Genomic DNA, 72,089 nt, shown 5'->3' on the forward strand with positions numbered 1-72,089 from the left:
GCTTGACATAAAGAGTAATCATTAGCGGTTTAATGTCAACTTAGAAGCATGTCTCCAGGGTACTACCCCAGAGTGCTGTGTTTGGCCCAGTGCCGTTTAACATTTTGTATCAATTACTTGGATAAAAGCATAGATGACATGCTTGCCGAATTTGCAAATGAGACAAAGCTGGGAGGGGAGAGCTAACACACTGGATGACAGAATTTAGAGTCAAAAGATTTTGACAAGCTAAAACACTGGGCCAAATCAAATAAGTGGAAATTGAATAGGGCTACATTTAAAGTCTTACTCTGAGGTTCACAAAATCTACTTCACAAGTACAAGATGGGGGAGGATGTAGTTAGGAAGCAATTTATCTAAAAAAGTTCTGGGGCACGGGGTGGGGGTTTAGACATACAAGCTTAATGTGAGTCAGCAGTGTGATATAGCAGCCAACAGAGCTAATGTGATTTTAGAAGGGGCAGGAGTATGTAAGATAGTAAAAGGGATCATCATAATCCATCCTGGTCTGATCTTCTTTGGATTTTTGTCTTCTGAGAGCTGTGTTTTAGGAAGGAGATTGAGAAAGTGGAAATTAAATAGAGAAAAAGTGTCCAGTTGAGGTCCATATATTCATCAGTTGAAAGAGCTGGGAGTGTCCTGCCTGTAGGAGAGAAGTCTGGGTAGGGGTTATAGGTCAGAATGACCCCCTTCATGTAAAGGGTTGTTGCTTCTAGAGGTACATATAGAGGTACTGTATTTCTCTTTGTCCTCAGAGGGCAGATTTAGGAGTCATTTGTAGCAACTACACAGAAGCAAATTCAGGCTTAAGGTGAAAAACTAAAATTCCCTATCAATTCAGAGTTATCTAAAAGTAGGGTGGGCTGCTTCAGGAAAGAGTAATGGGTAGTAATTTTGAGAGACAATGTTTTGGGGTTAATTATAATCAACTTTATCAAACACGGCTAGCAAGTAATTGACAGAAAGGGCTCCTTCCCCTCTCTAAGGTCAAAGAGGAAGCATGGCCACTTCTTTAAAACAAATAGTATTTTTTCCAATTACATGTAAACATAGTTTTCAACATTCATTTTTGTAAGATTTTGAGTTCCAAATTTTTCTCCCTTACTCCCTTCTCCCCCCGCCCCCACCACCAAACCAGCAAGCAATCTGATATAGGTTATACATTACAGTCACATTAAACATATTTTCACATCAGTTATGTTATGAGAGAAGAATTCGAGCAAAAGGAAAAAAAAACACAAGAAAGAAGAGAGAAACAAACACCCCCCCCAAAAAATGTGAAAATAATATGTTTCAATCTGCATTCAGACTCCATAGTTCTTTTTCTGGATGTGAAGAACATTTCCCATCATGAGTCTTTTGTCATTGTCTTTGATCATTTTGCTGAGAAGAGCTAAGTCTGTCACAATTGATCATCACACAATGTTGTTACTGTGTACAGTGTTCTCTTAGTTCTGCTCATTTCATGCAGCATCAATTTATGTAAGTCTTTCCAGGTTTTTCTGAAATCTACCTGCTCATCATTTCTTACAGGACAAGTCTCAGTTAGTTGGGTGGATATATACATTTATATATCACAACTTGTTCAGCTATTCCCCAGTTGATGGGCATCCCATCCCCCTGCACTGCACATACTTAGAGGCCATTTGCAGGGTTATTAATTGGCCTAATTTCAATATCAATTTGTCTCAGGGAATAGGGAGGCTTGAGGGGAGGGAAAGAAATGGGGAATGGCCAGTGAGTGGAACAGTCAGAGCATTAGATACAAGGTGTCCCAAAAGTTTTAGTTCAGTTTTGCACTAAGACTTTTGGGACATGCTGTATACTGCCACATGAATAGTTAAGTAGTTTTGCTGAATTGTTTTTCTTTGCTACAAAGATGTGTTTTCTACAGAAAATATGGCATACCAAAAACTAACTGGCATAAAAAACAAGAGGCATCAATAAAATACTAAGAAATAAATTAAAATAAAATTGAAACTTGATCATATTAATTTATTTATATGTAGTTTTTGGGAAAATCAGTAAAACTATTCAAATAAGTCTTTTAATTCTAAAGAATAGCCTATTGTCTGGTACATTGCTTCAGGAAGCCATCTGGAGAAATGTGGTACATGTTTGAAGAGCTAAGTACTTAAATGTAAAACAGAAGTCTTCCTGTTTATATAAATAAAAAGAGGAACCACATTGAATTTTTTCTATTTCAAATGAAATAATGAAAAAATTCTCCCCTTTCTAAAGAACTTAATATAGGAAGAAAAAATCAAGTTTGTACAACTGCCCATATCAAGGTAAGATGCTTCAAGAAAAGTGAAACTCACCCATTAGTCCAATTAGGAGTTGAGTATTTGCTTTGTAAAATAATTAATCTTAGAAATGATTATAGAATATTTGATATATCTTATAAAAGTTGGAGGGGGAATTTAAAGGTAGAATAAAACTGAATATATATTAGAAAGGAGACAAAGTATTTCTGAACTTTTGATGCCCATCAGTGGAAACTAATCATTTTACCGATTTATTCCTGAATAGAAGGCAACTTTTTGAAGACAAGGACTTAATGTTTCCCTTTTTTGTCTTTATACCTCTAGTACCTAGACTAGTATATGTTGCATAGTAGACACTTAAATGCTTGTTGATATGAAACATGAAAAGTCCATTTATAATCAGCTTTTTAAATACAGGTATATTGAATGTTCATCTACCCAACAATTAATCACTTAACAAATATTTATTAAGTTCCTACTATGTGCTTAGCACCATGCTAAGTGCTATGGATACAGTATAAGGAATGGTGGGCAACTAGTTGGCAAAGTGGATAGAGCACCAGGCATAGAGTTAGGAAGACACAATCTGGCCTCAGACACTTACTAGTTGTGTGACCTTGGGCAAGTCATTTAACCCTCTTTGTCTCAGTTTCCTCAACTGTAAAATGAGCTGTAGAAAGAAATGGCAAACCAATATCTTTGCCAAGAAAACTCCAAATGGGGTCGCAGAGAGTGGGACATTCCTGAACAACAAAATACTTGGAATACATACTAGAGCCCATGGAGCCTCAATCTCTAAAAGAAGAACAGACATTTTAAAATGATTTAGGCATTCATTTGACTGAGGGCATGAAATTGGATTAATTAATCTTTTTAAGGCATTTTCCAGCTGAATAATTTCTACTTTATTTCTCTTTCTTTCCTTCCCCCTCTAAAATCCTAACCCTGGGCAGAGACCAGACTGATATGAGTGATGGAGTCTCCAACAACTACTCAAGTTCCTCTTTCAGTTTCTACTGAAGGGGAGTCTCCTGTGGGAGATGTTGAGGGGTACGAGGAGCTCAGAGTTCATATCTGAAAACTTTTGAGTTCCAAATTCTATCCCTCCCCTCTCCTTGAGACAGTAAGCAATAAGATTTAGGTTATACATATGCTATTATGTAAAACATTTCCATATTAGTCATTTTGTATCAGAAGCCATGAATAAAAGAAAAAAGGAAAGAAAGGAGATAAAAATAGCATTCGTCAGTCTGTATTCAATCAATATCAGTTCTTTCTCTGGGGGTGGATAGTATGGGTTCATCATTCGTCCTTTGGGATTGTCTTGGATCATTGTGTTGCTGAGAATAGCTGACTCATTCACAATTCTTCACCAAACAGTATTGCTGTTACTGTATACAACATTCTCTCAATGCCATTCACTTCACTATGCATCAGTTCATGTAAGTCTTTCCAGGTTTTTCTGAAATGCTCTTGCTTGTAATTTCTAATAGCACAATAATATTTCATTACAATTATATACCACAGCTTCTTTAGCCGTTCTCTGAGTAATGGGTATCCCTTTAATTTCCAATTTTTAGCCACCATAAAAAGAGCTGTTATAAATATTTTTGTATAAATAGATCCTTTTCCTTTTTTTGTATGTCTTTGAGACAGACCTAGCAATGGTGTTTCTGGATCAAAGGATATGCACAGTTTTATAGCCCTTTGGGCATGGCTCCAAATTGCTCTCTAGAATGACTGGATAAGTTTACAACTCTACCAACAATGAATTAGTGTCCCAGTTTTCCCATAACCCCTCCAAAATCCAACATTTTCCTTTTTTTGTCATATTAACCAATCTAATAGGTGTGAGGTAGTACTTCTGAGTTGTTTAAATTTACATTTCTCTAATCAATAGTGATTTAGAGCATTTTTCATATGACTATAGATTTTCAGCTGCCTTTCAGATGCTTGCTAATTTAGGCAATTTATATTTTTGTAAATATTCTTCCATTTCACTTAAATTGTTAAATTTATTGGCATATAATTGGGCAAAATAACTCCTTATAATTACTTTAATTTCATCTTTATTCACCCTTTTCATTTTTAGTATTAGTGATTTTGTTTTATTTTCTCTTTTTAAAATCATATTAACCAATGTTTTATCTATTTGATTGGTTTTCCTATAAAACCGCCTCTTTTATTTATTAATTCAAGTGTTTTCAATTTATTAATTTAACCTTTAATTTTTAGGAAATCCAGTGTTTTGGTGTTTAATTAGGAAAAGTTTGTACTTTTTCTAGTTTTTTAGTTGAATATTTAATTCATTGTTATATTTCTCTGTTATTTGATGTAAGTATTTAGAAATATAAATTTTCCTCTGATTACTGCTTTTGCTATATTCAATAGGTTTTGATGTTGTCTCATTATTATAATTCGCTTTAAAGAAATTATTATTTCTGTGATTTGTTCTTTTTTTATAATAAACACATTCTTTTTTATAATAAACATTTTGAACTCATTTATTTATTTATTTAGAATTTTCCCCACTTTACATGTAAAAGCAAATTGCAACATTGATTTTTATAACTTTTTATTCCAAATTCTCTTCCTCCCTCATTACCCACCTTAAGAACTCAAGCAATTTAATGTAAGCTATACATGTGCAGTTGTGTAAAACATATCCAACAAAAAAATTCTAGAAATAGGAGCTAACAACAACAACAAAATATACTTCCACCTGTATTCAAATGCCATCAGTTCTTTCTCTGTAGATGAATTGCATTTTTTTCATGTCCTTCAGAGTTGTTTTGGATCATGGCACCACTGAAAATAAATAAGTCATTTGCAGCAGATCATCTTATAATATTGCTGTTATTTTGTATACAGTGCATTTCATTTTGCTTTGGCTCACATCTTTCCAGGTTTTTTCTGATAGCATATGGCTCATCTTTTCTTTTATTTTTTAATATAGTGGACTACATTTATATAGTACTTTAATGGGCTATTTCCTTATAAAACACCCATGAGGTTGATTATTGTATCAACAATAATAGCCAACATCTATATAGCACCTTATACCTGACAAAGAATTTTCTTCTCAATAGCCCAGCAAAGTACCATCATCATTATCATCATCCTCAGCTTCATCTTACATTGTTCTTGCCTCTGCTTCAATTTTTTTCCCCAGTTACTATTGCTAACTGTGCTTCCCTCTGTCCTCTTCCCTCCCCATGATATTCACTCCATTTTCTATCTTCTTTTACCCTATCCCTCCTCAAAAGTGTTTTGCTTCTGATTGCCCCATTCCCAATCTGTCCTCCCTTCCTTCACCCCTCCCCCTCATTCCCTTCCTCTAAAACTTTTCCACAGGGCAAGATACATTGCTATACCCACTTGAGTGTGTATGTTATTCCCTCTTCGAGCCAATTCTGATGAGTGTAAGGCTCATTCACTTCCCCCACTCCTCCCCCAACTTTCCCTCCACTCCGTAAGCTTTTTCTTGCTCCTTTTATGTGAGATACTTTACCTCATTTCACCTATCTCTTTCCCTTTCTCCTAGTGCAACATTCTCACCCCTTAATGTTATTTTAAAGATGTCATCATGGGGCAGCTTGGTGACACAGTGGACAGAGCATCTGTCATGGACCCAGGAGGACCTGAGCCCAAATCTGGCCTCAAACACAAGACACTCACCAGTTGCATGATCCTAGGCATTCCACCCACCTCTGACTGCCCCACGAAAAGATGATAAACAAAATATAAGTGCTTTACAGATATCATTCCTTCATAATCAATTCCCACCTGTGTCTTCTGTCTAAATTTATTCTTATTTTTTAACTAATAAAAGTATTCTATTATTTTCCAGTTACATATATGGATAGTTTTCAACATTTGTTTTCATAGAATTTTTAGTTCCAAGCTTTTTCCCATCCTCCCTTCCCTCCTTCCTCCCCAAGACAGAAAGCAATCTGATAAAGGTTATATATGTGCCATAACACTCAACATATTTCTGCATTAGTCATATTGTGAAAGAAGAATCAGAGCACAAGGGAAAAACCTCAAAAAAAGAAGGGAAAAAAACAGCCCAAAAGTAGAAAGTTCAATCTGCATTCATAATCCACAGTTGTGTTTTTTCCTGGATGTTGAGAACATTTTCTATCATGAAGTTCTTTAAAAATGTTTTGGATTGTTGAACTATTAAAGAGTCAAGACTATCACCATTGTTCATCACACAATATTGCTGTTACTGTGTACAATATTCTCTTGGTTCTGCTCCTCTCAGTCAGCATCATTTCATGTCAGTCTTTCCAGGTTTCTCTGAACTCCTCCTGCTCATCATTTCTTTTCACATTGATTTTTTAAAAACTTTGTGTTCTAAATTTTCTTCCTCGCTCTCTTCTCAACCCTCCCTATGACATCAAGCAATTCAATATAAGTCATACATTTATAGTTATGCAAAACATCTTCACATTAGTCAGGTTGTGAAAAAAATAGACAACATAACTTTAGAAAGAGGAGCTAACAAATAAAATTATACTTCAATCTATATTCAGATACCATCAGTTCTTCCTCTGTTGATGGTTTGCATTTTTATGTCCTTCTGATATCATTCTGCTTATCATTTCTTTCACAGTTACTCTTGCTAACTGTATTACCCTCCATCTTATTCCCTCCCCTTGATATTTACTCTATTTTCTATCTTCCTTTGCCCTATCCCTCCTCAAAAGTGTTTTGCTTTTTACTGCCTCCTCCCCCAATCTGTCCTTCCTTTCTTCCTTCACCTCCCCCCCACATCTCCTTCCCTTCCCACTTTCCCTCAGGGTAAAATATATTACTATACTCATTTGAATGTGTATGTTATTCACTTTTTGAACCAATTCTGATGAGAGTAAGGTTCACTCACTCCCCCACTCCTTCCCCATCTTCCCCTCCACTCCATAAGCTTTTTCTTGTTTCTTTTATGTGAGGTACTTTTCCCCAGTCCACCTCTCCCTTTCCCTTTCTTCCAGTGCATTCCTCTTACCCCTTATCTTTATTTTAAAGATGTCATCATGGGTCAGCTAGGTGACGCAGTGGACAAAGAACCAGCTCTGGACCCAGGAGGCCCCAAGCTCAAATCCAGCCCCAGACATATGCCACCTCACCCTGTCTGCCTCACAAAAAACAAGGATAAACAATAAAAAATGCTTTACAGATATCATCCCTTCATATTCAATTCACACCTGTGCCCTCTGTCTAAGTATATTCCTTTCAGCTGACCTAATACTGAGAAAGTTTTTATGAGTTAGATGTATTATCTTCCCATGTGGAAATATAGTTTAAACATTTGAAAAAAATTTTTGTTTATTTTGGTGAGGCAATTGGGATTAAGTGACTTGCCCAGGGTCATATAGCTAGTAAGTATTAAGTGTCTGAGGCCGGATTTGAACTCAGGTCCTCCTGACTCCAGGGCCAGTGCTCTATCCACTGCGCCACCTAGCTGCCCCAGTTTAAACTTTTAATATCCCTCATGAGTTTTTGGTTTTTTTTTTTTTTTGTGAGACAATTGGGGTTAAGTGACTTGCTCAGGGTCACATAGCTAGTAAGTGTCAAGTGTCTGAGGCCAGATTTGAACTCAGGTCCTCCTGACTCCAGGGCCAGTGCTCTATCCATTGTGCCACCTAGCTGCCCATGATTTCTTTTTCCTGCTTACATTTTTATGCTTCTCTAGGGTCTTGTATTTGAAAATCAAATTTTCTATTCAGTTCAAGTCCTTTCATCATGAATTCCTGAAAGTCCTCTTTTTCATTGAAGTCCCATTTTTCACCCTGAAAGATTATAATCAGTTTTTCTTGGTAGGTGATTTTTTGCTGTAGTTCCCGTTCCTTTGCCCTCTGGAATATCATATTCCATGCCCTTTGATCCTTTAATGTAGAAGCTGCTAGATCTTGTGTTATCCTGACTGTAGCTCCACAGTATTTGAATTCACATATTCTAGTTGCTTGTAATATTTTCTTCTTGACCTGGGATCTCTGGAATTTGGCTATAATATTCCTCGAAGTTTTCCTTTTGGGATCTCTTTCAGGAGGTGATTGGTGGATTCTTTCCATTTCTATTTTACCTTCTGCTTCTATAATATCAGGGCAATTTTCGCTGATAATTTCTTGAAAGATAGTGTCTAAACTCTTCTTTCGTTCATGGTTTTCAGGTAGTCCCATGATTTTCAAATTATTTCTCCTGGATCTATTTTCCAGGTCAGCTGTTTATCCAAGAAGATATTTCATATTGCACTCTATTGTTTTATTCATTTGGATTTGCTTCACTGTGTTTTGGTTTCTTATAAAATCACTAGCTTCCATTTGTTCAATCCTAATTCTTAGGCAATTATTTTCTTCAGCAAACTTTTGTATCTCCTTTTCCATTTGGCTTTTCAAGCTGTTGACTTTTTTCTCATGACCTTGCTGCATGGCTCTCATTTCCTTTTCCATTCTTTCCTCCACCTCTCTAAATATTCCTTCTACCTCTCTTACTTTATCTTCAAAGTCGTTTTTGAGCACCTCTATGGCCTGAAACCAATTCATATTTTTATTGGAAACTTTGGATTTTGGAGCTTTGACTTTGTTATTGTCTTCTTCTGATGATCTAGTCTGGTCTATCTTTCCCCCAAAGAAGCTGTCTATTGTCCACTGTTTTCTTTGACTACTCATCTCAACCTGGAAGCAGGTGTCTGATTGAAATCTGATTCTCTATGGTTGGGAAGCTTGGTATGCCTATGCTCCTCCCCCACTGGGCCTCCACCACTCAATTCAACCCACTGATTCAGAACCGGGGTGCTTTGCTCCTACTCCAGGAAAGACTGTAGCCACTTCACCCAGGCAAACAGCTGAACCTCCTTACTGGTCCTCTAGCAGAGCATCAGAAGAAGCCGCTGGGGATGAAGACTCCAAGGCCCTAGAGGTGCAGTCTGTTCCAGGCTGGGTCCCACACACTTAACTCCTCTCTCAGCCCAATCAGCAGGTGATCCCAGTTGCCATCTTTGGATGTAAAATACTTTCACTCTGTTCTTATATGGCTTATGCTGCTCCTGGAATTGTCCTATGATATTATTTATGGAGTTTTAGGATTACTTATCAGAAGCTTGGGGAGGTTATAGCCTTTCCTCTGCCATCTCGGCTCTGCCCTGAGATATAGTTCTAAATTTATTCTTACTATCTGTCCTAGTACTGAGAAAGTCCCTATGAGTTAGAAGTATCCTTTTCCCATGTAGGAATGCAAGTAGTTTAACCTTTTAACATCCCTCATAATTTCTTTTTCCTGTGTACCTTTTAATGCTTTTCTGGGGTCTTGTATTTGAAAATCAAATTTTCTATTCAGTACAAGTCTTTTCATCATGAATTCCTGAAAGTCCTCTTTTTCATTGAAGTCCCATTTTCCCCCTGAAAGATTATACTCAGTTTTACTAGTAGGTAATTCTTGGTTGTAATCCCAATTTCTTTGCCCTCTGGAATATCATATTCCATACCCTCCAATCTTTTAATATAGAAGCTGATAGATCTTGTGCTATCCTGACCATGGCTCCAAAGTACTTGAACTATTTCTGGTTGCTTGCAATATTTTCTCCTTGACCTGGGAGTGCTGGAATTTGGCTAAAATATTCCTTGAAGTTTTCATTTTGGGATCTCTTTCAGGAGGTGATTGGTGAATTTTTCAATTTATATTTTACCTTCTGGTTCTAGAATATCAGAGCAATTTTCCCTTACAATCTCTTGGAAGATGATGTCTCAACTCTTATTCTGATCATGGTTTTCAGGTAGTCCAATAATTTTCAAATTATCTCTTCTGGATCTATTTTCCAGGTCAGCTGTTTTTCCAAGAAGGTATTTCACATTGCCTTCTATTTTTTTTATTCATTTGGATTTGTTTTATTGTGTCTTTGTTTCTCATAAAGTCCCTAACTTGTGTTTGTTCAATACTAATTCTTAGGCAATTATTTTCTTCAGAGAGCTTTTCCATTTGGCTTTTCAAGCTGTTGAGTTTTTTTCATGACATTCTTACATCACTCTCATTTTTTCCTCCACCTCTCTTACTTTATCTTCAAAATCCTTTTTGAGGGGCAGCTGGGTGGTACAGTGGAGAGAGCACTGGCCCTGGAGTCAGGAGGACCTGAGTTCAAATCTGGCCTCAGACACTTGACACTTACTAGCTGTGTGACCCTGGATAAGTCACAACCCCAAATGCCCCACCAAAAAAATCACCTAAATTATTTATGGGCAGCTAGGTGGCACAGTGGATAGAGCACTGGCCCTGGAGTCAGGAGGACCTGAGTTCAAATCAGGCCTCAGACAGTTGACACTTACTTAGCTATGTGACCCTGAGCAAATCACTTAACCCCAATTGCCTCAATAACAAAACAACAACAACAACAACAAAAACCAAAGTTCTTTTTGAGCACCTCTATGGCCTGAGACCAATTCGTATTTTTTCTGGAAACTTTGGATATAGGAGCCATGACATTGCTATCCTCTTCTGAAGGTGTATCTAGATCTTCTTTGTCACCAAAGAAACTTTCCATGGTCTGCATCTCTTTCTGTCTGCTCATCTTGCTAGCCTATTTCTTGACTTTTAACTCCTTCTTAAAGTGGGACACTGCTTCCAGGATGTACATCCCAAGCTTAACAGGATCCAAGGTGGTATGATTTAAGGAGAGCCAGGTTCTTTACTCACCTGGCCTGTGCTCTGGTCTGCAAATAACCCCCGGCCTACTTGCTCTTCAACCAGGAAACAAAATTTGGTTTCACTGAGGTTGATAGCTCCAGTAAGCCTATGCCCCTCCCTCACCTGGGCTGCTGCCACTGAAGACTACTTTCTGGTTCCCTGCATTGGTAAAACAACTGAATTCTGCCTCAGCACCAGCAGAGACCCTTGTAATCTCCCCCGCCCCCCACACTCCTGGCCAACTGCTTGACCCTCTCACCAGACCGTGAGCAAGTTCCAGAAGACACTGGCACTGCAGCCAATTCAGAGGCTCTTTCTCTAGTGTGGCCTGCCTGTGGCTGGATCTGTTTAGTGTGGCCAGGTTTGGGTGGCCAGCCTGGGACTAGATTTGCACTGCATGGCCTGAGTCTGGATCTGTGTCAATGACCACTGGGTTGGGGTCCACTCCTGCTCCAGTAAAGCAGACCCCTTCTGCTGACCTTCTAAGCTGTCTTTGGCTGGAAAATAATCTCACCCCATCCTTTTGCGGGGTTTGCTCCTCCAGGAATTGTCCTATGGCATTATTTGGAGGTTTTTGGTTTGACCCTGTGGGGAGGTCCCAGAGGTTACTGCCTTTCCTTTGCCATCTATAAAAAACATTTTAATTTAACATTTTGAATTCCAAATTCTATTTCTCCCTCCCCTTACCCTCCCTTAGGCAATAAGCAATCAGGTATAGGTTATAAATGTTAAATTATGTAAAAAATGTCCATATTAGTCATTTTGTATAAGAACACTTAAATAAAAGAAAAAAATGAAGGAAAGAAGGTGAAAAATAGCATGCTTCAGTTTGTATTCAATCAATATTAGTTCTTTCTCTGGAGGTGGATAGTATGGGTTCATCATTAGTCCTTTGAGATTTTCTTGGGTCATTGCATTACTGAGAATAACAAAGTCATTCATAGCAGATCATCTTACAATATTGCTTTTACTTTGTATACAGTACATTTCACTTTGTATCAGCTCATGTAAGACTTTCCAGGTTTTTCTGAGAGCATCCTGTTCATCATTTCTTACAGCAAAACAGTGTTCTATCATAATCACATCCCACAATTTGTTCAGCCATTCCCCAACTGATGGACATCCCCTCAAATTTGTATTTTTTCCACCAGAAAATAGCTCATAAATATTTTTTGTACATATAGGTCCTTTAACTTTGTTTTTTATGTCTTTTTGGATAGCGATCTTGTAGTGGTATTACTAGGTCAAAGAGTATGTATGGTTTTATAGCACTTTGGCCATAGTTCAAAATTGCTCTACAGAATGTTTGTATTAGTTTACAACTCCACCAACAGTGTGTTTATGTCTGATTTCCCCATATCCTCCAAAACACTTGTCATTTTCCTTTGCTGTCCTATTATCCAATCCAGTAGTTATGAGGTAGTACCCCAGAATTGTTTTGACTTGCATCTTTCTAATCAATAGTGAGTTAGAGCATTTTTTCCATATGACTATAGATAGTTTTGATTATCTCATTGGAAAACTGTTCATATCTTTTGATCAGTTATCAATTTGGGAATGGCTCTTATCTTAATAAATTTGACTTAGTTCTCTATATGTTTGAGAAATGAGGCCTTTATTAGACAAACTTGCTTCCAAAATTTTTCACAGTTACTATTGCTAACTGTATTTACCTCCATCCTATTTCCTTCCCATGACATTTATTATATTCTCTATATCCTTTAACCATGTCCCCCCTCAAAAGTGTTTTGCTTTTGACTGCTCCTCCCCTAATCTTCCCTCTCCTCTATCACACCCCCCTTAACCCCTTCCCCCTCACCAAATTGAGTGTGTATGTTATTCCCTTTTTGAGCCTATTCTGATGAGAGTAAGATTGACTCATTCCTCAGCACTTCCCCCATCTTCCCCTCCACTGTATAAGTTTTTCTTGCTTTGTTGCTTCTCCTTTCCACCTCTCCCTTTCTCCCAAATGCATTCCTCTCTTGCCCCTTAATTTTACTTTTTAAAAAATATCATCCCTTCATATTCAAATCACACCTGTGCCCTCTTTCTAAATATATTCCATCCACCTAGCCTAATCATGAGAAAGTTCTTTATGAGTTACAAGTATCATCTTCCCATGTAGGAATGTAAAATTAAAACTTTTAATGTCTCTTATGATTTCTTTTGCTTCTTCATCTTTTTTATGCTTCTCTTGAGTGCTGTATTTGAAAGTTAAATTTTCTATTCAGCTCAGATCTTTTCATCAAGAATGCTTGAGGGGCAGCTAGGTGGTGCAGTAGATAAAGCATTGGCCCTGAATTCAGGAGGACCTGAGTTCAAATCCGACCTCAGACACTTGACACTAGCTGTGTGACCTTGGGCAAGTCACTTAACTCTCATTGCCCGACAAACAAACAAAACAAAACAAAACAATGCTTGAAAGTCCTCTATTTCATTGAATTCCCATTTTTCTCCTGAAGGATTATACTCAGTTTTGCTGGTTAGGTGATTCTTGGTTTTAATTACTGTTCCTTTGCCCTCTGGAATATCATATTTCAAGCCCTCTGATTCTTTAATGTAGAAGCTGATAAATCTTGTATTATCCTGACTGTGGGTCCACAATACATGAATTGTTTCTTTCTGACTGCTTGCAATATTTTCTCCTTGACCTGAGAACTCTGGAATTTGGCTATAATATTCCTGGGAGTTTTAATTTTGGGATCTCTTTCAGGAGGTGATCTGTGAATTCTTTCAATTTCTATTTTACCTTCTGCTTCTAGAATATCAGGGCAATTTTACCTGACAATTTCTTGTAGGATGATGTTTAGGCTCCTTTTTTATTATGGCTTTCAGGTAGTCCAATAATTTTCAAATTATCTCTCCTGGATCTATTTTCCATGTCAGTGGTTTTTCTAATGAGATATTTCACATTGCCTTCTATTTTTTCATTCTTTGGGTTTTGCTTTATTGTTTCTTGATTTCTCATAAAGTCATTAGCTTCCATTTGCTCAATCCTAATTTTTAAGGAGCTTTTTTCTTAGGAGAACTTTTGTACCTCCTTTTCCATTTGTACCATTAAGCTTTTTAAGTTATTCTTTTCCTTATTGACTTTTCGTACTTCTTTTACCATTTGGCCTAGTCTTTTTTTTGTGAGGCAATTGGGGTTAAGTGACTTGCCCAGGGTCACACAGCTAGTAAATGTTAAGTGTCTGAGGCCGGATTTGAACTGAGGTCCTCCTGAATCCAGGGCCAGTGCTCTATCTACTGTGCTACCTAGCTGCCCCTAGTTTATTTTTTAAGTTGTTATTTACTTCAGTAATTTTTTGTGTCTCCTTTACCAATCTGTTGACTTTATTTTCATGATTTTCTTGCATCATTCTTATTTCTCTTTTCATTTTTTCCTCTACCTCTCTTACTTTTTTTTTCAAACTCCTTTTTGAGCACTTCTATGTTCTGAGAGTAATTCATATTTTTCTTGAAAGCTTTGGGTGTAGGAATTTGGCTATGTTATCTTCTTCTGAGGGTGTATTTTGATCTTCCTAATCACCATAGAAACTTTCTATGGTCAGAACTTTTTTTTCTGTTTGCTGATTTTCCCAGTCTATTTCTTGACTTTTAACTCAGTGGGGCACTGCTTCCAGGGTGGAGGGTGTACTATCGCAAGCTTCAGAGATATTTCTAGAAATTTGTAAGATTTTAGTTCTTCTAAGGTGGTATGATTTAAGGAGAGGTATGTTTACTACCCTCTTGTCCTGTGCTCTCAACTGCAATCAACCATAGGCTTGCTGCTTTTCTGCCCTGGAACTATGAACAGAGTCCACTGTGGCTGCAAGCTCTGGTGTACTTGTGCTCTTCCCTGGCATAGGACTGCCACCCAAGACTGTGACCTGAATTGAGTATGGGCAAAACAATAGAGTCCTGCCTCAGTGCTGGCAAAGAGATCCCTCTGGCCTGTTGTTTGACCCCCTTTATCTTTTGTGAGCTAAGAGTTCCAGAAGAAAAAATGTATGTGAAACACACTTTTCATTTTCTTTATTAACATTTTCTCCATCTCTTTCTTAGTTCTAGGAAAGTAACAAAAACTTAAATCAAGTTCTGGTGTGTAGTATTTGCTGATTTGTGAGGTGTAAAATGTACACACTGGAAATTTAACAATAGGCTTTCTCCAGACAGTTTAAGCTGGTTCCATCATGTCCCTGTTTCTAGGTGTCTGACCAGGACAGAGTACAAAACTATCATGTTCTGAGCCTTGTATACTTTACCTCTCTAGATGGATCCAAAAATCAATTTAGCATATCTCACTATTGACTTGTGGTAAACTTGGGAGTATACTATAGCCTCCAGATATTTTTCATGGGAATTGCTCTATAGCTATATCTCTTCCATCATGTAATTGTTAAATTGAGTGTTTTTGAAACAAAGCACAAGACCTTTATTTTATTGTTGTTCAATTCTGGCTTACTCCTTGTGATCCCATTTGGGGTTCTCTTGACAAAGATACTAGAGTGGTTTGCTTCTCCAGTTCATTTCCTTCTCTATCTCATTTTACCATTGAGAAAACTGAGGCAAACAGGGTTAAGTGATTTGTTATGGGTCACACTAGTAAGGGTCTGAGGCAAAATTTGAACACAGATCATCCTGACTCCTGACTCCAGGGTCAGACCTCTATCTACTGCACCACCTAAGATTTTACCTTGATTCAATTGAACTTAATTTTATTAGATTTGGCCCAACATTCTTGTCTGCCAAGGCTTTTTTGAATCATGACTTTGTTAAACAATGTTGTTAACTCATTTTCCTAGTTGTGTGTCTTCTAAACCTGCAATAATCAGTTCCTCCATGTATTTAATGACAATAATAACAATGATGATAGTGCTTTAAGGTTTGTAAAACACTTAGAAATATTAACTTATTTTATCTTGACAACAATGCTGGAAGGTAGGTTGAGGGGTATGCTGGAGCCAGCTCAAACTAGCTCAGGTGACCTTCATTGTTAAATTTTCATTGTCTTTGAACCTTAGAAAGCAGCAAATGCTACAAATTAGAACTTCATTTATTGTTTTTTGTTTTCTGCCTCAAGAAAATGATGGAGAAAATGTTACTAATTCAGATTAAAAGTTTGTTCTCCTCTTATTGTTCACTTATTTGTTCACTTATTGCTACATCATTGACTTAGAAATAAAAGTTTAGTATCACAGATCTAGAATTAGAAGGGATCTTAGAGGTCATCTAGTCCAACCCCTTCAGTTTATCGGTGAGGTCCATACAGATTCTGCTGGAGCCAGCTCATACCAGCTGGAGAGATGATTGTTAAATTTTCAGTGCAAGCAATTACACCCCAGAAACCAGCAAATGCTATAAATTAGCATTTAATTATTATTCTATTTATTGTCTATACTTAAAAAGAAGTGATGGAGAAAATGTTATTAATGCTGATAAAACTTTAAAGTGTGTTCTGTGTACATCTTCCCCCACCAAGAACCTCTTATTAAACATTTACAAGTACATTTTGGGGCCCAGATTAAGCAAATACCCTCCCCCCCTTCCCTAACCTGTTGCACAGATAGTAAATGGCAAATTCAGGATTGAAACTCAGTGTCTCTGACTTGAAAGTTCATAGATCTTTCCCCTGTAGCACCTGTGTCTTTAAGGCACCCCTACATTCCACATTTGACTGCTTTAAGAAGGCAATACTGTGGGGGCAGCTAGGTGGCATAGTGAATAAAGCAGCAGCCCTGGATTCAGGAGGACCTGAGTTCAAATCCCACCTCAGAGACTTGACACTTACTAGCTTTGTGACTCTGGGCAAGTCACTTAACTCTCATGGCCCAGCAAAAAACAAACAAACAAACAAACAACAACAACAAACAAAGAAGGCAAGACTGGTTTTGTGTGTGTGTGTGTGTGTGTATGTGAGGCAATTGGAGTTAAGTGACTTGCCCAAAGTCATACAGCTAGTAAGTGTCAAGTGTCTGAGTCTGGATTTGAACTCATGTCCTCCTGACTCCAGGGCTGGTGCTCTATCCACTGTACCACCTAGCTGCCCCTCAAGACTATATTTTGAATGGGAGTTCTACTCTATTGATTAAGCATCATGTTGCAGGATGTCTGGGTCACATTTTACCTTTAGAACTTTAGATATTAAAAAAAGAACTTTAGATATTAATCTAACTGATTTTATTGCAGCCCTCCCCTCCCCTCCTCTACCTCTTCCTCTTCCTCCTCTTCTGTCAATCAGTCAGGGTTAAAAAATTAGATTCAGTGGAACTTCCCCATATATATTTTAAAACTAAATTTAGCCTCTGAACATTCAAAGTCTGTGACTCTTGAGCCCTCAAATTTCCTGCTGTTACCACTATTGGTTCAGTAGACTAAGAGAACCCTGCCCTTGGAGATTCATTAGTAAAACATGGAGTGCAAGGCCCCAGACACTTCTTCTATTGACAACCTCCCCGCTGTTGTCCCTAGCCCTTCCATGTAGCTTCCTAATTTAGCTCATACATGCTCTGCAGAGCTGATTTGTATACTCCTTCTGGAGAGGCCTGGGGAATGTTTATTTCTTGTGTCTTGGAAGCCTAAGAAGTCTGTGGCAGAAACATATCATTGTCCAAATGTAGGGTGGACCAAAAGTCACAAAGGGTTTCAATATTTAATAATGCTTTTATTTTTTATTTTTAATTTACAATACCATAGCATCATACACAGTATACATAGGAAATGAATTTATATTATTTGTGAAAAACAATAATAAATGGCAAAAGATAAAGACAAATAATATTCAAAAAGTTATTAAAACATTGTGACTTTTTTTTTTTGGTGAGGCAATTGGGGTTAAGTGACTTGCCCAGGGTCACACAGCTAGTAAGTGTTAAGTGTCTGAGATCGGATTTGAACTCAGGTCCTCCTGAATCCAGGGCTGGTGCTCCATCTACTGCGCCACCTAGATGCCCCTAAACATCATGACTTTTGATCTACCCTGTATGACGATGATGATGATAGGGAGGAACTCTTATTATCCCCGTTTTATAACTGAACTTAAGGATATATATAAGTTAACTTAAGGATAAGAGAGGTTAAATGACTATATAAATATGTATGTATGTGTATATGCATGTATATATATGAATTCATGCATGGGTGTATATTTCTATCTATCTATCTATCTATCTATCTATCTATCTATCTATCTATCTATCTATCTATCTATCTATCTCCAAGGGAGTCTTAGTTTCCTCATCTGTAAAATGGGGATGTTACTTGTACTGCCTATCAAACAGTATTCTTAGGATCTTAGAGTCAGAATGGGCCATAGAGATTCCCCCTCTCATCCTTCCTCCCCTAACCCCACCCTCCACGTCCTGGTGACTTTAGATTGACCTACTCATTATAGGTCTACTCTCTGGACTTATATCTCCTTTTAGGATCATTTCTAATATAATAGAATCTGGGTAGACTTTTCATATTAACCCTCCCAAGTTTCCTTGACTCTATAGGGCTGGATGAACTCCTTATCCTGGCTGGCCTAGCCTTCCTTGTCCTTTATACTTGGTGATATTGTGATGTTCTGCCTTCTTCATGTGAATAAGTGAATGAATGAATGCTTTCTAAAAGTATCTATTCTTTACTCTGTATCAGGCAAGGGTGCCAAGTGCTGAAGATACAACAACAAAAGGTGCCCTTGACCTTAGGAAGACCTTATGGTGGAAACAATATATTCTGTAAAAGGTGTTTTTTTTTCTTGTTGGAGCAAATAGGGCAGTTGGTTGATATACCCTTTCCAGAAACAATGATAGAGCTGATGTGATTACCGTTCCTGTAGTAGAGGCAGTCTGGGCATAGGGAACAAAGAGCCAGTCTTAGAACCCGAAAGATCTGGATTTAAGTCCTGTCTCTGATATATACTGACTGGGTGATCCAGAAAAAAAATTAATTTAACCTTTTCTTGATCGTCACCATCACCATCACCATCACCATCACCATCTTCCTCTTCCTCTTCTTCTTCTTCTTCTTCTTCTTCTTCTTCTTCTTCTTCTTCTTCTTCTTCTCCTCCTCCTCCTCCTCCTCCTCCTCCTCCTCCTCCTCCTCCTCCTCCTCCTCCTCCTCCTCCTCCTTCTCCACAATTAGAGTTAAGTGACTTGCCCAGGATCACACAGCTAGCAAGTGTCTGAGATTGAATTTGAACTCAGGTCCAGTACTTTGTCCACTACACTACACAAGCTCCTCTCGGTGGTCTCTTAGTCACAGGGAAAGGGGCCAGTCCCCTTTGACAGACAGGGTTTCCTCATTGGGGATTTTTTATATTGATTAAATCAGGGGTCCATTCCCTAGGAAGGGGGGGGAATGGTAGCATAATGAGCCATCAGCAGTCAGAACACTATGGCCCTGTAAACAAAAATGAGCATAATTATAGTTAAAAGATAGTAGCCCTCTTTGGCTTGCTTATTTCCCTATTGCAGCCGACCACAGATGACTGTGAGGTCTCTCTTCTTTTTTCTCCTGACTGCCATCATGTGATACCTACGTGATACTTCCTGGATGCATTTCTTTGCATCATTAGAACAGTTTGGGGTGGGCAGGAGTGTAGTGGGAAGAAGATTCCTTCTGGTCTGACAGCAGTCACTTGAGAAAGACTCATTAGAGTGGGTGGTTGTTGTATTGACATGTTCTCCATAAGTAATCCTGAAATAATTCTGAGGTCTGCATTGCAGGGAGTGTTGCTGGCAGTGGCTTGATGGATGGGTATGTTCTTCTCCTGCCCAGAGTTTGTCCCTCTTCCCTTAATGAATAGCCCAATGTGCTGCAGCTTTGGGGTCGGCCAAGACATTGAGTGAGTGTAAGCAACACCTGGTGCTGTACAAATACCATCATCCCTCAAATTGCTTCTCCAGGAAAAAAATGATTCCTGCTTGGATACGGCAGCTGGAAATCTCCAGTAGAGCTTTATATAAGAGAATGGAGACCCACAAGGCACAAAAACTTCCCCATAGTCCTGATGCATCAGCAGCTAAGCATTATATGTGGAAGGGGAGCTGATGGAGCTGCTCACTGATGCTGGTTAAAAACCAAATTAGCTTAATTTAGAATTTTCTCATTTATTTTGAAAAAACAAAACAAAACAAAATGCTTGCTCTCTTATAAACCTGGAAATGTGGAATGACGGGGTAACTGAGATGAGCAAGTTGACATGTTAAGGGACCCCCTGGCGGACCTGTAGCTTTCTTCCTTGACTCTCCCGACTGAGACTATGATCATGGAGATGTCCTAGTTCTAACATGGCTTATATGTCGTTCAAAATTTAAACTTTGCAAACAGTGTTATAGTTAAAAAAGTGTGGAGATCAGATTTGTGTCTTGCTAGCCTGTTTGTGAGGTGTATGCAATTAATCAATCAATAAATTAATCAATTAACAGTGCTTACTATGTGCTTTGCCCTGTGCTGTCTAGTGAGGATACAAATACTTAACCTATATCAAACCTAACCTGTATCAAATTGCTTACTCTCACAGGGAGGGGGGAGGTGAGGGAGGAAGAGAGAAAATTTGGAATTCAAAATTTTTGAAAAATGAATGTTGAAAATTGTCTTTACTAATGCAGAAATATGTTTAATGTGATTGTACATATATAACCTATATCAGGTTTCTTTTTGTCTTGGGGAGGGGGGAGGGAAGGGAGAGAGGGAGAAAAATTTGGAACTCTAAATGTTATAAAAACAAATGTTGAAAACTATCTTTACATGTAACTGGAAAAAAATAAAATACTATTAAGGCTTTTTTTTTTTTTTTTTACAAAAAATTGTCTTGTTTACATATAACTGGGAAACAATAAAATATTGTAAAAAACAAAAGAGAGAACCCCCACTACCCCAATTTCAAGTAGCATATATTTTACCAGGATTATTCTGCCATGTATCCCCAGGAAGAAAATACAGGATATATGCATGTGTTCTGGGTATGGCATTGACCCCAAGTCTTTCCAGTAACTCTCTATTCCTGGGATGAGACTAGCTTATTTACCCCACTTGTATTCACTTTAGCAGGTAGGAAAGCCATGCAACTACTACTCTCTTAGGGTCCTATGAATAACCCTTCTGAGTGACTATCCCTGCCAATATCATACCAGTTACAAATAAGCCACATACAATCTTTTGCGGAGAAACAGTCTCACTCTGTTCTTATGTGCATTAGGCTGTTCTGGGTTTTGATTTTTACCGCATTATTTGGGCGTGAATGGACGGGTTTATCTGGAGCTTGTGGGAGTCACAGCCTCTCCTCCGCCATCTTCCACATACAATCTTGAGGAAAATATTTACTGAAAATGCAAGGCAGAACATAGGTCTTCTATATAACATTCTACCCAATTAAGCTTGCCACCAATTCACAAAAGCTGTGGGGAAAGCAGGAACATACCAAAAGTCACAGACCAGAAAAGTATACAACTTGAGAATACATGTGACCAGTGAAATTCATATCTCTGAAATTGGAGACTGATAGTCTGCTTCTGTCTTAGCAACTGTCCATAAAATTTCCTTTATAAGCATAGCTTCTGTGCTGAACAAATGCTTCCACTGTTAATATGGGATGATCTATGATATGCTTGACTAACACCTCACTAAGCATGACATTTCAGCTGGGCTAGTTAATTTACTGGGAAGCTTTTCTGATTCTCTGCTCCCAAGCTTCTAAGCTCTGTTCCTTGGTTAAGTTGGATTTACTCAAAAACAGCAACTTTAGTATACATCACTTCCAGATTGAAACTTAGATGATGCCTTTAACATGAAACATACAAAAATAGAAGTTAAAAAGGATGAGATAAAGATGAAATAAATTATTGATAATATGATTTTTAAATTTTTTATTGTTATCAAAAAGCAGCATTATTTTTTTTTAGAAAAAGGCATCTTTATCTCATACTTTTTAGTCTTGATCTTATGGCCAGGCACATACAGCTTTGGCTTTAGCCCCTCAGCTGCAAAATCTTTCTGGCCATGGACACTCAGTACTTGACTTGTGAACTCAGCCTCTTGAATTCATGAAGTTTCTGTCAAGATTACAGTCAACGTGCAGGATTGCTCTTTGGTGACTTGTGCTCAAGGAAAGAAACACAAAGCAGAAGAGGCAGCCCAGAACTTGGGGTCCCAATCTCAGGCTTTTCAAGACAAACACATATTCTGCCATGAGCTATTCTAACCAAGATAGTTACTGCTGAGGAGGGGAAGGGGATAGAAATCCCCTCTACTGAATAGGATAGTCTGGCACCACAAAGGAAAGCTGATATGCTCAAAAGAAGGAAAGAGAGAGAAGTAGAGACTTTGTTCTTTCCTTTTAAACTGAGTGGGAAGCTCTTCCTAGCTCAGACAACAATCATCTTTAACACAGCCTCGAAATCCCAGCGACCAGCAGGGGACTATTGTGTCATCTCAAAGCACAAGTAGCTGAGTCAGATCACATATTTCTACCCACTGAGTCAGAGTGAGCATGCTCAGCTATATTGAAGGGGCTCCAGCTGAGCAGATTAGAGAGGCTCCCCTTGCCACCTTTCTTATGTCTACCTAGTACTTTATATATATTATCTCATTTGGTTTCCACAATAACCCTGTGAGATTGGTATTATCAAGTGTATAAAGGCAGGATAATATAATGTAATGGTCTCCTAACTTTGTTAGTTGTGTACCTCTATCAAGAAAACATTTTTTGAGCATAAACTTCTGATATATGGACATTTTATTTATAAATTATCTACATGCACTACTGTATTAATTATATATATATATATATTATGAAACATAAAACTAGAAATTAAAAAGAATGAGATAAAGATGAACTATGTGGGCAGCTAGGTGGTACAATGGATAGAGCACTGGGCTTGGAATCAGAAAAACTTAGTGAGTTCAAATCTTACTTCAGACACTTATTAGCTGTGTGACCCTGGGAAAATCACTTAGCCCTGTTTGCCTCAGTTCCTCAGCTGTAAAATAAGCTAGAGAAGAAAATGGCAAACCACTTCAAAATCTCTGCCAAGAAAACGCAAAACAAAGTCATGAAGAGTTGGATGTGACTGAAAAACAACTTAAAAAGTGATGAAATATCTTTTTGCTAAATAATTTTTATTTTCTGTTATAAAACTCTTTTGCCATTATTATTAATAATGATATTTTTAGTGGGAGTAGTGTGATTGGATTATGATTCATTAATTTTTAAAAATCTTAGCTAAACAGTTAACAAAACAGCAATTCAAAAGCCTGGTTTTAAGTTTACTTTGATACCTGTTTTTAATTGCCACCAGATCAAAAACATATCTCACAAAGCTGTATGGATAGGTTGAAATGACATGTGGCCATCAATGGCTATCTTTTTTTTTTTTTTTTTTTGGTGAGGCAATTGGGGTTAAGTGACTTGCTCAGGGTCACACAGCTAGTAAGTGTCAAATGTCTGAGGCCGGATTTGAACTCAGGTACTCCTGACTCCAGGGCCGGTGCTCTATCCACTGCGCCACCTAGCTGCCCCAATGGCTATCTTATTAAACCATGATATTAATTTTTAAAATTTAATTCTCCTACAAGAATGTAAGCTCCTTGAGGGGAAAGACTGTTTGGTTTTTTACCTTCCTTCCTTCCTTCCTTCCTTCCTTCCTTCCTTCCTTCCTTTCTTTCTTTCTTTCTTTCTTTCTTTCTTTCTTTCTTTCTTTCTTTCTTTCTTTCTTTCTTTCTTTCTTTCTTTCTTTCTTTCTTTCTTTCTTTCTTCCTTTTCTTTCCTTTTTGTCTTTCTTTAATATTCCTAGTGCTTAGGATTGTGCCTTGCTGGTGGCAACCACTTAATAAATTGTTATTGACAACTGCATGGCAACAAAACAAAGATTTTTGTTGAAACTTTAGCTAGAAAATTTCTATCTTCCTTGATATCAATCAGTTGTTCTTATAAATAGGAAGGTATTGCATTTTTAACTTTTCAGTAACTGGGTTCAAAATCCCCTGAAGATCTTCATTTAGAAGATTGCTAAACAAGAATATTTAAAACAAGTTTAAAAGTTCTATTTGCAAGTGTACAAAGTGTGCAGATATGAGAGATTAGATAGATGACACACTTATAACATGGTTTTGGCAATGTAATTTAATTTTTAAGTGTTTTGTTAATTTTGATCATGTCATGCTATTTTTTTTTATTTTGGGGGGTAGGGCAATGAGGGTTAAGTGACCTGCCCAGGGTCACACAACTCATAAGTGTCAAGTGTCTGAGGCTGGATTTGAACTCAGGTCCTCCTGAATTCAGGGCTGGTGCTTTATCCACTGCGCCACCTAGCTGCCTCCCATGTCATGCTATTTTTAGCTAATTTGTGGTTGTTGAGTCATGTCTGACTCTTCATGATCCCTTTGGAGGTTTTTTTGGCAAAGATACTGAACTGGCTTGCTATTTACTTCTTCAGCTCATTTTCCTGATGAGGAAACTGAGGCAAACAGGTTTAAGTGACTTGCCCATATTAAGTGTCCAAGGCTGGATTTGAACTCAGGAAGATGATTTTTCCTGATTCCAAGCCCAGTGCTCTATCCACTGTGCCACTTTGGTGCATTTATGCATACACACATACATATACACATATGATACACAGAGATATATAAATAGGCACATATCTCTCTATATGCGTATATGTATATATGTGCATGGTGTATATGTAAATGCTACATATGTAAAGGCCATGGCTTTTTGCTAATGGTATTGGATATAAATCTGTATTTCAAATAATATTCTTGATGATTTCCAATTTGTTGCCTAAACTTGTCAGATTTGATCAGGTTGTCATTGTTTTTAACCATGAAATGTGGCTAACAAATAGCTTATAGTAGTAGAAAGAGTTGATTCAGCTAATTGGGTTTTTCCTTGTGCTTTCATTATTAGTATTATTTTCAGTCCACAGTTCAAGTTCCTTGTCTATTTTGTGAGGGTTATTATAGTGAAAACTAGATAACTTGATCCCCAAATGCACTTAGCCAGGCCTACATGGACCTGAGTAAGTCACTGGGTAAATAAAGAAGTGATTCTTTCTTGGGTTAGAGCTTCCTCCCTTCTCTGGACACATTCCCTACCATTTATATGTGACTCTCTAACATACAGACCGAGTGATGACATCAGTGTCAACTCATACAGTAAATGTTCCTAAAGCTTAAAACCTTTCTTTTTTAGATATTAAATGTATGTAGAAATTCTAACATTGTTTTTCAGTACCCCCAACAGATCTTGTGCCACCTGCTTTAGAGAATAGGGAAAAGCCCTATTCTTGAATCCTGGGTTCAAGTTCCAGCTCTTACTACATATAGGCTGTGTGACCCTGGGCAAGTGACTTGACCTCTCAGTGTGCTAGGCATTGCTATGATGCTATAAGTTGCGAAAAAATGTCCATGGTTCTTTCCATTTACCCTAGGCTGTTTTCATTTTCATATTTACATGTGAAAAGGAGATTCTTATAGATATAATGCTTTAATCAAAAGAATTGTTTTTACAGAAGAATTCTATTCCTTTGGAAATTTCAGACAGGTTGGCAGAACGGTGGGGAAAAGATCGGGGTAGGGTTACTGGTCAGGGAAGAGTCAGCTCTATGCTTGTCAAATCGCTGATTGCTAGGTTACTATCTACCTCTACTCTCTGCTGTATACTAAAGAAACCCTATGCCTCTCTCTCTCTATGTCTTTCTCTGTCTCTGTCTCTGTATCTCTGTTTCTCTTTTTCTGTCTTTCTGTCTCTATCTCTCTGTCTCTGTCTCTCTCTGTCTCTGTCTCCCTCTCTCTATCTCCTTCCCTCCCTCTCTGAATGGAACAATATAAGATACTTTGACTTTCTCAGAAAAAAACCAAATAACACATGATATACAGGAATTAATTTTTATTATGATTGTCTATTAAGTTCATATAGTTGGAAAGTACAGTATGACTCAGAACCTGAGCAAAGGGAAAAACCTAACAGGGAAGTTTTTTTCTACCAACAAACGTAGTTTACCCACTCTCAATATGGAAAGTTTTAGCTTCCTTTTCTGAATCTCTGTGGTTCTCAAAATCTCATGGGCGAGTGCCCAGAAAGCTGATGACCTTTTACTCCTTACTGTTTGGACTTTAGGGGGTTGGTTAATGGTGGAGTCCATGAGTGGGTAGTGTGTTGGGCAAAGAGAGGTAACAATAGACACCTCACTGATACATCTAAATGAATGCAACATGAAGGGTTCCACAGGAGTTACCTTTCTGGATGACTGAAAATAGTGAGGGAAACTGTGGAAAGTGTTTATATACTTCCTTGCTCAAGAATTACAGTAGCCAGGACTGCTAGGTAGTGCAATGGATAGAGCACTGGCCCTGGAGTCAAGAGGAGTCACTATTTTCAGTCACCCAGAAAGGTAACTCCTGTGGACTCCACCATTAACCAACCCCCTAAAGCCCAAACAGTAAGGAGTAAAAGGTCATCAGCTTTCTGGGCACTCGCCCATGAGATTTTGAATACAAAGATGGCCTCAGACACTTAGTAAGCTGTATGACCATGGGGAAGTCATTTAACTCCATTGCCTTCCCATGTCATTTCCACCCCCCCTCCCCCAGAAAAAAACCCCAAACCCATCACAGCAGTCAAGGTGCTGGTGCACAGGGCAATAGTGTGAAAATCTTTGAAAGCTGAAGTCTAGAAAGTCATCCCTTTGACCTAGATGAACCCCTTTGGACAAAGGATCATTTATTTAAAGCTGTAAGAAACAGACTAACCTCATTGTACGGATGAGGGATTAAGCAGATTACCCAAAGTCACAGAGGTAGTGAGAGGCAGAGCAGAATTTAAGCCCAGATCCTCTGACTCCAAATCAAACCCTATTTCCACTGCATCATCCTACAACAGACAGGCTGGAATATTGAGACAAGGAGTTGTGGTACTGTCTGGCTTTCTCCTTTTATAAGGTTCCCACCATGCTCTGGTTCACAGACTCATTGACTAACCTGAGAAATAGTGGGTGGGGGCAGGCAGGGGTATCATTTCTGCTTCTACACTAGTCACCCCAGACAATAATAATGAAAATTTTAAAAGTTTGAATCATCATGATTTATGGCTTACAAAGTGGTTTGTTTATTTATTTTTTCTTTTTTTGAAGGGCAATGAAAGTTAAGTGACTTGCCCAAGGTCACACAGCTATAAGTGTCAAGTGTCTGAGGTCAGATTTGAACTCTGGTCTTCCTGCATCCAGGCCCGGTGCTTTATCCACTGTGCCACCTAGCTGCTTCAAAGTGGTTTGTTTATAACAATCCTCTGAAGTAGGTAGTTATTATACCCATTTTATAGATGAAGAAACTGAGGCTCTAATAGGTTAAGTGACTTACCCATATGAGGCAGCTAGGTGTCACATTGGAGAAAAAGCTGAGTCTGGAGTTAGGAAGGTTCATCTTCCTCAGTTCAAATGTGGCCCCAGACACTTATTAGTCGTATGGGTAAGTCACTTAACCCTGTTTGCCTCAATTTACTTATCTATAAAATGAGCTAGAGAAGGAAATGTCAAACCACTCCAATATCTTTGCCAAGAAAACCCCAAATAAGATTGAGTCAGACACGACTGAAAAGTCTGAAAAACAAAAACCTGAGGCAGGGTGTTCCAAACAGGTCCTGGATGCCAGATCAAGCACTTTTATTATCTACTTTGGCCTCTCAAGTCACCTAACTGAGTAGTGTACAGATGAGTTGTCACAACTTAATTCAAAAGTATGTGTGGAACACCTAGCACTTTTTACAAATTATAAAATATATATTTTAAGCTGAGCACAAAAATCCTTACCAGCACTTTCCCACTTGGAGTAGTCCATTGCCTAACAATTCTTTCATCTATTAACAATGAAAGTGATCAAAATCACTTAACAAGCTGTTTCTCCAGTTTCTCCAGTGTGCCAGACACCATGCTAGAGGCTGAGGATTCAAAGATGAAAAAAACCCACAAACAACCCTGCCCTCAACGAGCTTACATCATGGAATAATAACACATAAATAAATGAATAAGTAAATGAACAAAATAGTGGCATGGCAAATTTTTTGGGGGGAGGGGATTAACTATATATTTGTGTGTGTATGTATATATATATATAATGCATATAAAAATGAATGCAATGTAAATTTTTTTTGGGGGGGGAACACTAGTAATTGTGGATATCAGGAAAATCTTTGTGAAGTAGGTGTCATTTCAGTACAATTTTGAAGGAAACAACGAATTCCAAAAGGCAGAAAGGGAAGAGAATAAGCCTTTATCAAGTATCTACTATGTGCCATGTGTAATTTAAGATTCTAAATGTGGATTCTAATCTGTTCCCCCAGTTTTGGGGGAAACTGACTAAAATCACTGATAAAACGAGTTTAGGTTTTTAAGAGTTTATTGGAAAATAGAAAGAAAAAGATTGAGAACAGAATTCCAACAGCCTGGCATTCCTATCTTTCCTCAAATTTCCTGTGAAGTCCTCTGCTGCCACCACCATCCAGTCAGGAACCCAAAAAGCCCCAGAGCTCTCCACACAGGCTCCCTTTCCTCCTTCCTGTCTCCTCCCAGACCATAGGAGGCTCCTCAAGTTGATTGGCTGGTAGCCTTGATAGACAGCACCCATGAGCAAACGTCATTTCCTGACGCCAAAGAAAAGCCACAATGCCTCTGAGGCATTTTCCTCATGGTGGAGCTTTCCCACAGCAAGTCTCCAGTAGGTGGCATCATTCCAATCATTACAGCCAGGCACTATGCAAGCTGCTAGGTTCTTTGCAAATCTTATTTCATTTCATCCTCACAAGAACCTTGGGAGGTAGGTGCTATGATGATTCCCATTTTACATGTGAGTACACAGAAGTTAAGTGACTTGTCCAGGGTAATACAGCTAGTAAATAGCTGAGGCCAAATTGGAACTCAGGTCTTCCTGACTCCAGCCCTGGAATTTTATCCCTTGTACAACCTATCTCTAGTGCAGATGTACAAAAGTTGGAGAGGAGTATGACTCAGGCTAGGTAATCACTGGAGCTTACTGAATGTGGAAGGGACATGGTTCCACTGATGCTTCAGGAGAATCACTTTGGTAGTTGCAAGAAGCTTGGATTAGCGAAGGGAAAGATTTGGGAAAACAAACAAACATTCCTTTCCAATATGCTTTTTCCTGGCCTATTACCAGGCTTTAAAATTTCTAATTTTCCAAAGACATCAGCAGTCTCTCCTTGAATGCTAAATGGTGGGTGGATGGGTGGGGTGAATAAGGGAAGAGGGGATTTAAAACCCAGGTATAGAGGAGAGGACACAAGGTATCTTGAGGGTTGGGTTTTTTTTTTTTTTTTCCTTGTAAGAGAAGTAAACCTTCACACAAAGACCTGGCATAGAAACCTCCAAGAAATAGATATCCCAATGACTCATTAATATAATGATTATGTATAATCACAAGTATCTTCTTAGAAAAAGAAGGAGCTGGTGAATGGAGATGACAGCTTGTGGTTTTAGAAAGACAAATAAACACAACTTCTCTTGTAATCATTTCCCCCCTTTTCCTTTCTAGAGAAAATAAAGATAAATCCACTTGTAAAATAATCCTCATGAGTTCACCGACATTGGAAGGCTTTCTCCCAATCAGGGATTCCCCAAGTTCATTCTACCTTAAAGACATTACATTTACTTTAATTACATTTTAACTACATTTAAATTTAAAATTCAGGATGACATTTCCGTTTTTGTTGTTCAGTCATTCTTTTTCCATTGGTGTCTGACTCTTTGTGACCCCATTTGGGTTTTTGTTTTGTTTTGTTTTGGCAAAGATACCAGAGTGGTTTGTCATTTCCTTCTCCAGCTCATTTTTCAGATGGGAAAACTGAGGCAAACAGGGTTAAGTGACTAGCCCAGCGTCACACAGCTGTCTGAGGCCAGATTTGAACTGGGGAAGATGAGTCTTCCTGTTTCCAGGCCTGGCACTCTATCCTATGTGCCATCTAGTTGCACCTAGTTAAATATGTTTTAACTCTACCCACACTAAAGTCCTCCTCCTCTGCTCCATTGTGGGGTATTCTTAAAGGCTATATTGAGCATGCACAGGCTCTAATTTGTCCTGCTAAACTGGAAAGGTTTTGACCATGGGCCTGCTGACGAACTCCATGGCTGTCATCAGAAGACCAGCCAGGCTAAGTGCACAGGGGCCCATCACCAGCTGTGGGTCCCGGGGTGACTCCACTGTAACCCTGATCTACCCTACCATGGGGAATCTATGTGGGTGGATCCCAAAGAAATGCTGATAAAAATCACAGATCCTGGTAAGGTACCCTAAAGGGACCTAACCATTGTCTAGGATTATGCTTTCATTGACTGTTGGGGATTCCAGGTGAAGAAACTCGTGTCAAGTGTGATCAACAACTGTTCAGCAATTTAGAGACTTCAGAAAGTTGCCAGGGTCAGTGAGAGGTTAAGGACTTGCCTAGGGTCACACAGCCAGCCTGAGTCTGAAGCATGACTTTCAATACTTCCTCTAGGCTATGAGTTCAGATCTCTGCCCACTATGACTTTCTGCCTTTCACCTATCCACAAGGTGTGCCAATTTAAAATAAAATATGTATATTTGTGCTTCATAAGCTAAAGAATTATAGCACATAGCACCAAAGGTGCTGGCCCTCAGGGCAGCTGTTTGAGAACCCTTGAGAGGCATATATAGACATAGTTAAACGTATGTCAAAGGCTATTATATATACTCTTTACTACATAAAGAAGGCCAGGTGAGGAATTGGAGGAAATGGATTTCTTTTCAGGACATGAGGAACTCAGATCAGGATATCTGGAAAATGAGAGTGTTGTTGCTTAAAATAAGTATTAAGGATTCCCACGGGCTCTAAGTAGGGGTCTTTGGGGGAAAAAAAAGGATCCGAGTTGCTTCACAGTGGTCTGAGCCCCTAGGTTCTAGAAGGCAAGCCACCTGAGGGTATACATGCTGTTAGGTTCTATTGAGGCTGAACTAGTCCTTGATGGGCCGGCTCAGTCTATCCCTTCAGAACCAGCCCAAGTTCATTCGGCATCATCTCTAAAGGTTGGACACAGGGTGATTATTTCTTCCTCCTAGCCGAAGCATCTAGTGAAGGGAAGAAGGGTTATGATATGCTCTTCTCTAGGGAGTTCCCACCCTGCTGAAATACTGGGTCCTTGCAGCAGCAAATGAGAGGAGGTTTTCCCCCTAGAGTAGGTGTTCAGGTGGCAGTAGCTAACGGTTGGTGGATTCTTCTGGAAATCAGAGAAGGAAGGGGCTCCTGCACTTACTTTCCCAGGCCCCCCTCCACCCCAATGCGCCCAGGTCTCCAGAGAAAGGGCGGTGGGCAGAGCATGGGGCGGGAGAGGGGTGCAGAGTACCTTGGGGCTCGCAGAACAGATGGTACTGCCTCTAGACAGCGAAACAATCTCGTCAAAAGGGAAGAGAAAGTGAAAGGCGGGGGAGAGGGAAAGGACAGCAGGGGGTGGAGCTGTCCACGCATTTGGCAGGGGAGGTGGGGGATGCCCCAGAGTGGCGCAATATCTTGGGGGGTGGGACTGGTCCCCTTCGTCTCCCCGAAAGGGGAATTCCCTAAAGCTCAAGGGGACAAGAGGGTGACGACATAGCGGGGAAGCCCCAGCGGTGGCTAGAGAAGGCCGAGGCCGCGGGCGCAGTAGCCAGATTGTGAGATTTGGCGTCCCGGGAGTCAAGAGCTTCAAACAGACTCTACTGCGTCTCTGCGCTCAGCCGTGGCCAGCCCCGCGTCCCGAGCCATGCGCGTCCTCCAGCTCCTCATCCTGAGCAGCGGTAAGTGCCGGAACCTGACCCGAGCTCCATTCCCTCGGGCTCTTGGCAGGTGGGGACTGGGGAGGGACGCCACCGCGTTTAATTCGCCTCTTTCCACCTTTCCCCACCGCGCCCCATCCATCCTCCATCCACGTTGACTTTCGTGTCCCTGCTCTCTCCCGCAGCCTGGTGCTTGGCGCCGGCAACTAAGGTGGTGGAGGTGACTTGTTCAGAGGATGCTCTCCTGACCTGTACAGCCTCCTGGAACCCTCAGACCCCATACAGGATGATCTGGCATAAGGTAAGGAGGACTGGAGCAGGAGCAGTCCCTCCTCTTTGGCGGCGTGGGATCAATGCGCCGGGGCAGGGAGAACGCGGTGTCTCATGACTTTCGGAAGGAACGTGGAGAGAGTGACCCAGTGAGGGCAGAGAGGACAGCGGGTATCCTGAAGCTCCTAGCTAGCTCAGCGAACGCGCCCCAAATCCCCCAGGCTCCCTGTCAATCAGCCAGGCTCAGATAAAAGGAGAGGGACCCGTCCACACAACACCCAAGGCCCGAATCTTCAGTGTTTTCCTCCCCAAATTGTAAAAGTCTATGGCCTGAGAGGCTTAGTATCTATAACTAATCTTTAATCAGAGTCCTTTTTTGTTCTCTCCCCCGCATTTCTAACCCGGGTTAACTTCGGGAGTGTTTATGACTCTCCTCAAAAACATTTGGAACGTGAGAACATGAAATCATTTCATAGTTGTATGTTATGCCTAGGACATATATACACACATTTATATTATATATGTATGTGTGTATGTATGTGTGTGTGTGTATATATGTATATTAGAGAAACAGGCTGTTGGAAACTGCTTTTTTAGTTCATTCAAACTGTCAACTTTAAGTTATTCACTTTATGAATCACCCATTGCCTCTGGCCATTCTCCCAGCAAGGCTGACAACCAGACCTGGAACAGGTAAACTGGGGAGTCCTTGAGAGTACCTCCTTTATATCTGCTTCCCCATCTGGAAATGGAGGAGTTTGGTTAGATGTCCTCCCAGTTCCCACCGAGTTCTAAAATGTTTTGTTTCTAAGAGGTTATCTGATGATACCTCTCCAAATGAAATATGCATTAATTTTAGGCATTAGGTATCATCAGCAGCTAAATTCTAAAATAAACATGATCCCCTACACTCCCCAGCATTGATTTGCTGGATGAACTTAAGAGAAATTAGTCATCTACAAAACTGGGAAATGTTTGCCACCCACATTATAGCAAGATTGCTATGAGAGTTTGATGTGTGTGCCTTTCATTTGCCACTTATTGTGTGTACACACACACTTAACACACAAACATTCACATATAAATATACATTTCTGTATTAATAGTTCTTTATTTAAAACATTTTATGATTTTTGATGCCTTTGATTTTAAATCATTAATTTCTGAGTATATCCCTTTCCCTTCCCCCTCATTAAGCCATCTCTTGTGACAAAGATTTTAACGATAAAAAACTAGCTATTACATTTTTCATGTCTGATAGTGATTGCAATATTGTACATCCATAGCCCTCCCACCTTTATGCAATGAAAGGAGGAAGGTACTATCTCTCCTTTTATGTGTATAAGGTTTGTTTCCTTAACTAAGCTGTTTCCCAAGGGCAGGGGACTGCATCTTATACTTCTTTAGCATGCTGCATGTAGCAGAGTGCTCAGTTAATGTCTGTTTTTTGGTTGATGTGAGCACAAAGTAGAGAGGGTACTAGATTATAGCATTAAGTTCTAGATATAGATTGGCAGAAGGGAGCCCTGAGATCACCTGGTTCAACTATACCCAAAGAATAAAACCTTTTTGTGATAGTCAAGAGATATCCAAGATGAGGGCACAATTCAATGGGGGAGATGACATACAAACAAATACGCAGTTACAAATACAGTAAGCTATAAACAGGAGTAATAGGAAATAACAGAAGGAAGGCACTAGAAAAGATGGGCTTTTAGTTGGGACTAATGGAAACCAGGGAGGTCACTAGTCAAAGTAGAGGAGGGAAAACATTCCAGGCATGGGAGACAGCCAAAGAAAAGTACCACGTGTTAAGAGATGGAGGGTCTTGTTCATGGAACAGGCAGAAGGCCAGCGTCATTGGATTAAAGGGTACATGTTGGAGAGTGAGGTATAAGAAGACTGGAAAGGTAAGAGGAGGCCAGAAAAAAAAGTGTGACAGGTGACATAGTGAGACAGCATCTGGAGTTCACATCCAGCCTCAGACCTCCGTCTACTTCAGTTTCCTTAGTTGTTTAATGGGGTTAATGGAAAATGGGGCACCTGCCTCCCAAAGCTTTGAAGATAAAACAAGAAAACAGCATAGTGCACATAGTAGGCAATTAATAAATACTTGTTCCATTTCTTCAAGAAATTTGAGAGGAGAGAGACTATTTTCTAGTGAAGGAAATCAGGGAAGACTTCATGAAGTGAGTGGTACCTGATCTAGGCCAAATAGGAAAGTATTTCTTTTTTAAAAAATGCAATTTTTTATTCTTATTATTTTTTAACATAACTTTATTCATTTAGAATTTCCCCCAAGTTACATGTAAAAACAAATTTTCACATTGATTTTTTAAAACTTTGTGTTCCAAATTCTCTTCCCCTTCCCCCCCTCCCTCCCCAACCCCTGCTAAGAAATCAAGCAATTCAATATAAGCTATACATATGCTGTCCTGCAAAACATCTCCACCTTAGGTTGTACAAGAAAACAAACAAAATAACTTTAGAAAGATGAACTAATAAAAATATATACTTCAATCTGTAGTCAGATACCATCAGTTCTTTCTCTGAAGATGGATTTCATTTTTCATAAGACCTTCAGATAGCATCCTGCTCATCATTTCTTTCAGTTACTATTGCTAACTGTATTACCCTCTATCCTATTCTTTCCCCTTGATATTTACTCTATTTTCTATCTTCTTTCACCCTATCCCTCTTCAAAAGTGTTTTGCTTTTTACTGCCCCCTCTCCCAATTTGCCCTCCCTTCCTTCACCTTTCCCACCTTATCCCCTTCCCCTCCCACTTTCCCACAGGGCAAGATATATTACTATACCCACTTGAGTGTGTATGTTATTCTGTCTTTGAGCCAATTCTGATGAGAGTAATGCTTACTCACTTTCCCACTCCTTCCCCATCTTCCCCTCCACACGGTTTTTCCTGTTTCTTTTATGTGAGCTACCTTACCCCATTCCACCTCTCCCTTTCCCTTTCTTCCAGTGTTTTCCTCTCACCCCCTAATTTTATTTTAAATCATCATCATGGGGCAGCTAGGTGAAACAGTGGATAAAGCACCAGCCCTTGACCCAGGAGGCCCCAAGTCCAAATCTGGCCCCAGACATAAGCTACCCCACCCTGCCTGCCCCACAAAAAAAGGATAAACAGAAAATAAATGCTTTATAGGTATTATCCCTTCATATTCAATTCACACCTGTGCCCTCTGTCTAAGTATATTCCTTTCAGCTGCCCTAATACTAAGAAAGTTCCTACGAGTTAAAAGTATCATCTTCCCACATAGGAATGTAAACAGTTTAACCTTTTACCATCACTCATGATTTCTCAAAAAGGAAAATATTGAAACAGGTAACATAGGGAGGGAGCAGTCTAGACATTGGAAGTATCACCAGTGCAAATGAATAAACAAAAAAGTTGAAATTTGAATCCAAGCCCTGTAACTCCAAATGTGGTACTCTTCCTGTTACCTATGGAAGCTGTCTTCAATATCTGGAGAAGAAGGAAAAAGACTTGAGATGAATAAAGCTAGAAACCATAGATGGAAATTATAGGGAGGTAAATGTGATCCTCCAAATTCTTTTTTTTGGAGGGGGTTAGGGCAATGAGGGTTAAGTGACTTGCCCAGGGTCACACAGCTAGTAAGTGTCAAGTGTCTGAGGCCAAATATGAATTCACGTCCTCCTGTATCCAGGGCTTTATCCACTGCACCACCTAGTTGCCCCGATCCTCCAAATTCTTAATTAGATCCTCTATTCCTGTCCTTTCTCACCCCTCCCTTTTCTTAGGGTTTTATCTTATATTTACTTATTTGTGTTTCCATCCAATACAATTTCAGCTCATTGAGGGCAGAGATTGTTTTCATTGCTGTCATTTCTCCAAGGATACATAGCAGGCACTGAATGGTTAAGACATTCTTTCTTCCTTCATAATTATTTGGGCATAGGGGCAGCTAGGTGGCTCAGTGGATAAAGCACCGGCTCTGGATTCAGGAGGACCTGAGTTCAAATCCAGCCTCAGACACTTGACACTTACTAGCTGTGTGACCTTGGGCAAGTCATTTAACCCTCATTGCCCCACAGGCACACACACACACACACAAAAGAAAACATAATTATTTGGGCACATATTACTTACTCCTGTCCTGAAATTACATTATAAAGTTTGTAAAGCCGTGGACAATGTTGCTTTTCATCTTCATATCTCAGGTTATTTACATAGAGTTAAAGTATTAAAAAAATATTGAATTGAATGTTCCCCAGGCTAAATATTTTCAGCTGTCTCACCCAGTCCTCAATGTCATGGTTTTATGTCCCTTTGCTATCCCAGCTCTCTGCTTCTGGCTCTGTTCCACTTTTACCAATGTCAACCCATCCTCCATTCAGTCACTAAAGTAGTTTTTCTAAAGCTTAGTTCTGATCATGTTACTCTCCCCTACCCCCGCCCCCCCCAGCCCCATAAACCCAAGTCCCTTCCTATCCTCTCCCAAGTCCTTTGGTATTCAAAGTCCTTCATAACCTGACCTCCTCTTACTTTTCCAGTCTTCTTACCCCTCACTCCCCAGCATGTTCTCTTCAATCCAGTGACATTGGCTTCCTGACTGTTCCATGAACAAGACCCTCCGTCTGTCTCTGAACACCTGGAACTTTCTCAGGCTGTCTCCCATACCTGGAATGGTTTTCCTCCTCTCCTTTGTCTAGTGACCTCCCCGGCTTCCATTAGTCTCAACTAAAATCCCATCTTTTACTAGCAGTCTTCTTCAACTTCTCTTAATTCTAGTGCCTTTCTTCTGTTATTTCCTATTACTCCTACATATAGCTTACCTTATATATGTTTATTTGCATGTCATCTCCCCCATCAAATTGTGAGCTTCCCTCTCCTCCCCTCCCCGCTCCGCTCCCCTCCCCTCCCCCCTCCCCCCCCCCCTCCCTAGCACTTAACACAGTGCCTGGCACAATAGACGTACTTAATAAACTGAATACAATATGCCAAGTTTTGTCTGACTAATAATGAATTTTACTTATAAAGTGCTGTAAGATTTGCAAAGAACTGTTATCACATGTACTGCTAACAGCACCCCAGAAGGCAGATGTTATCTATTATCCTCATTTTATCAGATAAAGAGAATGAATGAGTTGCTTGGGGTTCTGTAGTTAGTGTCTAAAGCAGGATTCAAACTCAAGTCATCCTGACTTCAAATCCTTCACTTAGTCCACTAACTGCTATGACTAGGGAAAAGTACAACAGTAAGGTCACCCCTCAGTATAAAATAGAAGTATTTATTTATCATTTAGTCATATTCAGCATCATTTGTCTGAAATACAGAAAATATGGTTTTTATTTTCCATAAGTCCTCAGCAAGCTTTATTCTTGATACCTCTGTATTTTCTTACTTAATTACTTAAAGGAGGAACCTTCCCCCCCTCCCCAGCCAAAAAACAATAACAGCACCCTAATAGTTCTGAGCTAGGGAGCTAGATAGATGTGGAATTAAACAGTCATTAAAAGAGGGTGGATGTGAAGAGAACCTACCACCCCCTCCAAAGGGTAATCAGCAAGCAATACACAAATCCCCAAGGGTGTAATTAAAAAAATACTTCATGAAATTAGTGTCTGAATTTTTAGACTATAGAGTTCCAGCTGTTGTTAAGTCCAGTCTTTTTGTGCTAGGTCATTTGGAATGATGTGGTAAACCTTAGTCATTAACCTTTGCCTCTTATGGGCCTTTAACTGATGCTCTTACTGTACAGCTGTGGGTGGTTGTTTTTATAGACATATTCCTTGCATTATTTACTCTACAGGATATCTTCGGACTGTATCATTCCTCATTCTCAACCACCACCGTGCATTTTACTCTTTCTCTGTTGTCTGTGAAACCAGGCCAATGAAAATCAAACTTGAGTTTTATTAAAACAACCACCACCACCACCACCACCACCTATTGCATGTTAGGAAGCAAGGGCGTTATTGCTATGGCAATAAACCAATCAACTATAGCTAAAGTGATATTTATTAGACTTTTCAATGCTTCTAACAGGTTTGGGCACATCCTGCAGATGTTTGTTATTTTCCAGCCCAATAATTATATGTTTGTATTGATTGTATTTGTGCCACAGCAAAGAAAGTGGTGTTTGCGGGGAGGGAGAAGGAAGGAGGGAAGGCCCTAGTTGAAATATGTTACTTTACAGAAGATAAAACACCTTGCAATTTTTTCCACCACTTTCTTGTAAATTGTACAAATGAAGCAGAAAGAGAGCCACAAAAAGAAGAATTTTAAGTAGGTATCTGTGGCAGGTTAGTTATTCCAGCTTATTTTCTCTTTAAAAGCATGCTTTTAAAAAAAAATCATTTTTCTCTCTCTATGGCACTGATATGAGTATTGGAGCAAATGGGTTAGGCAGATGCCATCTCTGAAGCTGGTTTCCATTATTAGGCATACTGGGGCAAATTCCTGTAGAATCTCTCTAGATCATTATTACCATTTAAATTACTCATAATTACAAATTCCATCGAGTCTCCCTAAGTCCTCTGGGCTTTGTGCAACACACAATCTCTTTCCAAATGGCATTGATTTACCTGGGATAAAAATCAAGCCCGTACAAGTCATGCATTTATCAAACACTTTTAACCAAAGAGCTCAAAACCCTCTGTAGACAGTGCCCAGGTAGGTTTTACAGAATCCAGGGGAGTCTAGGAGGGATGGGGAAACAATTGGAGATGCAAAAAAGGTGAAGTTTTCCTCATATTTCCAAGGTGGTGAGTCACTGGTGAGATTGCTCCTAGGCAGTCATACCCTGACTCCATCATTCTTCCCACTGGATCAGGCCTCTCCCAGATGAGAACCAGTCAAAGCTTCTTGTATTTTCTTCTGTCTCCTCAATCCTTCTCTGTTTTCATGGGCCTCTGTGGCTATCCACTCTGCCTTCTTACTGTTAATGAGGACAAATGAGCAAAAAGAAAAAGAAAAGAGACCCAGAAATGATTGTTCTCATGTATGGGTCAGTAGTCAATGGCACTATACCAAGTATCAGGGATACAAAGAAAGGAAAAAGATTGTTCCTGTCCTCAAGGAATTCACATTCTAACAGGGAGACAAACCCCACAGAGAATAAGCAGTAGTTGTCAACATAGGCATACATATCATATACAAATAGACTTTTGAACCACATCACCAATAGGAGTTCCATCTCACTTAGCTGGGTTGGGCTAGCAGAACTCTAGGGTAGCTAGGTGATGCAGTGGCTAGAGAGCCAGGACTGGAATCAGGAAAACTCATCTTTGTTAGTTCAAACAAGGCCTCTAACATTTACTATCTGTGTGACCCTGGGCAAATAACTTAACCCTGTTTGCCTCAGTTTCCTCATCTGTAAAATGAGCTAGAGAAGAAATGGCAAACCCACCCCAGTATATCTGCCAAGAAAATTCCAAAATGGGGTCATGAAGCATCAGAAATGACTGAAACAACCCAACAACAACAACAACAGATGACCTTTGTTGGGCATGATTCTATTTTATCTACTTGGATATTTGTCACCTTCAGGAAGATTCTAGGAGGGAGGCAGCTGGCTGGTGCAGTGGATAGAGGAATGGGCCTGGGGTCAGGAAGACCTGCGTTCAAATCTAGCCTTTGACACTTTCTAGCTGTATAATACTGGGCCAGTCATTTTACCCTGTTTGCCTCAGTTTCCTTATCTATAAAATGAGCTGGAGAAGGAAATGGCAAATCACTCCAGGATCTTTGCCAAGAAAACCCCAAATGGGGTCAGGAAGAATCTGACATGACTTAAAAATGACTGAACAAGAACAAACCTGATGAAGGGAAAGGAATAAAAATTTATGTAGCATTTATTATAGGCCATGCACTGTGCTAATTGATTTTAAAATATTATTTGATCCTTATAGTAACACTGCAAAGTAAGCGCTATTATTATGCCCATCTTACAGTTGGGGAAACCGAGGCAAATAGATTAAGTGACTTGCTCAGGGCCACATGGCTAGTAAGTGTCTGAAGTCACATTTGAAATCAGGGCTTCCTGACTGCAGGCTCAGCACTCTATCTACTGTGCTACCAGCCAGTCATACTTAAGGCAGAAGAGAGAAGGAAGGACAAAACATCAGTATTTAAAGATTTGAGGCATTGTCAGACAGAAAAGGAATGGGGGCTTTAGAGCTCAGAACTAGAAACCATGGATTCCCAAGTGAATAAATGGGATCCTAAATGGGATAAAGAGAGGCAGATTTGGGGCAGCAAGGTGGTGCAGTGGATAAGGTACCGGCCCTGGATTCAGGAAAACCTGAGTTCAAATCCAGCCTCAGACACAACACTTATTAGCTGTGTGACCCTGGGCAAGTCACTTAACCCTCATTGCCCCACAAAAAGAAACAAACAAACAAACAAATAAATAAATAAAGAGAGGCAGATTTAGGTTTGGGGTTAGGAAGGAAAAAAACAAACAAACAAAAAAACTTCCCTAACAATTAGCGCTGTTTCAGTTAGAATGGAAGCAAAGGATTGGATGACCACTCTGAGAGTGGGCAGGAGATTGAGGAGATTCTTGTCTGGGTGTAGGCTGGATCACGTGGTGGTCTCTGAAGTCCCCCCTAACCCTGAGATTCTGTTAGTTAAAAGATCCCGAGTCATTGACTGGCTTTGCCTCTCAAGAGTCAAGCAAACAGGCCTCAACTTCCTCATCTGTAAAAGAAAAATTAAGGTCACATAACCTCCCAGGTTTGTTGTGATGATCAAACATGACAATTCATGCAGAGCACACATATCACCATTAAGTGTCAGCTTTTCTTTTTATAGGAGTAGCTATAATGGATGCTGGCCACAAATAGCAACGTAATCTGTTACAAGTATGCAGCTGACGTTCCTGGGGATCGAGAACTAAGAAACATGGCCTGGCTACTTAGAAGCTATACATGATGATGTAAAATGAAAGAGGATATGGGAATACCCCTTCAGTTAGGTTCAGGGTTGAGTAGGGATGAGTCACAGAACAAGTGACCTTTTTTGGATGTGTTATAAGGGAAGAGATAAAGGGGAAACCGTTTCACGTGCAAAATCAGATTTGACATTTTTGTTGTTATAACAGCAAAATTGGGTCAGCCCCATGGTCCATCCAGTCTAGGATTCTCTCCCTGACAGTGGCATCAAGGAATGAGATCCTAGTCATTACCATTATTAAATCCCTACTATGTGCTCACAGGCAAAGAGAGACTTCAACCTCCTGGACTTCTCCCCTCTGTTCTCTTATGGATGTATCAGCTACAAAACGATCCAAACATTTCTTGAACCTGGTTATATTTTCTGACTCTATCATCTCTTGATGAGGCAAGTCATAGAAGTAAGAATAGGAAAAGTGCACCAGGAAAGATGAGAGGTTGGGGCAGCTGTGATCTGCAGATCCACAAAGAGGCACATTCAGTCCCACCCCAGAAGTTAGGCCTCATTAGCATCTTGGTTGCCTGAATCACTTGAGATAAAGGAAATACCTGGGCTGAATTGTGAAATTGGGCTAGATTGGAAAAATGATTCTGTAGGTTCTTCCCATCTAACCCCATTAATCATTCTTTTTTTTTTTTTTTTTTTTTTGGTGAGGCAATTGGGGTTAAGTGACTTGCCCAGGGTCACGCAGCTAGTAAGTGTTAAGTGTCTGAGGCCGGATTTGAACTCAGGTCCTCCTGAATCCAGGGTTGGTTCTTTATCTACTACGCCACCTAGCTACCCCCCCCAATAATCATTCTTGCTACCATCACCAGTCAGTTAAGTCTCCCCTATTCTGCTGCCCTATATGACCTTGTCCCCTCAAACCAAATCAAGTCAAAACTAGTCTTTATTAAGTGCACAGTTTGAAGTACTAGGATTGCAAAGAAGGAGAAACCAAGGTCCTGCTCTCGAGAAACTGGAAGTCTAGGGGAGGAGTCAATATCCAAACAACTACGTACAAACAAGAGATATGCAGGATAAATTGAAATAATATCAGAAGGAAGGCATTAAAATTAAGGAGGACAGGAAAAGGTTTCTTGAAGAAGGTAGGACTTCAGCTGAAACTAGAAGGAAGCCAAGAGAAAGAGATGAGGAATGAGAGGTCTAGAAATGGGGGACAGACAGGAAGTGAAAGTACTTGGAGTTAAGACATGGAAGGTCTTTTGCTAGTTATAGCAAGGAGATTGATGTCACTGGATTGAAGGCTATGTGGATGGGAATGAAGTGTAAGAAGACTTGAAAGGTAGGAACAGGTCACCTTATAAAGGACTTTAAAAGACAAACTCAAAACCTCCCCCACACAAATAAGCAAACAAAACATTTAAGGCACTTTCCCACAACAACCCTGTGTAAGGCTTGGAGTAAAAATATTATTAGACCCATTTTATAGATGAGGAAACTGAGGTTCAGAAATGTTAAATGGCCTAGTGGTCAGAACCAAGAGCTGAACCCAGACCTATCTGATGTCAAAACTAGTCCTCTTTCCATTATCCCATTGTGCTACCTGGGGGAAGAAGGAAGTGTCATAGTTTTAAGACCGTCTATAAACTTTAACTTGCCAGTTGGTACTCTTAGTATTGTTCATACTAATTAGCTGAATTGTGTTCTAGGCTTAGAATCAATCAATCAATCTGTAAACATTTCTTAAGTGCCTACTATTTGCCAGGCACTATGGTAATGTTGGGAGTCAGAGAGACTTGAGTTCAAATCCATCCTCAGATACTTACTAGCTGTGTGATGTTGGACAAGTCATTTAACCTCTGCCTCAGTTTTCTCAACTGAAAAATGGGGATAATAATAGCACTTACCTCTCAGGGTTGTTGTAAGGAACAATGAATTCATATTTGTAGAGTAGTTAGTACAGTGCCTGGAACATAGTATGTTCTATATAAATTCTAGCTATCATGATCATCATTACTCTAAGTGTGAGATGCTTGACCTGTTTGATTAGCAAGTAGACATTTTTCTGGAGGAGTCAAGTTTTAGCAATTTTGATAACTAGTAAACAGCCAAGTGCTCCACTCATATTCTCCTGGTGTCAGGAGAAAGCAAGGAAGGCCACCAGCTTGATGAGTGGATTCCTTGTGACAAATTGGGAGCCCTGAATAGGACAACCAGGTACAGTGGATAGAATGCCAGACCTAGAGTCAGGAAGACCAGAGTTCAAATTTGGCCTCAGACACTTACTAGCTGTGTGACCCTGGGCAAGTCACTTAACCTTAAGTCTAAGACCAATTTTGAACTCAGGTCCTTTGGACGGACTCCAGGGCCTATGCTCAATCCATGTTGCTACCTAGCTACCCCTACTGTTCTCATTTGATTGCAGACTCTCCCTTTGAGGTCCTCCAGTGACATTTCCTGGTAGAGGGAGGGAGAAAGCCTGAATGTGGGCCCCTTTATCGAGAAAGGACTCACTCAAAGGGGTTGGAGACAACACTCAGCAAGGAACAGAAATGTCACCTCTGAACGTCACTGCTCTTACTGTCCATAAATCTCGAAAGAAGCTATGAAAGTCCCACCTTTTACAGAGCAGGAGGAAGGAAGGAGGCAGCTGACGGTTGTGGAGCAGACACATTTTTTTTCCATGACAAAAGATGGAAGCTCAGTGGCATGAGATCGGTCTGGCCTGTGTCTAGTACCTGGATAAAAAGCCATACAAGGACAAGGAAGTTCATAGGCTCCTCTTGGTGACACAAAGCCTGTTTCCCACATTTGCCTCGGCCTCTCCTTTCTAGGAAGGGTAAGATTTCAGGGAAAGCAGTTCTGAGGAGCAGAGACAGAGCCCTCATATGGTTCCTTTAATTGACATGATACCCCAGTGACCCTTTCGTGAGGTCCTTGAGGGCAGGGACTGACTTTTGCCTTTCGATGTATCCCTGGCACATGTTTTTGTTCAGTTGTTTTTGAGTCATGTCTGACCCTTCATGACCCCATTTGGGGTTTTCTTGGCAAAGATACTGGAGTGTTTTGCCATTTTACAGATGAGGAAACTGAGGCAAACAGGGTGAAGTGACTTGCCCAGGGTCACAGAGTTAGTAAGTGTCTGAGGCCATATTCGAAAGATGATTTTTCCTGACTGCAGTCCTGGCCTTCTATCCACTGTGCCACCTGGCTGAAACATCCCCCCCACCCTACATAATAAATACTTATTGACTGACCAACCTGTCAGCATTCTGCCAACTCTGCTCAAGCTAGAGGTAGACTAAAAATGCATTCTTAAGGTCATTGTGGCAAGGTGGACAGTATCAGCAAGTTCTAAGTTTGCATCCTGCCTCAGACACTAAGCAGCTGTATAATCTTGGGGAAAATCATTTCATCTCTCTTGACTTCAGTTTATTCTTCTGTAAAATGGGTGTGATAGTAGCAGCACCTACCTCATGGGGTTGTTGCACACACACACACACACACACACACATACACAACAAGGTGATATCTGTGTAACGTTTTGAAAACCTTGAGTGATAACTAAATGTGATCCAGGGTCTTAGATTTAGTAGTGGAAAGAACCATAGAGGTCATGGAGTTTTATATCTGAAGAAATTGAGGCCCAGAGATGTGAAGTGAGGTCACACAGCGAGTATCTGAGATGGGGTGGGAACCCACATTGACTCCACCTTAAGTCCACTGCCCCAGCTACTACATTACATGGCTTCGCTTGTTCTGAAGAGAAGCCTGAGGATGCTGGTGCTAACACTGTGGTGCAAGGCTATAGCACAGGCTAAACGGGTAGAAGGCCCAGAATGTGTTGGCTTTTTCAGACCCCAGTTGTGTTTCCCAAACATTCTATGACATGATGATTCTTCAGATATCCTTGCCCTTCACCCGGGGCAGCTGATGCTGTTCTAACAATGTAGGTGCAGACTGGGAAGCCCCAGGGCTGGAAGGGAATAGAAGGGGTAAAACCACTTCATAATGATTTGAGGCTGATGCTGGCAGGGGCAGACCCTCCCATGGGGCATCAATGGCCCAGTTCTGTGCTGTTAGGATAGAGATTTGAATCTTGAACCAAATCAGGCCTCTGTCCTCTTTTTTTTCCTGGAAAGGAGAAGATGACCTAGGAAAGTCCAGAACTAATCTGGACTTGGAAATTCCATGCTGATGAGCCTGGCAGATTCCCTAGATGCCAACCTAGTCCTTATCTCAAAGGAGAGTAGTGGTTGTTGCTGTAATATTTAGAAGCCCTCAAGTCTTGTGGCTCTTTTGAATGGCTTTTGTGAAAAAAGACCTTCCTCCCCTGTGGGGGGAAAAGATTGTGAATCCACTGTGAAGACACCAGAGAATGAAAGAGAGGCAAAAACAGTCCCGTCCACAAGGAGCTACATTTTTTTTTTTTTTTGGTGAGGCAGTTGGGGTTAAGTGACTTGCCTAGGGTCACACAGCTAGTAAATTGTTAAGTGTCTGAGGCCTGATTTGAACTCAGTAGTCCTGAATCCGGGGCCAGTGCTCTATCTACTGCTCCACCTAGCTGCCCCTAGGAGCTACATTTTAATAGGAGAAGATAATACATCAAAGGGAGCTGAACAGTGGAGAGGGATAAGGAGGGGAAAGTGGTGAGTTCTTGAGAGTCAGAAATGGAGTTGGGAGAGCAATGAAAGGTTGTCCTTCCTCAAAATGCAGTTCTAGAAGGAACTCATCAATGGAAGGGGTGGTGGGAACTTCCAGGGTGAGCAGGCAGCTGAGACATGGTGGCAAAGTCCAGAGAGCCAGAAGTGAACCCTCGACAGAAGGAATCTATGTCAAAATATAAATGTGGGATCTCAAGTATTTCAAAGCCAGGTGGCACATTGAAGAGAGCACTGGGCCTGGAATCAGGAAGATATCTTCCTGATTTAAAATCTGGCCTCAAGACACTAAGACTAGCTGGGTGACTCTGAGCAAGTCACTTCACTCTCTTTGCCTCAGTTTCCTCATCTGTAAAATGATCTGGAGAAGTAAATGGCAAACCACTCCAGCATCTTTGCCAAGAAAACCCCAAATGTTCACAAAGAGTCAGACGTGAAACGACTGAACAACAACAAATAAAGTTAATCATATTCTAATTTTTATAGTGGTTATTAGTGTTCATATCTCACCCTCCTTTGTATCTGCAGATACAAATGCTTAGAACAGGGCTTTGTACATGGCAGTCCAGTTTATTAGGAAGAGATCATATGAATCAGCAGAATCTCAAAGTAAGGATGGAAATGCTGATTCATACTTGCTGAAATCAACAAAAATTTAATTCAAACAAGGATGTAAAGATTTAATAAATATACCTACTATGTGTGAGGTCCTGTGCAAAGGCCCAGGCTTAATTCCTTGGTCATTAAAAAACTATGAAGATGAATCATTCTGGTAACATCTGTAAATCTAGCCTTGCCAATTAGACCTAGTAAATTTCAAGGAAGAAAACCATTTTTCTAATAAAACTACCTTTGGAAAAAAACCACACATGCTAATGCTAATACATTCTACCCTCATTATGACATCAGCCTGGGAGCCAAACCATTTTGCATGTAATAAAGAGTTGTTTTTATGATGAATGGGGATTATATTGGCAGTTTAATTGAGTTAGAAGCCAAGGTACATGAGAGTTTGTGCACAAAGAATGCAATAAAAGAAAGCTGTTTGATAAGATTGGAAAGCACTAGGTTAATTTAATACCAATTCCATGCTTTTAAATATATTTTTACCAATTTGGTTGATGAAATATAGGGAAAACATACACACACATATTTTTTTGTCCTGATGTGTGATTTTATGGGCGCAGCTTTAAAAGCATACTATAACCCAGGATCTTAGCTTTTGTTGTTCACTCATTTCAGTTGTATCTGACTCTTTGTGATCCCATTTGGGGTTTTCTTGGCAGAGATACTAGAGTGGTTTGTTTTCCTTCTCCAGCTCATTTTACAGATAAGGAAACTGAGGCAAACAGGGTTCAGTGACTTGCCTAGGGTCACACAGCTAGTAAGTGTCTGAGGCAGAATTTGAACTCAAGAAGATGAGTCTTCCTGGATCCAAGCCCTTGTGCTCTATCCACTGTGCTACCTAAGAGAGATTAACTGCTCTTTCCACAGATATACAGCCAGTAGAAGTAGAAGCAACACTTGAATCCAGGTTTTTTTTTTTACTCTATTATGCTGCACTGCCTTTCATATCCATATTGATATTGATATATACTCCTATTATCTTTGTAGAAATCTGTATTTGGAAAAAATGGTGAAGAAATAAAAGGAAAAAAAAAACCCATTCCCAGTTAGGGACTAGAAGCAGATGAAATGTTGGTGTGGTTGGGATTTGGTGCTAACAGTTTTCCAATATTCATTCAAGAACTGTTTCAAATGAGTTTTTCTTTTTATTTGAAAATTCTTTTGTGTGGTTTGCAGTTTGATTAAAAAGAAAGAGGAATCCATCTGTGGACTTTGGTTTGGCATTCACGGTGGTTTATTCAAGTTTTTGGTTCTTGATCTGGTTTAGTCTAAATGACTACCCTAGATGAAGAGCCTGGTGTCTACGCTGTTTAGTCAAATGAGTGTGGCCTCGGACTAGTCAAAAGAGAAGTCATTGATGTCTCATTGCTTTGATCTGTTGTATTTCAGTTGAGGAGTGAAATTGCTGACTGAAAGCCAGTATGGAGAGGACCGGCATAAGTAAATACCATTAAGAGGAACTAGGCTGTTCTGAGTGATTAGTGTCCAAGTTGTGTTATGGTCTAGCTTTTAAAAAACTAGTCATCGAAATGTGCTTCCAAACTTTGCTCGTCAACAGGGGTTGGGTATTTTTAAAACATTTTTTATTTTTGCTGTGAATGAATCGGATGGGTTTTTCTATTTACTGTGGTTAGAAACGACGATTTCCTAAAATGCTCTAAAGGGGAGCAATGATATATATATATATATATATATATATATATATATATATATATATATATATATATATATATATATATATATATATATATGTATGTATGTATGTATCTGTGAGTGTCTGTAGTATATATGTTTATATACATTATATATACACATATAGACATATATAACATATATCTATACACATTATATTATATGCATGTATGTATGCATGCATGTCTATATATACATTCACTTTTGTCAACAGGGAATCATACCCTTAACATTCCTCTATTTAAGCCATTGCACCTTTCCCATAGTTGATCTTTTTGTCCAGTTTCCAGTTTAATAAGAAATTCACTGGGGCAGCTAGGTGGGAGCAGTGGATAAAGCACCAGCCGGGGATTCAGAAGGACCTGAGTTCAAATCTAACCTTGGACACTTGACATGTACTAGCCATGTGCCTAGGTGGCACAGTGGTTAGAGCACCAGTCCTGGAGTCAGGAGGACCTGAGTTCAAAACTGGCCTCAGACACTTAACACTTACTGGCTGTGTGACCCTGGGCAAGTCACTTAACACCAATTGCCTTACCAAAAAATGTAACTGGGAAATGTTTAACAAAATAAATAATGCTTCCCAACCCCCACTTTCCATATCTGCAGTTTGGCTGACATAGGCAAAATGGAGGAGAGGGAGTACAACTTTAAGGGGACATTTCCATTGGAAAATGAGTCCCTCGCACTGACTTCTATACTCTGATTGTGGCATTTAAATGTCATACCATTTTGTGTCTTTCAAACAACTAGGGCAAGTGGTTTCATTGTCAACTTAGCTCAGACTGATCATGGTTAAATTAATAGCTCTCTCAACTCTCTGGAATATCCAGGGTAAACTCTTTGGAAGCATGGAATTTGCCACAGATAATAACTCAAATCTGCTCTTTGACTACACATATGACACCATTCTTTGTTGTCCCCAAATTGGAATTCTTCCAGTTCTAGGGCTATGGATTGAAGGAGGAAGAGGTATGAGAAACATGGGATTTTGAGGTAGAAGGGACCTTAGACACCATGAGATCCAAAACCCTCATTTTACAGATGAGCTAAGTGAGACCAAGTTCATCCAGGTCAGAAAATAGCAGGGCCAAAGATTTGAATTCCAGTCCTCTGACTCAAATGCAGAGCTCATTTCACTCCTTTATGCCATTCCTTTTGTTCCTTACCTTTCTTCTGGGAGGACCTTGCACATAGTAGGCAGCTGTTCCATTGAATTGATTCAATTGCTTTGAATTCCCTTCCTTTCCTTTCATCCTTCCCATCTACCATTAAAAAATGGCCAATGGCATTCAGAAGACTTTGCCAATGGTCCATGGAAATGTGGCCATAAAAACAAACCAATTTTCATTGTTGTTGCTGAATTTTTAAAAATGAGTTATCTCATGAAGCTAGGCAGAAGGACACTGCTGGCAGGTCCCTGATCACCGGCAAGATTCTTGCTTCAGTAATTCCCAGCAGCCAACATGATAATGAAGCCATTTTTATGTAAATGGACTCAATAGTTTATATTTTTGCTGCCTCCAGTGGGATGTACCCGTTTTCCTCTTGAATTCCAGATGAACAGTTGGGGATTAGAGAGATGAGTGGACAGGAGCCATCCACTCCCACCCTGCACACTCCTCCCCTCCACCAGAAAACCAGGTGTAGATAACCTGGAAGTTCCTGTCATTCATCCAAGTGTTTGTCATTTCAGATGCAGAGTTTCTGTCAAAATATAGTCCCACTGAAATTCAGTGGAAACAAATCTGGGCTGAACACATTTTAAGGTTAATTAAGAGAGGAAAAGCAGGATGTTGGAGCAGTGTGGGGACTGTAGTTGCCCATTGTCTCTTGCACTAATACCTGCAGTGCCTGGGCAGAATTAATTAGTTAAACTGGCAGCAGCTGAACAGTTGTAGCATCACCTGGAGGAGACTTGGCATGAATTAGCACTGGATTATCCCTGGAGCCTGCCCTGTTAAATGCCCTGTCTAGCAAGTGTAAGCATGTGTCTGCCAAGATGCTGGGTGTGGGGGTGTGGGCTGGAGGAGGCAGCCCAGGGCACATGATGAGGCAGCATTTTGTGTTTTAATTAGATTTGAAGAGCTTAGGTTTGTGCTAACCCAGATATGTGTTTAAGAAGCTGTCTGACTTCTGCCTTGGCTTGAATCTGCATGCTTAATTGACCTCCCTCCCCTTCCTAATATCTGTAAGGCCACATGTTCTTCACCTTTCTCCAGCAGGGCTCTAATAATTATTTAGGAAGGAATCCTTCAACACCTAAAAGACGGCCAAGAAAATTAATTTCTTCTCATAGACTAGTTCTAGGAAAGACTGTTTGTGGGGGTCGGGGCTCCAAGTGAAACTTCAGGAAGGAACAATCAGGCTGCCACCAGAGGTCTCTGTAACCTCATGAAGGATGACTACAGAACAGAAACAAATGGGATGGAGGGATGGAAACTTGGTCTTTCCGCTGATCTGGTAAACTCCCAAATTAATAAAGGAGCAATAGCAATGGAAAGAAACTGTGTTTTCTTCTCCAGGGGAGGTATCATAAGGACCTCACAAGCTGTTCCCTCAATTTCCTGCCTGCATGCCTCAGTATTTATTATTTTTCTTAAAAGCAAAGGGGTGGGGGAAGAGTTCTCAGGAAAATAGACCTTTATAGACTAGACTTCACTCTAATGTAAAAGACTGGGAACTTGGCATTTTTGAACAAAGGGAATGGCAGCAAAATCACTTCATTGATCATGTCTGTTTGTATTCATAAAATGCTTCTTGGCGGCAGGCACAAACGAAATATAATTTGCCATAAATGTCAGCACTTCCTCTTGGTCATTGCCGGCACCCCCAGCTGTCTAAGCATTACTCTGTTGAAGGTTCTGTCTACAAGTGATAATTTGCCTTACCATTTGCAGGACTTACATTTAGAAGGCTTGAAAATTATGTGAAATCAGTGGAGGATCAGGTGGTGACAACTTTTTCAGATAAGAAAAAAAATCAGAACTGGTGATGGGGTTAGGAGCGGGGCAGTGAATAGCACACTCTAACCTCTGCATGTAGGGGAAGATGAATAAGGAGCAGAATGTGACACACTTTTTTTGGACATGGCCAATGTGGGAATTTGTTTCGTTGAACTTTTTTCTTTTTTATTGTTCATTTGTGGGGAGCGGGGAAGTGGAATAGAGAGATCGTTAATGCATGTAAAAAGTAAAATAAAATGGAGGCCTTGGATTAAATGAACTTCAAGGTCCCTTTTGAGGTCTAACATTCTGTGATTGAATTGTTTGCCTGAATTCAGTCCAGATCTCTGACCTGATCTGTCATGGAGACTGTGTTTTGGGAAGATAACTCTCTTTATACTTGTATAGTATGACATAAAAAAATGAGGGACTTGACAGATAACAGACCTACAAAGGAGGTTCCATTTTTATTTTTCTTCTCCCTCTGGTAGAGTTCATGGTCTACTTTATGACTTCATGAATGGTTGCAGAAAGAGAGCCTTTAAAGAATCTTTATGGGCTGGCTCTTATATTTGTTCTCTAGTGACAACCTGCATGTTTAATTGGTTCATTTGGCGTGGATCTACCATATTCCAAAAGACATTTTCCCAAGCATTCTATATCAATCTCTAATGTCTTATTGGAGGCCCCTTCCATGCACTAAAATTCTGTGATTCTATGAATAATAAATGAGTACCTGATGAATGGATGGATAGCTATCTGAAAGGAAACATTACATTTTATTCTGAGAAAATAAATACCATCCATGTAAGGACAATAGAGTGAATCCCTGCTAACATCATTTTACCAATAGCAAACACTTATTGAAAAACTACTATTTATAGGGCACTGTGTTATGTGCACAATATACAGATATGTCATCTCTTCCCTCAATATTGAATTAAATTTTTCTTACTAATTATCTAATTGGGTAGTTAGGATTTATTATTCTTGACCTCCCATGAATTTTTAGAGATCTAGCTCAAAGATCATCTCCTTCATGAAGCCTTTCCCAATATTTCTGGGTGAAAAGAATGTCTTTCTTCTCTGATCTCATGGGACTCTTGCTAGGTGGATAGAGTGCCAGGCCTGGAGTCATCTCATGTCTATTGCGAGAGGGTGAATAGATCAGTTGTTACAGAATTCATCTACAGGGGCAGTGGAAGATAGATTGAAAGATAATGTGGAGGGCCTTGAAGGTCACATTAAGGAGGTTCTATTTTTAGTCTATTGACAACAAGAAAATACTGAAAGTGTTTGATCAGAGAATGATACATGCAGGGTGGTTTTAAGATATGCTTATGAAATACAATGAAGGGGGACGCAGCTAGATGGCTCAGTGGATAGAGCACCGGTCCTGGAGTCAGGAGGACCCGAGTTCAAATCCGGCCTCAGACACTTGACACTTACTAGCTGTGTGACCCTGGGCAAGTCACTTAACCCTCATTGCCCTGCAAAAAACAAAAGGAAGGAAGGAAGGAAGAAAGAAAGGAAGAAAGAAAAAGGAAAAAAAAAGAAATACAATGAAGATGCTCTATCTTATATCTATGGATGCAGTAGACTGCTGCCTAGTGGTGGAACCTAGTAATTCCCCTCTCCTTGTATATAATACCTGAAATTCTACCATAAGAGATTCATTCATTTGAGGATGAATATGCAATAGCATTGTTCCTTGTTAAAATGGGAATACCCTTAAAATGGAGTAACACACTAAGTCTTTTAATAAGTCATTAACACCTTTATGTCAATTTAGTGATGAGCATCTTTTTGACACCTAGCTGAGCTAGGTTTAACAGGGCTGAGAGGTTGGGGTGGGGAGGAGGAAGGTAAAAACATGAGGAGTGAGAATAAAAGTAGTTCCTTAGGACAAAGTAGGGGAGATGAAGAAGTAATGAAAGTGACTCACTTCTGTGTAAATTTGTCTGATGGTAAAATTTAGTCTACAGCGGCATCCTTTAGCATAAGATATAAGTTTTGGTGTTTGAAAAAAAAAGACTCTTGGGGTTTTGTGTCTCTTCTTTTGTACCCCCTAGAAGCTGCACACAGAAGTTTTGGATTAACTGAAGTACAAGTACATGAATTATGTTCTTTTTTAGTTGTATCTGACTCTTCGTGGCCCCATTTGGGGTTTTTAGTATCTAGTATATAGCAGGCAATGTGGTTCAGTGTGAAGTGTTCTGGACACACAGTCAGGAGACCCGGGTTTGAATGTGGCCTCAGACTAGCTGTATGATCACAGTCAATGCATCAGTTTCAAATGGAAATAATATTGTTCTTTTAACCTTGCATAGTAGTTGTAAGGAAGATACTTTGCATACCTTCATAAGCTATAGTAAGGTGAACTATCATTATATTAACCCTAGCCAAGAAGCCTCTAAATTAAAGGAAAGGAAAGGGGCATGTCTCTGATGAGCTTTTCATTTTTTGTTAAACAATGGATCCAGGACCCTTTATGATACTTTTGCTGATGGGCCCAGATTTTCAATTCACACCAGTATAAAGAGCAGCAGTAACGAATCAAGAACCTGGAAAAGTCTTTTATTTTACAATTGAATTGGCAGTTTTTTCATCATCTTGGATTTGTGCACTGTTGTGGTAAATCAAGAAATTATGTATCATGCATCACGGCCCATTGAATGTCAGCAACCCAAATTTGTCCAGGCCTCAGCAGTTTTCTTGTTCCAAAGTAGATATTTTATTAAGTGTATATAATGTTTTTTTCCTTCTTAGATCCAATGTTTTCTCTAAAAAACAGGCTTAATATTGCTTCTTTGAACAGTTTATACATATAACTTTGGTATTGGGGGTCAGGGTGTGTAGCTCTTGGTCTGTAAAAATGCAGTACTATTACAGGGTAGTAGAAAGAACATTGATTTTTGGATCAGGAAAACCTTGGCCAGGGTTCTAGTTCTGGCTGAAGAATAAACTAGATAACTAACCTTCTGCAAATTACTTCCCTCTTGTAAGCCTCAATTTCCTCATTTAGAAAATGAGGGGGTGGGACTAGATGACTTCTAAGGTCATGTCCAGTTTTGAAATTCAATGAGTCTGTGATTCTTTTTACAGATTAATGAAGAAAGCGGAGAGCTGACCAAGATGCTGGAGGCAAACCTAAGCTTCATTGAACAATACCATGATCAGAAAGAGACAAATGGCTCACTAGAGGCCTGTCCTCTGGAAGAGTGTTTCCTAAAGATCCAGAATACTACCTGCCAGCACGTTGGGACCTACAGATGCACTTTGTGGGCACCAGGAGAAGAAAACAGCCCAAGTGACACAATTGAGCTGAGAGTGGCAGGTAGGATGATTTGCTGCAAATCGGTGGATTTACTATCATTAACACAATGCACATCCACTGTGTGTATAACATTCTACTAGGAACTAGGATATAGCAAGTGAATCCAAGAAAAGTCATGTTTATAGTCCAAGGATTAGATATCAAGGAATTTCCCTTTCATACAACGCACTAACTTTAGTTTGATATTAAGGACAGAAAAGATTTTATAAAAGAAATGTTTGGAGATGATTTTCCTACCTAGAAGTGAGCTCATCAAATCATAGAAGTTTAGAGTTGTATGGAAGAGACTTCTATGAGAATTTAATCTAACTCCTAAAGTCCCTTCCAGCTTTGAATCTGTTGTTGTACGTACCCCAGGGTCCCTTGTGTACAAAGTAACAGGATTTGAACACTTGCCATCTGCCTCAGTGTTCTTCCCATTCATTCTACCACATTGCTTTATTGGTTATGATTGTGGCAATTCTCCAGCTTCAATTACATGCAATACCCCCAACCAAGCATCTGATTCTCCCAACCATAAATCATTATATTTAAAAACAAAACAAAACAAAACTGTGATTTCATTGATATTGGCAGCTTCTGGTGAGGAAATCCCTTTACTAAAATAGATGAGCACCTCCTTGTATATATAATATTTAAGAGTTGTTTAGAGCAGTGAGGTCACACAACCAGTATGTATCAGAGGTGGGAATTTCACTCAATTAATTCAATTCAAATGATTATAATTTACTAATTATTATAATGATGATTTGATTGGAGTGGATACAGAATAAAATACCCAATGTGGGGAAAAAGGAAACAGTGGTCTGGGAGTTGACATGTTTCCTAGTTCCAGTTATGCCCTTTGTTGGTCTTATTAATTGTGTGTCTTACCAGTTTTCCAAATCATTCTAATCCAGCTAACATTTTCCTTTGCTAATGTATTCTACCATCTCTAACCCACAAAGGGAATGATACCTTCTCCCCAGCTCCCCTCCCTCAATACCCAGTCCAGGATTTTATCTGAGAGCTCTAGAAACAAGTTTAAGGTGACTCTTGGTCATCTAGAAATCTTCCTTATGAGTAGTAAATGCTTTTAAAATTTAAAGTTCTTAGTGCTTTAAATGCAGGGCAGCTAAGTGGATAGAGCAGAGGGCCTAGAGTGAGGAGAACCTGAGTTCAAATATAACCTCAGACACTAACTAGCTGTGTGACCTGGGCAAGTCACTTAACCCCTACCTGCCTCAGTTTGCTCATCTGTAAAATGAGCCGGAGAAGGAAATGGCAAACCACACCAGTATCTTTGCCAAGAAAACTTCAAATAAGTCCATAAAGAGTTGAACAAAACTGATAAACAACAATGCTTTAATTATTCCTTCTTCATTTAACTGTCCAACTAAGCAATTGTCAGATCACCAGGTTCCTCCCCAGTGGGATGAGTGAGTATAAAGCTGGAAGAGACTCAGAGATCATTTAGTCTAACTATGCTACTGAGAACCCAGAGACGTTTAATTACTTGCCTACAGTTTCAAAGCTAGAAATGGCAGACCTGGAATTTGAACGAAGGGCCCCTGGCTCCCAATCCTTAGATCCTAGGGCATAACATAACAAGGACAGAAACAGTACATCATCCCAAAGGTAGTAAGTAGCAGATCTAGGATTTAAACCCAGGTTTTATAGTGATTTTAAAAATACACCCTGCCTCTCCTATGGCCATTAGTCTTTTCTCTACTTCTACATATGATATCCAAAGATCATGGTGCTGATGCAAAGGCAGAAATCGAAGTGGCAGAGAGAAAGAGAGAGAGAGAGAGAGGGAGAGATTTTTTTTTAAAAGATTGGGAACAGTGAACTTATGATAATAATGGCAGTTTTACTGGAAGTAAAAGCAAAATGCTAAAGAAACAATTTGTGCTTTTCCTTTTAAGGCTGCATCATGGAACCCAACAAGTTTAAGAAATACCAAGCTGAAGTTCTCTTACTCTTGGTTCTTGCGATGTTTTATGTATTTCTCATCATTTTTACCTGTGTAAGTATCTTTTTAAAGAAATCCAATTCCATTCAGAAAACATTTATTAAGTTCTGGTCACATGATGGTCAAATCACTGTACCAAGGGTTGAGAATAGACACATTTGTTATTCTTTTAAGAATTTTTTTTTGTTTAAACAAAAGTAATTTGGGAGGTATTCATCCCATTCTGGCTTGACAGCGTAGGCAAAATAGTTGTTGGGGAGAGTGTTAAAATAAACTTGTGTGTGTGTATGTGTGTGTGTGTGTGTATGTGCCTGGATCTATGATTTCAATAGTCTATGGAGTGCCAAATGTGAAAACCCCCTTCACCAATGAAGAAAGAAGATGCATCCCTAACATCCTTAGTGAGTTTCCTGGGACACTGAGGGATTAAGTATTTACCCATGACCACCCAGCTAGTACCCGTCAAAGGCAGGACCTTACCCCAGGTATTTCTGTTACCAAAGCTTGCCCTCTACACCCCACACCATGCTGCATCTCTAGAAATGGCGTGTTTTTATTTTCACTCTAAATACAGTACACTTTGAAGTACATGGAGCTTGAAAATAATTTCAGGGAACTTAGCTCAGGCATTGTTGTGGTGATAAAATGAAATCATGTATTTGAATATGCTTTGAAACAAAGCCAAAGATTATTGGACAAATTCAAAATAGTTTGTAGTCATTAGAAATCAGAATCACAGAGCTCTAGGAAAGTCCATCTTATTCAAAGAATCAAACATTTGTTGGATACCTACTATATTCTAGGCATTGTTGGGGAGAAAAAGGAGCCCATGAGACACAGTCTTTATGAACCCCCGGGGAGCCTAAATTATAGCAGGGGGAAACAATGCATACACACACAACAAAAGAAATCCTTGCACAGGGTAGGCAACATATGAGAGGAGAGCAATGTATGTGCTACTTTGCATGTGGCATATCCAAATGTGTGTTTATGTGTGTGTGTATTCCCTTGAATTTGAAGAGGGGCATGATCTAAAGAAATTCAGGATACCTGTCTGGATGAGGTCCACCATTCCCAGGGCAGTGGTGACAATCCTAGTGGGGAGGAGAGAGAACCTGGTCTTAATGAGCTTTAAATAACTAAGGAATGACCACTTGTGTGAACTCACTGATTTGGCATTTGGGGGATAATGAAGCCTCTTACTGCTTCTGGCAGGTCTTATGTCACTCAGCACTGAAAGGCTCACACTTTGAGATGATGAAACAATCTCCCTACTGGTCATGAACGTTGACTTCCTGTTTTGGTGGCCAGTAAGGGGCTTTGTCCCTCTTAAAGTGTCTAACAGCTGAACTAGCACACATGGTCCACTGGAAGCAGTCAGGGAAGGCCTGCATAACCCCTTCATCCCCCAATCACATATTTGCCACAGGCTCAGCACATGTTTGTTGAAACTATAATTAAATACATAAGTCTTTTCCTCTTGTGCTACATGGTGAGCTTCCTTCTCAGGAAGGAGTTATTCAGCCACCATCATGAATGAACATTTTAATTCTATTGCCAACTAGACTATTTTCATCTTTTATTTCTATTCCTCCTTTCATTTATTCTCTTTCTCTCTTTTTAAAGAAATTTGCAAGACTACAGAGCATATTTCCAGATATCAACAAACAAGGCATGGAACGAACTTTTCTCCACGTCCCCTTCCAAAATAAGAAAGGTGTTCAACAGATGGGTCCAACAACAGTTCGGAAGATAGACTTAGTCTGAGCTTTTCAGAAGATAGCTTAGTTTGGGCTGTTTTTTAGAAGACCAAGAACAAACTTTCTTGCTTCTTTGGTTAGCCAAAAGAATAAAGATACTCATGTGAAGGGGCAGCATCACTGGGACTGCTGTTCTTGAGATGACTGAAAATGGGTTCACAGTGTCCATCTAGAATATGCCTTAGAACAGACCAACCCATGGTTTATAAAGTTTTGAGCCTCTGATGCAGAACTCTGGAACTATCATCTCTCAGGATGGTCCCTACTACCAACATCTCTTTATGGATCCCCAATCCAGCTGTGTACTCTACTCATTGACCAACCATAGGAAAACTTCTCCATTTGGGGAAGGTGAGTGCTGACCCAGGGAATTCTTTCAGTCATATGGCAGCTACCCGCAGTGAGATGTTATTGAAAAAATGCTTTCATGAAAAATGAATGTATGAGACTCACTCTTGCTTGGGACTCAGAGACTTGATTTCCTAAGGGCAGACAGCCACCTTCTCACATCTCAGAGGGACCTCTTGGAAGTTGGTGGATTTTGCTACACCAGCACAGATGTTTCCTGTGTTGGAGAAGACTGACAGGTCCTGCTATAAGGTGGTGGGAGATATCTAGTAAATAACTTCCTGGATTAAAGGCCCTGTCTTTAAGTGTATTTTGTGTACACTGAAATAACAAGTCAATGAACCATTTATCAACAATGCCTTTTCATCAGGGAAAGGCATTGCAAGGAAACTGTGAAGAAAGTTGCCAGGTTGGAAGAACACATTCTGTACAGGGAATAGACATATACACACACATGTGTTGGTAATTAACGTAAGGAAATTTCAGGCTGGAATCACAAATCTCCCATGGAGCTTTTGCCAATTACTGTGTCTCATGCCAAAACTTGGCTCTTCTATACTGTTTTACCTGAGGTCATGAAGAAATTCGTCAGAGCTAAAAGCACTACCTATGTTAATATACAAGTGTGATAAGGATGCCAAGTTGGGACAGTTTTACTTTCTGGTTCCCTGACACAAGATTTGTTATTAACTGTGAGGGCTCTGGGTCTGAATGCTCTTCTGAAGAGGACTGGGGAGGGAGGGCGAGAAGGAGAAAGAAGGAAGGGGAGATGGAGAGAGAGGGGGAATAAAAGGTGAGAGAATTGGAAAATGACTTAGTGCCATATATGTTACATAACACATTCATATTATCTCTGTACATGTATTACCCCTACCTTCCCCTTCCCCAGTTTGTCTTTGTATCCCTGTGACTTAGCACAGCTCCTGAAACATAGTAGGATTTTAATAAAATTAATTTTAATTGAATGGAATAAATGGTGTTGTTCAAAAGGAAAATACTGACTCTTAGGGGTGTAAGATCTTTGACTGTCAAAAGATGAATAAATAGAATTATAGACATAACAGAAACCAGTGACTTAACTGTCACCATTATCTGATGCAGGGGACTGAGGGAAGGATCCCCCTTCTTTTCTTTCCTCTGACAAACACATGAGGCATTCAATTAGTTTCAATTTTCTGGGATTTCAGACTCAACATATTTTTGTTTTTAAGAAAAATGGGGCCTTTTTTATGCCCTTTTAAGCATGAGGAACACTCCTTCCAGAAACTAAACAAAACAAAAAGCCAAACAGCCCTATAGGAACATCAAACTTTATTTATTTATTTTTTAATCACTAAAACCTTGGATATAAGATTTAACACATTGAATTGATTGGGTGTTTTGTTTGGGGGTTGCCTGCCTGGAGCTTTTCAGGTTTTCTATAGGAAGAACATCATGGCTTCATGATTATCATGTTTCATTTGTCCAGGAAAGCAATGTTTTTATGGTCATTCTTTGGCTATCGGTTGACCTACAGAGTTTAATCTACAGCTAACTCTGGAGTATTTTAAGGACAAATGAGGCATGGGTATAGTAACATCAACTCCACATACTTTTAAAGAGGTCCCCCCCTTGACAGTATTCACACCAGGTAAGTTCCATAGTCCATGGAATAAAAACTAAGGCTGCTCACCTCTTGGGTGCTAGGGTGAGAGGAGAGGCCAATAATTCTGTGTCTGCATAAGAAAAAGTGAAGTGGAGACCTGAGCCCCATTAAATTCAGGCAAAATAGAAAAGCTTACCAGGATCACTTAAACTAGAGCACTTAACTGGTTGTTTTGTTTTGTTTTGTTTTCATAGAGCTATTTTTTTTTTTTTGGTGGCTCAGTCTTCTGGATAAGCGCCCTCTTGCTGCACATCACTTGGTCTGTGTAGAAATGATCCAGGGCTAAGGATATTACAGTAGCAATTGCTTTGTTAAAAATCAACAATGATGCCCTCCAGTTAAAAATAATGCACTGATTGGTTGTAATGAGAAACCTGTTTTGATAGTTGATGAGACAACTCCACTTAATCAGTGTTTAGGATGGAATGTTTTATTATGGTTTATTTTGTGTTCAAAACAAGAGCAGTTTGTTTTTGTTTTTGTTTTTGACTACCTTTTTGCCCTCCTTCAGGAGTAAGTATATTTTATTGCATAAAACAAAAGTTTTGCCACCTATTTCTTTGTTCTTGATGGTTTAGTTTCCTAACTGGAGATCTTAGAGCCCAAAGCAATTCACATTCTTTTCACTTAACTATCTTGCTTTTTTCACAGAGTTAAATGTATGACTTCCTTTTTTTCTACTGCCAATGAGGCAGATCTTAAATCATAATGGAGTGATGAGGTAGAACTTTTAAAAAACAACAGACCAGTTTACAGAGAAGGAGATCTTATTTCTTTCAGAAACCTTTTCTCATGTCTAACAACCCTCGCTCTTCTATAGGGAGAATATCCCTTATAGTTAATAATAATGACTTACATTTTTAAAACACTTTAAGGCTTACAAAGTGATTTTGTATATTATCTATGATACAATTTCTTCTTTTCATATCTGAAAGCCAGGTGTCAATCTGCCCTCAATCTAGTCCAAACCAAATAATCTTCATTCCTCTCTGCTCATTAAATATTTGATAAATATTTGTTTAGCAACTTAACTATGTACAAGGGCACTTTTCTAGATGTTGAGGGGGATTCCAAGGTTAAATAGTAAGAGGCAGTTTCTGCCCCACAAGGAATTTACAACCTAATAAAGGAGTTAAGTTGTATCTAAAATAACTATAGGGACAGCTATGTAACGCAGTGGATAAAGCACTGGCCCTAGATTCAGGAGGACCTGAGTTCAAATCCAGCCTCAGACACTTGACACTTACTAGCTGTGTGACCTTGGGCAAGTCACTTAACCCTCATTGCCCCACCAAAAATAAAATAAAATAACTATAATAGGGATAGGGACTGGACTTGTGATTTTATTGAAATAAGGAATTTCTGTTTGAGGAACCTGCCTGTACTAATGCCAGTTGGCACCTTTTCTTCATCTTAAGAGTCTTAGAGAATCACTGGGTTGGGAGAAGTGATTTGTCAACAGTTACTGAGCTAGTACATGATGAGATTGATTCTTCTCTATCAAACTGCTTCTTTCTAGTTCGTCCATGCATTTAGCATTTTCTGTTTTGTGTTATAGTTTATTAATTATATCATGTATAAATAACTATTACAAAACAGAAAAATATTAAATAAATGCATGAGACAAAAGTTCTTTTTGAAATCTGAGGAAGAAAAGATTGTTTTTCAACCAGGATAGGGACAGACAATAAGGGAAGGCTTCATGGAGGGGGTGCTTTGGGGGCTGGGTTTGAAGGCTAAGAAGTCAGTCAGCAGATGGAAATAGGGGAATGAAATCATCCCTGGTGTGGGGGCCTTTGGCGAGATGTCTCAATGGGGGAAAGGAAGAGACACATTTAAGAGATTTCAGTTGCCTACTGTAGCTGGTGTGCAGAGTGAGTGGTAGGTTATGGTTTGAGATTAGATTGGTTTGGTAAATTGTAGCAAGACTGTAAGCCAGGCTAAGGATTTTGGACTTCATTCAATGAGCAATGGGCAACTATTGAGTGTGTTTGCATAGGGGAATAATGTGATCAGAACTATGCCTTAGGAAGATTAATGTGACAGCAGTGTGCAGTAGGATTAGAGTGGGGAGAACTCCGGGGAGAAGGGGGGGAGTCCAACCCTGGTGATGGAACTCAGTAGTATTACTCTCACAATAAATGAAGGAACATCGGAATGTGCTGTAATAGCTCGTTTGGTTTGGTTTATAGCCTGTGTGCAATCAAATTGTTGGTATTTGATGTATAACTGGACTGGGACCTTTATGCTTTTTTTTGCACAAGATTAAGTGACAATTGCTTCTCAGGACTTTTTGTTTTTTTTTTTTTAAAGTTACAACTTACACCTATTTTTGACAGACACCCCTTATTTCCAAAGCAGTTTGGGAAAACAAATATTAAGGGCAGTATAAGTAGGTTGTGGGAGGGTAATATTTGAAGAGAATGAGCATATCTTAGAAAAGAGGAAAATGATCCAACACTGTATTGTTATTAGTGAGGTCAGCTAGGTAGTACAGTGGATAGAGTGCTGGGCCTGGAGTCTAGAAGACCCATCATCTTCCTAAGTTCAAATCTGGCCTCAGACACTCCCCAGCTATTTCACTGTGGGCAACTCATTTAACTGTGTTTTCCTCAGTTTCCTAATTTGTAAAATCAGCTGGATGAGAAAATGGCAAACCATTCCAGTATTTTTGCCTAGAAAATCCCAAATGTTGTCACAGAGATTCGGATATGACTGAAAAATGACTGAACGAAAACAAGAACATATTGCTATTACTTTGAGTTGGATAAAATCACACATAGGCCCTGGTCTTTTTTGAAGTTATGGGGTATTGTTTCACAAGAGGCTGAGTCTTTTTCTCCCCTTTTCCATTTCTTTGTTTCTTCTTCACCAGGGGATCCCAAGCAGTGTATAGTCAGGTAACAAAGGACTATCATGAAGAATACCATCTAGGTGAGGTGTATTTGTCTCCATGATTCCCAGGGAAGTTAGGGTGAAGGGAAGAGGCAAAACTTGGGGACTAAAAACAAATCACTTTCCCCCTTTTAATGCACAAATGTGTGCCACATCTCTTTGTATAAAGGGGAACAGACCTCACCTAGTATTTCTTTTAGATTCTGTGTGAGAAGAATATTGTTGTATTCTGCATCATTAGAAAGACCAAACCGCCTTTTTTCCTCTCTCTTTTGTAAAGCAGCCTGTTTGTAGCGCTCTGGTAGATTAAGGTATATAGCAGAGATAAGTGGGAAGGAATTCAGACAGTGATGAGCTTGGAGAGACCCCACAGAGTTAGAATGCTTTTTTTAAAAATCTGCAAATGTGTACATATTTTTCCCTATGCACCTGAAAGGCCCAGTTGGACAGCCCATAAAAGGCTCCTATCCAGAAACAACAAGAGCTGAAGTCAGAAGTCAGGGGACACAAGGCTGAGAACTAATAATAATTTTGCACTTACACAGCAGTTTTTGTCGGACGACCTTGGAGTGCTTTATAAACACTAATTAAATTGTCCAACATCCCCATGAGATTGCTCTGTATTACTCTTTCCAATTTACACTGGGTGGGGAGTAAGATAAATTTATGCATGGGGTGAAGCTGGAACTAGGCCATCCTATAGTGAAAGTTGTTTTGTGGACTCAGAAAGGCAACCGGACTCAGGGTGTCAAACTTCTTTTCCATACATACACAAAGTCATTGCTTTCTCCATCCTGACACTGTACAGACATGACCATAGAGCAGGCATCCTTGTCTTGAGAGCTCTCCGATCCCCCTCCCTACCCCACCCCCCACATCTAGAGCTGATCTTATGTGTGGGCAGAATAAGCAGGTGTCTATATGTTATAGTTTGAGGGGTGCTAAGAAGGTCCTGTGTCTCCAAACATCTGTCCTTCAAGCCTGTCAAGGACCCTGAAATTCATCATTAAGGTCCTTCCTTTTGAATCTTATGCCTTCAGATCTTATTGCTTAAAAATGCAAAACACCTATAGTAGTGATTTCCATTTAAGTCTGAATTAGTGCATCCATTCATTCAACCAAACATTTTTTAAACATTGGTTCCTCTGAGCAAAAGGCACTGAGTTTCCAAGTTAGCCTTCCTCCATGTGGAGAGGTAGGCACTGAGGGATTGGGAGATTTGATTGAGGTTCATGATGAGTAGGAAGATAATTTTGAACATGGGGCACTGCCCAAGGAAGGTAGGTTCTGAAGACTCTGCAAAGCAGAGGGGCACTGAGTACCTAGGCTGGCAGGACTTGTTTCTGAAACAGAAGAAAGGAACAATAAAAAGGGAGCTAGGAAGGGACCAACACTCCTGTTTTCCCCGAGCCAAATTTTGCTCACTTCTGTTTCCCCAGGCCAGCCTTGCTCTTAGGATCCTGCTTCATTTATTGTCTCTGGGAGAGAGAGAGCCAAGGGTAAACCTGAGGCTGCTGAGGCCAAAAATAGGATAATAGGGTGGGAGGTGTAATCAATAGGCAGAGAAGGCAGAGATTACTCTGAAAGACCCATGGTGATGGCCCCTACCCCTCCCTCGCCTCCTGACCCTGCTCCCCATTGTCGGGGCTGGTCTCTAAGGGAATGGGTGACAGGAAGGACCAGGCTATCTTCATCATATCCCCACAGCAATGAGTCCAAGTCCTGAGCAAAGCCTGTGCAAAGGAGATGAGTCAGAAATACATGTGGAATTTAGAATGCATGTAGAATAAAGCAAAAATTGCATTTATCACACTGAACTGGGAATCAGCCTAAAATAACTTACAGGAAGTGAAAGCCAGCAAGCCCCACTTCCTTACGAATAGCCAAATATATAAGCCCATCAAGAAAAAACAAAACAAAAAATCCACTTCCAAACGGTCTGACATTCAGATGTTTCTCACAACTCCTTGTCCTCTTCTTGGGCTCTACTCTCTAATTCTCTCCATTCTCCTCTCCCCCATAGTCCTGGCAATTTTGCCATAAATGTAATCCCTTTACCTGTGGCTCATTGGTGAGTATCATTTCATTAAATTCCACCTTCTTCAGAGAGACTTTCCCGAGTTTCCTTAATTCTAGTGCCTTCCCTCTGTTGATTATTTCTAATTTAAACTGTATAGAGCTTGCTTGTACATAGTTATTTGCAAGTTGTCAACGATGAACTGCTTGAGAGAAGGGGTTATCTTTTGCCTTTCTTTGTATCCACAGGGCTTAGCACAGTGCCTGGCACATACTAGGCCCTTTGTAAATGCACATTGACTGGCTGAAGGACTAATGTCATCTTACAGGTGTTATAGAAGCAGAAGGATCCAGGCGTTGCCAAAGTGCAGCATTTAGAATCAGGACAGATCTGGGTTTGAATTCCACCTTTTATACTTGCCTAGTTTTCTTTTTTTATTATTATGGATAAGTCAAAACTTTTCTTTTCTTCCTCCCCCCCCCACCTCAGGGCAATGAGGGTTAAGTGACTTGCCCAGGGTCACACAGCTAGTAAGTGTCAAGTGTCTGAGGCTGGATTTGAACTCAGGTCCTCCTGAATCCAGGGCTGGTGCTTTATCCACTGTGCCACCTAGCTGTCCCCCAAAACTTTTCTAAGACTCAGTTTCATTATCCATAAAAAGGGCATGATATATACTATTAACTCAAAGAGTTGTTGTGAAGCTTAAATGAAATGAATGTGAAGAGCTTTGTAACTCTTAAAATCTCTAGAAATGTCATAGAGTTTTAGTCTTCTTGAGCCTTTAATTCAGGCCTCAGTCAAATCCTAGGTAGGATTCTAAATATTTATGCTCCTCATATAGGGTGGGGAAGAATTTTTATCCTCTTCCTTTTTGTCCTCCTCCTTTTCTTCCTCTTCCTCTTTCTTCTCCTCCCAGAAGTAAAACGTCAATGCTTTTCAAAACAAGTATCACTTCTCCTCTGGTCCCAGCCTGAGGAGCCATCTACCTTCCCTCTAACACCAAGAATTCATCTCCTTATTCACCACCTGAATTACACAAATATGGAATTCTTGGGCCATCATCATTATGGTTATTACAGGATCTCCAAGAAGGCCAGAAGAATGGACTGTACTAGTCCCACTACTTGTTGTTCAGCAGAATATTCACAGAGCTACACTGCCTCTGGGTTAATATCAAATAGGGTTAGTACAGCCAGAAAGTGGCTTTCTGAAAGGACCAGAGGCACCATTTCCTAGGTAGCCAGTGCTACTAGCAGTACAAGAATAGATCCAGCCCAACAATCCCTCTAGAAGCAGATGACCTCCATCAAGTGTCCTTGGTAAGGAAGGGTATATTCAAAATGGTGTCCAGAGATGGAAGTTTTCCTGAGACAGAGAGTAGTGAGTTATATCTCACTGGTAAGCCTGATTTGTGCAGAGAGCCTGAAGGGAGCAAATAACCCAGCCTGACAAGTGACCTTGACAGAATGACAGCAGCCATATTTTCAGTTGGTTGAGTCAGTTTTGACCAATTTCTCTGGAACATTAGGTACAAACACACAAGTCTTCTACCAGGCATTGCACATATATGTGTTTGCCTTTCCCCCTTTGCTGTTTAAAATATTTACAGTGTAGACTATCCAGGAGACATCTTCCTCTTCACTGGTAAGGGAGGCTTTCCTTATTTCTCTCCTGATTTCCCTCTACCCCTTGACTCAAAGAGCAGTGATGCAGTGCAGATAGACGTGGCTCTTGTTCCAAGCCTGTATAGCAAGTGCTAGCATTTAGTGACCTTCTGCACCAGTAATTCTGTCCTTTGGGGATTGAAATTGATTTTTTACCTCTTTGTCTGTGAGCACAACACAAGTACAGCTGTTACTGATGCTGATCTCAGGTGCATGTTTAAAGGTGAACTGCAGGGCTTTTAAAAAGATAAATAAAAAAAGTTGTTTTAAGAAGACTCTTATTGACCTCTACAAATACACAGTATGCATGTTTAAATTTAAAGGGCTGTATTTTTTTAAAGTAGCTTTTAATTTCCCTGTCATCTGGGAGAATTGGTATTTATGGCCCTGAGAAATCCCTTGTAGAAGCTGCCAAATTCCTTCTCTGATCCAAATCATAGCTAAAATTGTTCTTGAAACTGGCTCTAGGCCCTGTCCAATTCTGAGGCATTTGTCTCCAGGCTCCATGTATGAACAAATGATAATTATATGGTTCTGCCATCCCTTAACTGTTATAAGCTAGATTCGTATTCAAATTTTAAAAAAATTCCTCTTGCCATTGCTGGTACCATGTTATATGCCAAGTAGAAGGGGCATTGCACCATCACTCTTTTGAGGTACAGGTGAGAGGTGTCAAACACTAAGGCATACAGCCCAAACCCACTGAAAATATAATTGGAAAATATTGAACAAAATAAATAAAAGTACAATAAAAGATAATGTTAATATGTGGTTTTCTAAGTCAACATGTGGCCTTGGGAATCCTGTACATTTTTGTGGCACCTGTTTCTATTTGAATTTGACACCATTGGTAGAGGTAACCAATGGTCAGGGACTAATGTTGGTGGTAGGAGGCTAAAATGAGGCTCATTATGAATCCACAAGTGTAACTTTGACAAATGGTTCTTGCTTATGGAGTTTTTAAAGGGTCTCAGCTTTCTCTCCAAAGTTGCTTAGGCTCATTTTCCAAACTTAGTTGTGCATGCAGATACTCTTGCATTTATACAAATTATTACTACTGATGTGTTTACAGGTATCAGGACTATGCAGGTATCATTTCAGAAGTTAGTCCTTAAAGGTACAGCCTGCTGGCTTACAGGGGTTTTCTAACTCATTATTCTACCCAACTAAGTGTACAAAGCATCATGCTAGACACTGGTGGTGGTGGTAGCAGCCACAAAGATAGTGAGAGGGAGACCAGGATAAATAAGAAATGGACCCTGAACTTAGGGTGTATGCAATTAATTAGGGAGATATATAGTATGTACCTGAATAACTGTAATACAAAATGGAACATAATTAGTAAGTAACACAGCTGTAAACCCAAGGTATGATTCGGGAAAGATAATTTCTTTCTTTCTTTCTTTTCTTTCTTTCTTTCTTTCTTTCTTTCTTTCTTTCTTTCTTTCTTTCTTTCTTTCTTTCTTTCTTTCTTTCTTTCTTTCTTTCTTTCTTTCTTTCTTTCTTTCTTTCTTTCTTTCCAGAGCAATGAGGGTTAAGTGACTTGCCCAGGGTCACACAGCTAGTAAGTGTCAAGTGTCTGAGGCCGGATTTGAACTCAGGTACTCCTGAATCCAGGGCTGGTGCTTTATCTACTGTGCCACCTAGCTGCCCCCTGGAAAGATAATTTCTAATTTTTTTTGTGGTGGTGGCAGATCTGGGAGAAGAGTAGGAAGAGTAGTAGATTTCATGTACTAGATGTCTAGAAGAGAATGTAGGATCAGTGGATAGAGAAAATGAAGGAAGGGCCTTCTAAACATAGGGAATAATTTTTGCAAAAGCGAGGAGGTGGGAAAGAAAAAGGATGTATTCAGGAGGTGAGGATAAGGAGTTAAGTAATACAAGCTGAAGCTAGAAACATAAGGTGGTATCAGAATGTAAAGCGGGGGGGGGGTGGTATGAAATTATTTGGCAGGCAACAAGGGGCCACTGGAGATTTTTGAGCAGACACAATCATATATAAGATAAGTACAGATGTTTAATGACATATGGATAGTGGGGACAGGGAGTGGAGGCAAAAATACTATTGAGGGGGCTATTGTACAGAAATAATTTAGGAAGGATTATTCTGTGATGGTAGCAATGGGAATAGAAGAAGAAAGGAAATAGGAGAGACATTCCAGACAGAATCTTTAGGTCTTAGCAACTGATCCTAAATGGGAAAAGAGGGTGAGCAAAGAATCAATGATAACATGCTTCTAAATGTGGATGACTGGATAAATGGTGGTGCCACTGACAGAAATAGTCAAGTCACAAGGAGGGACAAATCTTTTGGAAAAGATAATGGACTCACTTTTGCACATAAGGACTTTGTAGTGTTAGTGGGACATCTAGGTGCAGATATGCAAGAGCCAATTGAAAATATGGAACTGGATCTTAGGAGACAGGTATAATCTGGGAATAATTAGCATGGAGGTGATAATTAAAGCCTTTGGATTGAATGAGATTGCCACTTCATCGTGAGCATATTTTGTTTTTTGGGGAAAAGTTACTGAAATATGTTGCTCAATTTCTATAATTGGTCTTCAGGATATGAAGGGAGAGGGTCATATAGAATTGTTACTTGGGAAACCATGTGAAGCCATTGCTAGCAATAAACATATGCTGGTACAACACTTTCCTAGTTAACGTACACCAAAAGTTTAGAGGTGCTGCTATTTTGGCGAAGAAGATAAACAGATTCCCTTCCTAACCATTCCTGTGCCTTATCTAGGGACACATTTTCATATACTGTGGTTCTCTGATATACAGAAGAACACAGTCTCTTTTAGTTAATTAGTTATTACTGTACATGGCTGTGTGAGAACTCTGGAAGACACTGCCAAATTTCCTCTCTGTTCACTTGGACAAGAAATGGAAAACCTTTTTGCTCAAATAGAAAATAAAGTTTAATTTGGCATTCCACTTGAACATCAGCCTGAAAATACACATTTAGTCCTCTTGGCAGGGTAGGAAGGAAAGAATGGTAAGGATTCAGGGTGCTGGCTCTAGGCACAGCTCTCATTGGCCTCCACAGTTCTCTGGGATTGGTGGAATCTCTACTCCTGATGTGGGACCTCCTTTCCTCTTCTCTTTCCCAACAAAGCGAAGGAGGATGATCATGTGATCATTGAAAATAGTGTGACCCTTTGTACACATTCTTTGGGGTATAGTATATGTTGTTCTTTGCAGTTTAAAGTTCCTTATCTGTATATATATTCACATACATACATATGTATAAATCTGTGTGTATGTATGCATATATGTATGAACACATGCATGAAAATCCATAAACACATGTTCATTTATGCTACTTATTTTCAGTAGAATGTAAGCTCCTTGAGGAAAGTGACTTTTTTTGTATTCCCAGCACCTAGTACAGTGCCTGGCACATAGTTAGCAATTAATGTTTATTGAGCTCAAATGGCCTTATTCCATCTTATCTGCTTCCTTTTGTTAAGAACCAAACTGCCCATCTGTCTCTGTGTGGCTTCGCTGTTTCCTGGTCTCCCCACACTTAAACCTAGATGTCTCACCAAGACTATAAACTCCATGTGTCCAAAACCTAGTTTGTTCTTATTAACTCTTACCCACACAATATCTAATCCTTCTGACTTGCATTTTTTTTTCTGTGAATGACACACCACATTAACCCAGCCACTCATGTTTGAAGCTCTGATCTTCCCTAAGCCTCCTTCCCCATATCCAATCAAGTCCCAAAGATTCTACACCTGATGTAATCTCACATATTTTCCTTATGTCTTTGCAGTTAGAGCTGTCATCCTATTAAGTCCTGTCTTGACTACTGCAATGACCTCTTAAATAGTTTACTTGCCTTCTATCTGCTAATGTATTTCAAAATCAAAAACACTGACTTGAATTCATTCCATGTATTGGCTTCCTGATCCCCAAAGGTCTTTTTATGTGGGACCCATATATGTAGTTTTCCAAATTCCCAGGACAGATGAATCACATCATATGGTAGAATGATCTCATTTTCTGACATTCGTGGCTGGGATCATAGGCACACTGACATCATTGGTGAGGCGTGGATTGCTCAGGCTTATGTTTCAAGCATGCAGGGTAAGCCATGCCACAGAGTAACAAAACCTGTGCTTTCCAAGTGATGAACACAACATATCTGTATATCAAAGTAATCACTGAAAAAAAAAAAAGTTGAGATTCAAAAAAACTTTCATGCTCCTCCCTGCAAATACGCTCAAATACAACTAATAAAAATCTGTCACAAGATGATTGTGAAAGTTTTTTAATCAACTTTTATATGTACATATGTATATACATTGATCTCACTAATGAAGCTACTACCACCAATAATTCTTGTTACAACCCATCCATGTCTTCTTATTCTGTAAGACTCTATCTAATCCATTTATTTCTATAAGTTGGGTTCAAAGCTTTGCAAATATATATATATATATATATATATATATACACACACACACACACACATGAATGGACACACATGTAACAATATATGCATACATATGTAATACACACATTATACCTTATCTGAATACAGATATAATAGTTATAAACATACATACAAAGGTATGTATACATGTGCATGCACATATACATATATGTATGTATATGTGTATATCCATATAAAAATGAGAATGGGTAGAGAGTGACAATGGCCTTGAACCTTGAGTTTAGTTTTGTTCTGATGCCATCTACTTTCCTCTTATTTGGATGGGAGAGCCTAAGAGTTCTTTAATTAAAAAATAGACACACCCAAACCTAAATAGCATTTGACAGTTAGAGGTAGGGCAGGTTCTAAAATGCATTCTGGCTGAGAATTTAGCATGCAGAAACTAAGAAGCAAATTACTTTGATTTTCTGAATCTATACTAGAGAGCAGTCTAAAAGGGATGCAGGACCCAGTGACCAGGGAATATGTTTTTAAAAAGGAAAAAAAAAAAAGAAAACCGGAATTAAGCCCAAGGGGAATGATTAGACCAAGTGGCTCTGTCTCTATTTTAAAAAGCTTGGATTGTGACAAAGACTTTCCTTCTGGAGAGGAAAGCCCATTCTAGCCAAAGCTCTGAAAAATATACAGATCATTTTTTATGGGAAAAAAGCCAGGGAAGGCATTTCTTTTAAGAAGAATTTTCCCCTTGCCTAATTCAAAGACCATGTTTGTTAGGGATTCAGCTTTCAAAAAGAGCTGTAGTAGGATGAACCTCAAAGCTTTAAGCTAAAATATCAATGGTAGAACCTGCTCCTCCTATGATCAAAAGATAGTTCCCTATAAGGACTCCAGCTGAAGTCAGAAGCTGGAAGCAGAGAGGAGTCATGTTCCCAATGAAGCTATGGCTGAGGGTAACTAGCAGTGACCACAGAACTAATGGAGCAATACCAAGTAGAAGCTTCATCAGGGAGCAATGCCTTGCTTGGCACTTACATACCTAATAGGGACATTTTCAGAAAAGTCTACATATCTGATGGAGACAATATGCCTGCTAGAGACTGCAGGTCCTCTAAGACTAACCGAGAGCAAATTTAATGGGAGCAATATGATGATCTCACCAGAAGGCACAGGCACCATTTTGGTGTTGGAGTCATGAATTGCCTCCTCTATGTGTGTGCTCTAACTACATATGTTCCTTACATTTTTGCCCTTCCACTATTCTCCATGGATACACATTTTTCCTATATATGCCTCTCC

The 72,089-nt window shown here is 39.7% G+C and overlaps 1 protein-coding gene across 1 annotated transcript; it reads left to right on the forward strand.

The window, feature by feature from the left end:
- Positions 1 to 31,145: 31,145 nt before the first annotated feature.
- CD83 (CD83 molecule) lies at positions 31,146 to 59,129 on the forward strand. The gene is made up of 5 exons (XM_043975604.1): positions 31,146 to 31,706; positions 31,871 to 31,986; positions 53,868 to 54,099; positions 56,007 to 56,107; positions 57,680 to 59,129. Exons 1-5 carry the CDS (start codon positions 31,673 to 31,675, stop codon positions 57,818 to 57,820), a joined length of 624 nt encoding a protein of 207 aa, XP_043831539.1. The 5' UTR covers positions 31,146 to 31,672; the 3' UTR covers positions 57,821 to 59,129.
- The last annotated feature ends 12,960 nt before the right edge of the window (positions 59,130 to 72,089 follow it).

The sequence above is a fragment of the Dromiciops gliroides genome, chromosome 1, assembly GCF_019393635.1.
Source record: "Dromiciops gliroides isolate mDroGli1 chromosome 1, mDroGli1.pri, whole genome shotgun sequence".
NCBI lineage: Eukaryota > Metazoa > Chordata > Mammalia > Microbiotheria > Microbiotheriidae > Dromiciops > Dromiciops gliroides.

Coding starts and splice junctions, on each gene's coding strand:
- CD83 (XM_043975604.1), top strand. CDS start 31,673: ATGCGCGTCCTCCAGCTCCTCATCCTGAGCAGCG. Junction 31,707..31,870: donor GCTCCTCATCCTGAGCAGCG/GTAAGTGCCGGA, acceptor TCTCTCCCGCAG/CCTGGTGCTTGGCGCCGGCA. Junction 54,100..56,006: donor AATTGAGCTGAGAGTGGCAG/GTAGGATGATTT, acceptor TTTCCTTTTAAG/GCTGCATCATGGAACCCAAC.